This window comes from Crocodylus siamensis, chromosome 13, assembly GCF_052110815.1.
Source record: "Crocodylus siamensis isolate JL-2025a chromosome 13, ASM5211081v1, whole genome shotgun sequence".
NCBI classification, from domain to species: domain Eukaryota; kingdom Metazoa; phylum Chordata; order Crocodylia; family Crocodylidae; genus Crocodylus; species Crocodylus siamensis.
Window position 1 is genome coordinate 29142031 of NC_143407.1, and position 50732 is coordinate 29192762.

At 46.4% G+C, this 50732-nt stretch overlaps 4 protein-coding genes across 12 annotated transcripts; 1 reads left to right on the plus strand and 3 right to left on the minus strand.

Moving 5' to 3' along the window:
- Positions 1 to 3872: 3872 nt before the first annotated feature.
- LOC149854154 (tricarboxylate transport protein, mitochondrial-like) lies at positions 3873 to 13085 on the minus strand. The gene is made up of 9 exons (XM_090026155.1): positions 12955 to 13085; positions 11141 to 11248; positions 10892 to 10991; positions 10110 to 10248; positions 9231 to 9315; positions 8917 to 9021; positions 8554 to 8669; positions 8107 to 8180; positions 3873 to 7247 (listed from the first exon to the last, which is right to left on the minus strand). Exons 1-9 carry the CDS (start codon positions 13043 to 13045, stop codon positions 7133 to 7135), a joined length of 933 nt encoding a protein of 310 aa, XP_089882281.1. The 5' UTR covers positions 13046 to 13085; the 3' UTR covers positions 3873 to 7132.
- A 136-nt stretch (positions 13086 to 13221) lies between these two features.
- Positions 13222 to 24607, plus strand: TEKT1 (tektin 1). Of its 9 annotated transcripts, none has more exons than XM_090026054.1 (11): positions 13222 to 13302; positions 13676 to 13871; positions 14327 to 14429; positions 16018 to 16144; positions 16565 to 17942; positions 19109 to 19274; positions 19783 to 19911; positions 20437 to 20580; positions 21199 to 21421; positions 22542 to 22738; positions 23805 to 24575. In XM_090026054.1, exons 5-11 carry the CDS (start codon positions 17753 to 17755, stop codon positions 23962 to 23964), a joined length of 1209 nt encoding a protein of 402 aa, XP_089882180.1. In that variant the 5' UTR covers positions 13222 to 13302; positions 13676 to 13871; positions 14327 to 14429; positions 16018 to 16144; positions 16565 to 17752; the 3' UTR covers positions 23965 to 24575. The 9 variants fall into 9 exon arrangements, with proteins under 9 accessions (XP_089882180.1, XP_089882183.1, XP_089882181.1 ...); XM_090026057.1 differs by lacking the exon at positions 13222 to 13302 and having other exon boundaries at positions 13309 to 13871; positions 16565 to 16963; positions 17749 to 17942; positions 23805 to 24607; XM_090026055.1 differs by lacking the exon at positions 13222 to 13302 and having other exon boundaries at positions 13309 to 13871; positions 16565 to 16963; positions 17685 to 17942.
- Positions 24608 to 24771: 164 nt separating this feature from the next.
- Positions 24772 to 28519, minus strand: LOC149854156 (F-box only protein 39-like). Its single transcript, XM_090026062.1, has 3 exons — positions 27313 to 28519; positions 25779 to 25955; positions 24772 to 25036 (listed from the first exon to the last, which is right to left on the minus strand). The coding sequence occupies exons 1-3, from the start codon at positions 28324 to 28326 to the stop codon at positions 24908 to 24910; spliced, it is 1320 nt and encodes a 439-aa protein (XP_089882188.1). The 5' UTR covers positions 28327 to 28519; the 3' UTR covers positions 24772 to 24907.
- A 2020-nt stretch (positions 28520 to 30539) lies between these two features.
- Positions 30540 to 47063, minus strand: XAF1 (XIAP associated factor 1). Its single transcript, XM_090026299.1, has 9 exons — positions 46927 to 47063; positions 41916 to 41995; positions 40504 to 40639; positions 39936 to 39992; positions 39148 to 39343; positions 37310 to 37377; positions 36179 to 36532; positions 35188 to 35257; positions 30540 to 33214 (listed from the first exon to the last, which is right to left on the minus strand). The coding sequence occupies exons 1-8, from the start codon at positions 46963 to 46965 to the stop codon at positions 35210 to 35212; spliced, it is 978 nt and encodes a 325-aa protein (XP_089882425.1). The 5' UTR covers positions 46966 to 47063; the 3' UTR covers positions 30540 to 33214; positions 35188 to 35209.
- Positions 47064 to 50732: the final 3669 nt, after the last annotated feature.

Here is a 50732-nt window from a genome sequence, read left to right on the forward strand (position 1 = left end):
TGCCTTTCATCTCTACAAGTACTGTACCTGTTTCAGCAGACAAAAGAACCCAGAGGCGTGAGGATTGGGAAGGGTTGGTTTCAGCCAGGACAATACATTGTGGATCAGGTTCCAACCCTGGCCAAGTTCAGTGGTGTTCGGAGTGCGAGTGTGGCACAGGCCTCGGCTCTACTGAAATCTATTTATTGCACACGTGAATACAAGGCTGGAGGTGTTGCCTTTCTAACAGAGTGAAAAGGAATAAGGAAACACCATTAGTGAGTCTGTACGCTTACAGTTCCAGGGGAGGCGGAGGGGGCATCCTACTCTCTAGATAGGTAGTTGCTAACGTCACAATGGAAAGAGTTTGAAAGCACATTTTAAAGCCTTTATGCATGTCTGAGCAATATCAGATCCAACTGGACCAGGATCCCAGCTACTGCTAAGCTCATAGCTTTATCAGAAGTAGGCGGAGGTCTGGCAGGCTCTCACATAGTTATCCCATAACGTTTTGTTGTCTTCAGTTCTTAACATTTTGTCTTGAATGGCCAAACTCTTGCTGAAAAGTAATTCTGCAGGTGTTGCTTGCCCAACCAGGTTCTAAGTCGTGAAGTCTCAGTTTCTGTGACGGTCAAAGGCTTCCTCTTGATGAAACGCTCTGAAAGGAAACCCATCTGTCTAGCGCCAGAACAACGTGATTATGGTTCGACTCTCACAGTTCTGTAACTAGTAATTCCTTGAGTAATACTGAGCCAACTTCCATCGCAGTCACTACAGTAGGAACATTATTCGTATACGTTGCATCGCTCCAAAATCATTCTCATCTCAGGAAAATGTGCGTCTCCCCCCCGCCCATTTCATTGGACTGCTAAGGAAGTGGACTTATAAATCTGTTGCCAGATCAGGGCTGTAAGTGAGGGTTAACATAAAACCGACCATGGGCAGCAAAGTTGTTGGCAGCTTGTTGGAATGACTTCAGGTTACTGCCATTGCACCTTTTTCTCAAGCTTGGTTGGGAAGAAGCTAAATTTTGGAGCTTTTTCACAACGATGAAGATGTGATCTTTACAGGCTCCAGCTGTCTTTCATCATTCACGAAGATGTTAAAGGAGCCCTTCTGCTTCAGGAAGTAGAGTACTAACCTAAGTGCAAGATGTTAAAACCCACAGTGGTGGTGTAGACTCAGGAATGTTGCAAAGGGGCTGGCTTATGGTTTCCAGCACGCTGTCATTCCAGCTGCCAGGGGTTTGAATGTAAAACAGATTAGAAAGACAGATGACCTGCTTCAAGGAAGGAATCAATTGATTACTGGCCAGTTAACCGGTTGACACCCTGCTGTGTTCACTCCTTTGTCAAATGGTGCATTAAATGCCTGGGAGACCGGTGAAACAACCCAAATGGACTGTAACCGTGCAGAACTAATAATTTAGCATTTCAGCCAAAGAAAAGGAGTGTAAGGATACAGGATGTACGCTTTCTTCCTGCTTTCTCTCTGCAGTCAGAGTACGGGAAGGACAGCTTTATTTATTTTTTGAGTGATCATCTGAGACTCTAGCATGTATGAAGATTGTATTTAGCCTAGCAACAGTCGGGAAACTCCTTCATTTCAAGGAGTTGCTGAAAACCAGTCCAACCAGGTGTCTTAGTCTGTGTTAATTAGACAAGATTTAACACTCTGGGAACATGTAAGAAAGGAGTGGTCTTATCTGTGCTCTTACTATTAACTGGAGCATCCTAACCTGGATGGTGTGCATTAGTCAGTAAATTAGCTTCCTTCCCTGGAAATGCAAAACTCTAGCAGTCTTGGTTCAGAGATGATACCTTTTATTAGCCCAGCTAAGAAACAGCAAAAAAATTATCCTTTTTTGTGATTTCTTAGTTGGACTAATAAAAGGTATCATCTCTGAACCAAGACTTTTAGAGTTTTGCATTTCTTTTTGTCTCAGACCAACACAGCTACCAAATCCATCCTTCCCTGGGTAATTTTCCCGCTGCATTTCCCACTAACAAAGTTCAGAAGTTTATTAGCAGTTTGGTTCGTTTGCTCCTGCCTCAATGGCTGTTGAGAAGTTTGGTCAAGCCTTAACATAACCATACATTTACATCCTTTTGATACATAAACTGTGTAAGAGCACATCATTTACCAAATATCATTAAGAGGCCTAACACAAAACCCAGGGCTGCGAATCCCAGTCCCCCATGCAACAACATGCCCCCATTGCTGAAGAACATGTGCATCCAGAATCGGGCTCCTCAGTCACCTGAGGACCCATCGAGCCCGATGGACACCATCCTTTACTCTGAAGGACCGCTGCCACCGCCAGGAATTCAGGAATGCACTTTATATACAGTGGTGTTTGTAACGGATGGCAACTGTTATGTCAACATTTGTTTCCATTTAGAAAAAGAACTGATGGGGAGACGCATTAAATGTGAAGGGAAACAATGTGCCACACACAAGGCAAAAATCAGTCAGCTGTCATTAATATGGCCTCACTGAACAACAAAGCCAAAATGAAACTCCCCGTACGATTCAATAGGCTAAGGAAGTGGTACCCGGTTCTGTAGTAGCTCTGGACATGCCGTTGGGTTTTATTCCCATGCTTTTGTTATTAACTGTAAAAAGGATCTAAGGAGCACAGGGAAAATGATTTATTGCCCATTTGATTACATGACATCCCTTAGAGTGCTATCTGTAAATAGGCATACAAACTCAGGAGACCTCAATTCTTTTCCTGCCTATGCCATTTGGTGACCAGAAGTAAACTGCTTCATGTCTGCATCTGTTTCCCCATCGTAAAACTGGCTTTATCCTACTGACCTTCTGTGTACAGTGCTTTGAGAGACTCGTTTTCACATAAAGTTCCTTTTTGCAAAATTTCCACAGGGATCAAAAAAAATTGGAAAATTTCAAACCAGCTCTAAAAGGAAATTTACTGGCAGCTTTAACTCCTTTTGATTAGGGAGCCAAAAATTGCTAAGCAGATCTGATTTAAAACAAGACATGCACTACTTGAATATGTTTTTGTACTGCATCTGAAGCATTTAAGTTGCTCCATCTGATAGATTTCCTTGGTTCCAGCGCCAGAAACACCTACTTTGAAGGTATGGGGTGGTAGGAAAGGACATTTAATAATAGAGGTCATTAATATTACATTATTATTAAGCCTGCTATTTAATCAGGCTTAATAATAATGTAAGCTTGATTAAATAGCAGGCTGTGGTTTTGAAATAAAGCATGCAAGTGTCCTTTTAAAGGTTCCAGGCCACTCTATGTTGAATCAGGCAGCTGAGATATTACATCACTTTTACAAAGAACAAGCCGGTTGTTTAGGGGCTATTCGATTCTACTTTCATAGGATAGGGCAGTTCATGCTGCGTTTGTTCTTGAAACACTCAAAACTATTAGCTTTTCCATTTTGGATTGTACTGCAACCAGTTCAGTACCCAACCTCACCGACCTTGGCTCTTGGGAGTGAGGTGTGAAGGCTGAGTTTTTTGCTGGTTATATTGCGATCGCTCCTCAGGGTCGAGATAAATAAGTTTCATTTGCTTATAGTGTGCAAGTTAAAGCCCTTCCTTTCCATGATTCAGCGTACCCAGAACGGATAGTTCACAACCATACCTTTTTCTAAGCTGTGACAGTAGCACACTGACCTCTAACGGCTGGAAACTACTCAGGGGGATGGATGACTGTGCAGCCTGCTCAGCTGCTGATTCAGCTCTGCAAATTCATTTCCATACATTTGCCTATAGGACTGTGCAGGTGTATGGGAAGATTTGGTCCAGTTTACTCTCCTGAAGCAGTTATCCCTTTCCAAAAGTACTCATGGTTTTGTTTTCTTGGTCTTCCTTCACTATATTCATGAACACAGAGCCGTAGGCAGGTTTGTTTCATCTTAATTTATTTAATTTTTTTTTAGATTAAAAAAAAAAGTTTGAACTTGTAAACAAATTATTTAGCAGTGAAAAAAAAAGAATTTGAAGTATTAACTAGATTATTAACTGAAATATTAGCTAGCAGTAACTTTGAGATATTAGCCAGAAAAAAAGGCACAAGCAGTAGAACAGCAGCTTTCCTTAAAACATAAATACAGTATCCAAGCAGTGATCAGCGTAGCATTCACTAGTAACGGCACCGTGTAATGGGCAAGTTTAATACACACTTAACTGGTAAATTCATGTATTAAACCAATGCTGGGTATTTTACAATTGAAGTCCCACATACAGTATTTCTACTTGCTAACTTTGTAAAGAGCCCCTCTGTGAGTTACCATAACCGAAAAGATTGATTTTTTTTTTAGTATTATTATTTTGGTACAGTGGAGATTCAAAATTATAAAAACAAAGAAAGATATAATAAACGAGCTGTTAGCTAGTATGGCTAAAGAATAAAATTCAACATTAGGTCCTACAACCTATAAACAACTTTACACTGCTGCCAGCATTTCTAAGCTACTTATTCTCCAACCAGCATTTAATCTCCCAATCAGGCTTGGTTTCCCCTTCCAGATCTTCATTTTGTTAAGTGTGAGGTCTGAAAATATAAAACATGCCATTATTCCTGCTGATTGGGCCAGAGCCTGCTACCCATAGCCACAGCAACTTGGCGCCTCGTGCATTGCTTCCAAATTCCCATTCCCCTCAGAAATGCTCTTTAAACCCCCCCATGTCTCAGCGAGTCACATCCAGGCTTTAGCAAAGAGGAATCCTGATTGCCACAAAAGCCTGAGGCTGGTTATTTGTGCCAGCATTGCAGAGGTTAGCAGAGCTATCACTGGCAGCCTGAAGTTGAAGGAAGAGTTGGCTGAATGCTCTTGGGTTTCAACAAGAGCATTGACCTGGTGCCCCTGGGAGGTGTTGATTAAGACAGCTGGATCACTGTGGCTTAAGGAACTCTGGCAGCTACGCAAGTGGCTTTGATGGAAACATTTTTGTTCAGTGCAGAAACTTCAGAGACTACAGTGCCTGGTGATGATTCATTTCTCAAGGTAGCAAATGCAGGCATAATGAATAGGGCAACTATTCAACTGGTTATAGCAACCCTGCCCAGTCAAGATAACAGTGGCTATGGAAAGGAGCCATGTGACTGCAGCTACGAACCAGTACCTATTACATTAGGGTACAGTAACGCTGTAGATGAGCCAAGTACACTATTCACCGATAGCCAGTTAAAGACGCCATTTAAAAAAAAAGTCAAAAGTTGGCTCTCAACTCGAGAGGAGACTTATGGTCTTAGGCTAGGAACGAGTCAAGGTCAAGGAGAAATAAGGCTTTGAACCAAGATTCACTCATCTTCCCCATGGTTGAACATGAGCCAAATCCTGCTTAGTCCCACCATGTGCTCCAGCCAAGTGATGAGAGAGGCAAGAAGCTATTGTCAATATAAACATTATCTACTTTCCTCAACTTCAGGGCACATATTAAAGACTCCCCTACACCTTTATAGCTGGTAGAAAGCTTTCCATCAAGTTCAATGAGACTTTCTGGCTGTAGTTAAATTAGTCAAGTCCACGATCCTTTCACTTCTGCCCGTCCCAAACTCCGCTCTCAAGTGCAGCACAAACAGTGAACACTGGCCTGAGTTTTTTTGACTACATTCATGTTAATCTCCAGTGCATTTATTTTGTATTTACACCCATTAGAGAAGCACGTCTCCCTCTCCTATCCATCCATGACATGCACAGCAACAACAAAAAAAGTTAATACAGTATTGTCCCCAAAATCTCCAACTGCCTTCATGATTAACGCCATGCCGAGAAGATCATCTGGGACCACACGTGAAGATCAAGTGTACGGTCTGAGACATGCCGCCTTAAAGGGGACAACCAGCAGCCCGTCCTTCGTTCCCTTTGTCAGGATTACTGAAAAGGTATGACCTTAAGTCACGTTGATCTGTTCGTGAAGAGTACGAAGTACATCGGGGGCACTAAGCATGGAAGAAACTGCCCTTGGAGTTCTCCGCTTCATAAAATGGGAGAGCAGGACTCAGCGATATATCTTTGAGGAGTTGGGAGCAGCTGCTTTAAGATGAAGGGGTTAGTTCTCTGTTAAGTGCAGCCTTGGCCACTGGAGTGCACATGAAGGGTCAAGCACTGTAGCAGCTTTGGACACCTTTACCTTCCCAATTCAGGACAGAGCCGGATACATAGTTCTTACTCAGATAAAACCATACTAATTCTACACAAGCTTTCCTAAGTAAATGCCATGGCACTGTATCCTTACTTACTAAAGATCTAGGACCCCCAGAAAAACCTCCTTTTCAAGTATTGCTACTGGTGTCATAGCTCTGATCCAGTCTTCTCCCCACAGCAGGGACTCAGTAGGCAGCTTCCTCCTAGCCTAGAGAGTGAACTCACAGGTATTAACAAATAAAAAATTACACTATTTACATATAGTTGTATGTATGCTGCATACCACCATCAACTAGCATGGGGAAAAAAAAGTGTGCTTCTTTGTCCCACAAATTGCCATGTGGCAATTTCTCGGTAACACTCTTGTAAATCCACGGAGTCATTTAATGAAGTCACTCAGGCCTTACCCCTCCCCTCGGCTGGTTTATTTAAATCTTCCCTGACACCACTGAAAACCCCTGGATAGTCTTAATTAAATTTAAAGCAGACTTAAATGGTTTAGCTTGTGAAATGATTTATAACACCAGGTTTAAAAAAAGTTATTTTCGGGTCTAAACAGAGGTTCACACTATTTGAACTAGAAGCCACGTAAGACATCTGTAATTAAGTTAAAATATCTCCAGCCTACACAGAGCCTCATTGGAGTGGAAAAGTCAAAGCTACTCCAGAGATGCATTGGTGCAAACAGCAGCATCCAGCCCAGTGCTTTCACTTGAAGAGGAGTTTCCCCTTGTCATCTCAGCTTCGTTAGGACCAGGCATACATGTTGTTAGTAATAATGCTCTAGGAGCCTTCTCTAGATGAGCTCAAGCTTATCGGCTCCGAAGTGCAGTACCATGGCAGAGCAGCCATGCTAGATGCTCCTGCTTATTTGCTTTAAAAGAATGAGTTCAAAGTGATAGTCTGTGCATTTTCACAAACCTTTTGACAATAAACAGTTGGCAATACATTTCTTTCAGATCTCTGGACCTGGCTAACCAGCCAGTCCAACTGTCCCCTTCAGACAAAGCCAGAAAAGCATCAGGCAGTTTTCCAGACTCTGTTAAGAACTTTGACAACTTCTTCATAAATCACGAACACGATCGCCACATCCAAACACACTCTGCCAAGACGAGGAACCGTCCCTTTGTAAAATCTGTCGGCAGAAGAGTTACAAATAAGTAGAAGCAGTTCCCCCTCTCCCCGCAAAGTTTGGAAAGAAAGCAGTTTAGAAAGTTTTAACAACTTGTATTCAGTTATAAATCAGCTCCTAGTATATTTTAAAAGCAAGCTGAGCTTAAGTATGCTAGTGGGTTAAGGGTTGCTAAATGAGTAAGTAAAAACCATGAAAGTATAGCAGGGTTTAAGCTATTAGAAGTAAAAGACTTAAATTCCCCAGTCCAATTTGCCTACAGATGCAAGATAACTAGTTCTCATCGTGTGGATGGAGTCGCTTCAGAAGTATGCTGGGGGGAAAAAAATCCCCCAACTTGGAAAAAAAAGCAAAAAACCAAAAGCCACCACAACCACCCAAAAGACCTTTAATTATGCAATATACTTCTCTTTTCCTCTCTGCTAACTGTGCAAATTAAATGTTTGCAAGTGAGGTTAGGCAGGGAGAGGCAGTTCTCAACTGCTCTCTTCAGGGCAGGGGCTGTGTCTGTGCGGAGGAGATCCCAGCACAATGAATTGGGGAAAATGTCAATAAATGCCAACCCGGTAAACAAGCAGATGCTGAACCAAACTAAGTAGTAACCATCACAAGCGTGGAACATTGCAGTATCTCATGTACACAGAGCAGGGGTGGGCAAAATGCGGCCCGTGGCCAGATGCGGCCCACCAGGCCATTCTACCCGGCCTGTGGAGCCCCTAAAAAAATTTAGAAAATTAATATTTATCTGTCCCCGGCTGCCTGTCACGCAGCCCTCGATGCCTTGCCAAGACTCAGTAAGCGTCCCTCAGCCCAAAATAATTGCCCGCCCTTGATATAGAGACTAGAGTTGAATTCCACTTACGCTAACGGGCCCTCATTTTTGAGGATCTGGTAGGCACAGTCCAAGGTACTCTTATACTTGTGGGCTTCCAGACCCTGAAAGAGAGGACAGGGCATGGTGGGGAGGAAAACCAAGAAAACCACGCAAAAAACCCCTGTTGAGTATTTATGGCATTGTACTAAAATCATAAAGGCAAAAACGTAAGCTCTTTGTTCAGTTTTTGTACCGCACCGAGCACAGCGGGGGACGTGGTCTACAACTACAGCTTACATCACTATACAATAATGGAAATAAAACTACAGAATCATAATTCACAGCAGTACAGATGAAGCGGCAGGGTTGCATGGGAACAGGCCACGCCATGAGATTCCCGTTTCATTAAAGACGACAGCACGAGAGCTGGTGGAGGAAGCATCCTGATTTCTGAGAAGCAAGGCATTGCACTACTGGCTCTTAAGCAATCTCTACCTGCATCCTGGTTTTGATGACATCTAACGGAGTGTTACCGAAAACACTGGCTGCACCTGCCACAGCACCAAATGCAGCCGTAATGAATGGGTTCATCTCTCGGTGAGTATTATCACCTGTCAAAGCAGAGAGAGAAATAATTAGACAGGGTGTTCCTATATATGCTAGTACTTTTAGAAACAAGCTCTAAATTTTAAGTACGTATGCCTACAGTAAGTTAAGTGATCAACAGAAATACCAGGCAGTATTGATCTAGCCTGGATAGCTCTGCCTGTAAGGAAATTTAAAAAGTGATACTGCTAAGCAATCACCCGTTTCTCAGAAAAGAAGTGAGTTGCTATCCTGATCCCGGTTACATCTTACCTAGATACCAGTTGCGGAAGGAAGTCATCACAAAAAACCGGATTGCCTGGTTTGAGCCTTGCTTGAGGACAGTGGCTGTCAGTCCCTGGTATGTTCCACGCAAGCCTACAACAGATAAGATATTTATTTTTGGACATCATTAAAGGCCGATTAAACCAATCAAATGGCCAAAAGGCACCAGCCAATCTCCTAAAACAAACTGGTATTTCACAGGTGACCGTTTGTTCAAAACTGACACGTTTAACTGATGTCATTAGGTTCAAAATAGAATAAAACTAGTTTTTCAATTTTTAATTGTATGCTTAGAGTCATACCTTGTTCCCGCACAATCTCACGGACACCATGGAAAAATCCTCTGTACTTTGGGTTGAGAGAGGATTGGTCATGAATGAACTTCACCTATGAGAATTTAAAAAAACAAACAAACCAAAATGAACTTTAAAAGTTGTGCTATGACTATTATCCTTTAGCTCATCATTTAAAATAAAATCCCATCCACTATTTAAAGCATTTGAGAACCCTGTACCATTCCACACTTACGTTATGGCGTAAGCGTAGCTTACATTGAGTTGGCCGATGCAGCTTCAAATAGCACAAGGTAAAAATTAAACATTTCAAAACACACTAAAGAGCCAGGGCAAGCTTATTTATTTAATAGAGGGAGCATCTACACATGCTATCAGCACAGGGCAAGAAGCTACGGTGCATATGGCACTGGAGTTTATTGCTCCTAGGTGTGCCTTTTGCACATGTGCCCGGGACTGCAGCATGTTGAGCTGGGTTGGAGCAGCCCTGGCTGGCAGGTGGTCCGGTGGGGGCCAGCCTGGCGCTCAGGGCTGCTCCAACCCAGCTCAACATGCTGCCAAGGGGGTGCTCCTATGCGGGGCTAGGCAGCAGACAGACATCCCCTGCACTGAAACACCCTCATGCCCCAGCCAGCTGGGTCAGGGTCTACATGTGTGTTGCTGCGCACAAAACTCTGCAGCAGGATAAAAAGTAATAACCTGCTGTGGGTTTATTATTTTCCTGCAACCTAACAGGGTTCCTGCAGAGATGCCGAAACATTTACTGCAAAGCCAGCTAGACAGCTTTGCAGTAAATATCTCACATAGACGCGCACACCGAGTAGTAGATTCCAAACCTTAAGAACAGTGTAGATGAACTTCTAGCACCTGTGGATTAAGTTTGCCTACCTTTATTGTTTCCATTGGACAGACAATTGCAACAGCTTCTGCTACGCCAGCTCCCAAGCCACAAATTAAGCTCCGTTTACTGTCCAGTTTCCCACTTGAATCCTTTGCGTAATTGCTGAGTACCTCGAACACCCCAAACCTGCAGAGAACAGCCAAGTTTCATTTTCTCCACCACAGATCTCCTCAAATAAAAATGAGGCAGACTGACAAGGTCAGAAGTATTCAGGCTTTATTTTCCCCCCCCCAGAGTTAGGGAGATTTAAAAATCAGTAACCCAGCTTCTCATCCCAGTTACGAGGTGCAGCAAGCAGTCAGTAACACAAGGCAAAAATGGATATTCACCTCTTCTCTTAAGCATAAGTGGCATCTTATTCTTATGAGCAACAGATAATACAATCAGGGAGCTGATATATTTCTTTTAACTCTTGGATTTCAGGTCTAGTGCATTTAAGTGATTTTGAAGAAGGGTTTTTTGGACATCCATCCAAATGACACATCTACCAGTTCCAACATTAATCATCATCTTTCAGAACACAAGGCACTGAAGTCATTATCTCAAAGCCAATGCAAATCCAGTGGGACTTGAGAGAGAATTGCACAGAGTGCTTCACAGCACTTAAGGAAAAGAAAATCCCTCCCCACGAAACTAGTCTCATTTAGCACTTTGAGAATGATAGATAAATTCTATATAAAACAGGTTTCATCCTCTTATCATAGGACATCCTTCCACACATCTGATATCTTTACAATACTTACGAATAATAAAGTCTCCATCACTTTACCTGACAGCAGATTTTGGAATCGAGCCATATAGCAGAGAGCTGAGGCCCCTGTACAGACCCCTAACACCATGATCTTGCACAGTTAGCTTCACACAGTGACCTGGAAGACAATTTCCAGGCCTTGGTAAGAATAAGCAGTTTTTTACCTTTTAAATGAATGCTCAAGGTACTGAGCATGCTGCTTAAATAGTTTACTAGAAGCTTTGTTTGAGATTTTAAATGCAAAACCAGTGGAAGTTTGCATCTTACCAATACTTCTGTACCGAGGGGGGTTTGCTTTTTCATCCAGTTGTAGCTGAGTTTTTACATATTCGGTGGGGAAAGTGATGCAGATTTCAATCCCTCCAGCAATGCCACCTGCACAAAAAACAGATGGAGAAGCATTATGTTCTTAGCTTAAGGAAACAAAGACTGAACTCAGACAAACCTCGTACCCTATCCTACTGTCTCCCACTCTGCCAAGACCGCGTTGCAAAGACTCTTGCTAACAAGCTTGGGAGCGATGCAGTAAGCCCAGCAACACTAAAAGCACTTCCAAGTTAGAAGGAAAGCACAAAAGCCATTAGCTTTGCCCAATAACTTGCAAAACAAGCAGCCAAGACAAAAAGATCAGATCCAGGCTGACACTGGGGAATTACTGCTGAACTAAACTCCTGTCCACTGGTCAGCGTTTGCCACCCCCCGCCGCCAACACCGCCGTGGCCGCCTGTAAGAGCACACCACTGTCACACCCCTGCCATTGCTGCCACCGTGATCACCGTGCCCCCCAGCCTCTGGGGCCATGCTTCGTTCACGAGCTGGGGTATATGTTGTGTCAGGCTTCTCACTAACCTGACAGTCCTCACTGGCAGGCAGAAATCCTTCTCAAGACCTCCATGCCGCTTGATTTTTTTCCTGCAGCAGTTCAAGGCAGGATTGCCATGGACTTCAGCATTTGCAGGACCAGGCCCCATCCCCTACTGCTGAGCACATGCCCGTTTGAGAAAATCTCTATTTTTAAGCTAAGTTTCCATTTTAACTTGAACCTCCTGTTGTGGCTTAGTGGAAGGAGCCTTGTTTGCCTTGTGGGAAACCTGGGTTCAATTCCTGGAGGTGCATATCACTACAGCCGTGGAGGCTCTGAACCAGGGGTGCGCAAAATGCGGCCTGTGGGCCAGATGTGGCCCGCCAGCCCGTTCTCTCCGGCCTGCAGGGCCCTTAAAAAATTTAGAAAATTAATATTTGCCTGTCAAGCGGCCCGCGATGCCTTGCCAAAACTCAGTATGTGCCCTCCGCCTGAAATAACTGCCCACCCCTGCTCTGGACTCAGCCTGGCCTTTGGACGCTGTCTCAGTAAAGGGGATGGAAGATCTAGAGAGCCTAGGCATGTGTTGCAGATCCTGGTGACCTCCCATGTATACACCATGGTCCAGAAGGCTTGACGATTGCCTAAGCCATTTCAGCTCTGATCTGCCCCTTCCCAAGTCCATTATAGTTTGGCGGGGAAAGGACATCCGATTCTAGCGCCCCTTCCCCTCCAAAAACCAAAAGCCTTCGTGCAGTAGGCATGTCCACGCATGAGTTTACTGCCATCCATGAAATAGTTTACAAAACGGGGGCAACCGCCCCCAAATCCTGACGGTAACACGGCACGGGCGTGACCACCAGCAAGCGCTTGTACACGGGGCGAATCCGTGGAGAGTGGCACCCTTCTTCAGATCCTCACGTGGGGCTCGAGCAGCCCCGAGAGGAGAGCTGGGGCTTCTGGGCTGGGGGGCTTGCTTGGGGCGGGGTGGGGTGGAGAAGGGGAGACCAGGTCAGGCCAATGTCCGCCCTCGCTCACACCCCCCTCCAGCTCTGGTGCACACACGTGTGCACCTGTCATACCCAGGAGCCCTTGCACCAACACCCCACATGTGCAATGCACCCCCCCCGCACCCCCCCCGCAAGTCCTGCACCCCACTCCCCAGGGGTGGGAGATGACAGCCCTCCCTCCCCAGCGCTGTGCGCATTGCGGGCGGGAGGGGGAACGCAGAGCCAAGCCCTCCCGCACTCCCCGCGCGCCCGCCCGCAGCGCTCCTCACCCGCCAGGATCGCCTTGCCCGGGTGCGTGAGCTTGGCCCGCCCGCCTGCCCCGGGCGCCGCGGCGGCCGCCAGGGTCCGCGGGGCTGACATCGCCGCGGCTCCGTCCGCGCCCTCCCGCACCGCAATTCTCCCCGCCTTCGCCGCCACACCCCCGCCGCTCATTCACCCGGCCCACCAATCACCCGCCTCCTCATTAGCATATTCATGAGGGCGGAGAATATTAACGAGTGGCGCGGCGGTGAGGGTTGGTCGTCGTAGATTGGCTGCCCGGGTGGAGCGGCCCGGTGATTGGCTGGGGGCGAGTGAGGCGAGCGGCGGGGGATGCCACGGCTCAGTGGTCCCCGGCGGTGCGCCCGGGGGTGGGGGGGGAGGCTGGGCGCGGCCGGCGCTCCTAGCACCCTTGGGTGCTAAACCCAGTCCCTAGCAGCATGCCGCTCACTTCAGCACTTGGGGATCTCACTTGTTCTCCAATGCCTGATGAAGGGTGCTTGTGCCCGAAAGCTTGCAATTCAAGACTTTTTTTGCAAAAGTCTTGTTGCAAACCCCCCCACAAAAAAAAAATCGTATTTTTTTTTTATCAAGTATCTAATAAAAGATATCCTCTCTACTAGGAGTCCCCATTCCCTTTTCCAATCTCCGGGTATTGCGGGGCCGTAGGTGTACTTCGCAATCCGGGTTTTTCAAAAATGATAAAAAGGTGCCGCTTTTATTGTCTTACAGAAGCCGGCAGAACCTCAAGCCCTTCGGGCACGCATGGGAATGCAGTGCGGGGGGCCCAGTGTTCGCTACTTGGATGAAGTCCAGGGGTAAACGTCTCCGATGCCTCGCAGAGAAGACCCCTGTTTCGAGGGGGTCTGAACCCAAGCCCGCTGCAATCAAAGGGAGTCTCTCAGTTGCCCAGCTGTTCACATCCCAGGTTTTATTCTCCCTGATTTTGCTATCGGGATCATAGGACTGGAAAAGAGATGGTACTTAAGCGCAGGCAGTCCTCGGACTTACGCCACAATTGGTTCCTGAAAACCGCGTCTCTAGTCAAATCGTAATTTGGAACCGATTTTTCCCATAGGAAACCATGTTATATATGGGGGGCTGATTCCCATAGCTCAATACCCTGTTTTCACCAAAAGCAGCCCAGAATTTTGTACTCAATCAATTCTAGATGAGTAATATAGCTACATTAATATATTTATATTAATAGTAGTAGTAGTATATTATATATTTATATTAATAGTAGATAGCAATCATATTGATTTGGAAGGACTTCTTTGAGGTGGAGGTGACTTCACTGGACTTTTTGAAGGGCTCTTGGCTGGAGTCTTTTCAGGAGTCTTGGCTGCAGGTTTATCTGGAGTCTTCTCTGCTTTCTTAAAGTGTCCAAGGAAGCCTGGACCGATCTTCTCCAGGGAGATGAGCGACGCAGTGAGCTTGTTTGCTGGCGTGGCGTCGCATCAAGCATTGTAAAGTCGAAACTGAGGTCAGAAAGTTAAAACACGCTATCGATTTATAAATGTTGTTAGTGCAAAACGTTGTAACTCGAAACGTTGTAAGCTGAGGACGGCCTGTACTTTTGATTCCTTACGTTAAACCTGTTAAAAGGATGCTGCAGCCCGCAGGCAAGAAAGACCGTTTTTTCCCCATAGATTGCAAGGCTGGAAGGGACCTTGGAAGATCGTCAGGTCCAGCCCCCTGCACCATTTTTTTTGTTTTTAAGGAAAAATTTTTGTGTCCTAAGTCAAAGCGGCTAAATCAGTTCCAAATCCGTGAGTCACTGAAGGACTATACGTGGCCCTACTTCCAGCAAACATCCTGCACCGCTGCCTGGGGCTTCAAATGCTTCCGAATCCTTTGGCGGACATCCTACTTGCAGGCCGGAGCTTGGAGGCTTGCGGTTCGGATGCCCCTGGGTTTCCTCTGCCCTCAGCTGTACGCCTACAAGAGTTAGGGAAGAGCTCTTCAGAGCCAGCATTATGGGTCCGTGCACAGCCTAAAGGGCTTGATCTTAACTGCAACTGCTCACATAAATGCTCCTGGGAACGGTCTCATTATTGTCTTAAATGGGATGGCTCAGTGGAGTAAAGCACACATGCATCAATGTCTGTGGGGTCGAGGCATAAGAAACAATTAGTGTAATTAAGCTTTTTACAGGGGTATAGGTTGTAGCCGTGTTGGTCTAAGGACACAGGCAGGCAAGGTCCTTTGGGTGAATCTGCTATCTTTTATTAGACCAACTTAAATAGTTGGGGGAAAACAAATTTCTTTGCAAGCTTTTGGGTTGAGAAACCCTTCATCAGGCGGAGGAAGCATCTGCAGTTGGTGTGTGCTCTTCCTGGATGGCATAAATAGTGAATCCTTCCTTAATAATATTCCCTTGCCCCTTTTTTTTTCTCTTCTCCAGCCCCTTCTCTATTCCTCCTCTCAGTCGCTGTGTCCGTACTCTCCCAGGCTCTGGTTTCAGTCCCACTCCTTCCAGCTCCAAGCTCTCCCTCTCCTATGACCTGTGTTTTACCCCCTTCCTTCTCTTAAAATACCAGATCCTTCTCCCCTGAGCTCAGCTGTAGCTATCCTTGATGGTTATAGAAAACCCATCAACAATACAGTATGTAGGCTGATCCCTTGTTCAGTTTAGCTCCATCTTCTTTTATCTCCAGCTCTTGACCAGTTTTTGTCCCACTGAAAGAAAAAAAAAATAACCGCCTGGAAAAAATACAACGTTCATCAAATACCGTTGAGACCATTTTGCTGCTAACAAAAAAAATACAGGCCCTTAAAAGCCTGTAGTTTTCAATGCGAGGGTGATGCTCAGTTAATTTTGTCTCTGTTTAGCTTAGCAGGAGTGAAGATGCCTATCCACAGCTGCAAATGTGATGATATAATGACTCTTAAAAAAACCAACCCCAGCACATGGGTTAAATCTTAGCATCACAGATAGCTTATTTCCTACCGGAGGGGATGGCAACACCCATGTACAGGCCACGACTGACTGTGCGCCTGTCCTACAGCCCGCCTCTGTTGCCGGGAGGAAGCTGTTGGTTCCCATAGGAACGGTTTTGTTTACGTTCCAGGTTGCCCTGAGTCTGCTCCTCCGGGCCAAGGGGAAATGTGCTTTGCTGCTGCAGGAACCAAGCCTGAAGGCGCAACCTGGAGCTAATTCGGTAAAGGAAGCTGCGGACACACAATTTGGCTGGACAGGTCAGCAACAGTCAGGCCGGCAACTGGACCAGCAAAGAAAGAGGGGGTTGGATGTGTGTGTGCACGTGCGCATGTGTGGGGTTTGGCTTATCTGTACGTGGGGTGGGGGGATGAGTGTGCATGCATGCACATCTGTGTGTTGAACGATAGCTGTGGTTGTGCATGTGATGGGAGAGACTGAGACAGTGCTAGGTTGGGGAAGTGCTAGAACAAAAGCCCCGTCTCCAGCACGAGGGGGCGGTCCTGGGATACGCTTGCTCCGTTTGATGCGTTTTGTTGGGGTGGTTTAACGGGAACATTTCCCTAAGTAACAGAAATGCCTGATGATGATTTCCCTTTTTGTTCTCTTCCCTTTTCCCCTTTGTTCTGCTCTTTCCTCTCCTTGTCCTTTTGGTATTTTTTCTCCTCCGCCTTTTTCAGGGTCCTCTTAGTCTCATGTTTCTGTTTAATGGGTGTCCCCATATTCACTTCCTCCTGCCTTGAACCTTGTTTTGACCTCTTTGCTTTCTCTTCAAGAGACTTCCCCCCATCTAATTTTGCCTTGTTGTTCTGTCTCTATCTCAGACATTTTAGTGGCCCTCCTTACTGCTCTCAAGCCCACAAGTCTTTTTCTTTTCATTCTGTCCTTGCCCTTCTGCTAACGGTCTCCTTTTCTCCTCTCATAAGGGGGTAACACAGTAAGCGGCCCTCCGCCCGAAACAATTGCCCGCCCCTAGTCAAGAGAGCGGGAATGCACCTTTTTGTCCTGTGCATTATTCAGGGATGTTGAGAAGATCTTTCAAGTGCCTTTACGGTAGAGGGGGCCAACCTTTTTGGCAGGTGTGTCCCAAAATTAACTCCACATTCTCCCTAGCGTGTGCCACTCCGATTCCCTTCTCCTGCCTGCTCTGCTGCTCTGCTTTCCGCTCCCAGCCCTGCGCTCCCTTCTTGATTTGCCGCTATGCTTTGTGCTTCCTTCCCCTCTGCTCTCTGCCCAACCTGCTATGTCACTGCCTGCCCCTGTGCTTTCTGCTCCCTCCCCAGTCTGCCGCATGCCACACACAGAGGCTGCCTGTGGCCCTGTGCGCCAGGTTGGCCACACTTGCTGTGCAGCACTGGCGATGCTTTTCCCAGAGGCGGTGTGAGATCTGGGCAATGCAGTGAACAAGCAGCAGAGCTAAATCGATGGCCTGGCCCACTCATGTCTGCTTCCCCCGCGGTGTTAAATTGGTAGCTTTGAGCATATGCCTGTATTCCCTGCGGTGCTTTGAAAAGCCCAAGCAGTGCATACAGGGCGGCAGAACCGGCCCCAGTCATACGTACACTGTCTGTTTATTACAGTACATGCATTCAAGTAATCAGTGATTCCCTCAGCAGGGATTTGTATGTGATTTGACTGCTTTTGGTCCCTATCGCAACGAGCACCTAAAGGCCAGTCATTGCAAAGTCTTCACCTGGTTCGTTCAGGCACTCCAGTTCCCTGCGCCTTCTCCTGTCTGGATACAGATTCCTTCACTTTCTTTGCCTCCGAGACCCAATATAATGTTATTCTGGTTTTCAGGTTCTCCGTCCTAGTAACTAAGTGGTAGTTTTGTTCCTGCTTTTGCACCCTGTGATTTCAAAAGGACAATGGCAAAGCTCTTGCAAGTTCCTCCCAGGTTCTTTCCCTCAGAGTGGCACATCGCGAACAAGACCCAGTATGCCAGTGCAGAGTCTCAGAGATCCAGGTCGGAGCGAGTTGTAGAGGAGAGCCAGAGGCTGGTGGACGAAATCGAAAAAACAACTCAGAAAACCCAAAGCGATGTCAACAAAAAAATAGGTGACGATGCCTGCTCTGTGTGTGACTGGGATCGTTGGGGTTTGCAACATTTAAGGTACACCCGCAAACACCGGGGATACCACTTGGTATTGAGCGCTAAGTAGTAGCATGTGTCGACGACATGTTGCTTGATGCCAGAGAAAAATAGGGATGCATTTGCTTTCAAACGTTACTTTGTGATGAATTCTGTATTATAACCATACAGGAGCTAGTCAGCCTTGGCTTGATATTTAAGTATTATTAAGTTAAGCAAGGCAAGGAAGCTGTCTTTGCAACCAGGTTATGTGTCTTTTGGAAGCATCATAGCACGAGTTTTTGGAGAAACCAGTGAGATCATGGTTCTTTTGTATAATGAAGCATAGTCAGAGACTTGCGGGCTAGTGAGATGGGAGAGACCAGGAAAGTATTACTATCACCTCTGTTCCCATGTGAGGAACGTAGCCATGGAGGACTTCATTGACATAGTTTCATAGTTTCATAGTAGCTAGAGTCGGAAGGGACCTAGGTAGATCATCTAGTCCGACCCCCTGCCTTAGCAGGAAAGAGCACCGGGGTCAGATGACCCCGGCAAGGTGCTCATCTAACTTCCTTTTAAAAATCCCCAGGCTAGGAGCCTGCACCACTTCCCCTGGAAGCTGGTTCCAGGCCCTAGCCACCCTGACTGTGAAGTAGCGCCTCCTAATATCTAATCTAAACTTACCCTCCGCCAGTTTGTGACCGTTATTCCTGGTCACTCCTGGCAGCGCACGGGGGAACAGGGACTCCCCCAATACCTGCTGATCCCCCCTGACCAGTTTGTAGCAGGCCACAAGGTCCCCCCTTAGCCTTCTCTTGTGGAGGCTAAACAGGTTCAGGTCCCGTAGCCTATCCTCATAAGGCCTGCCCTGCTGACCCCTGATCATACGAGTGGCCCTCCTCTGAACTCTTTCCATATTGTCCACGTCCCTCTTGAAGTGTGGCGCCCAGAACTGGAACATGTCCAGGGGCACACAGGAGGCATGTGGCCAAGCAGTCAGTTGAACCCAGATTTCCTGTCCCACGGTATATAAGAACTCAGAGATAAACTCACCGCAGTTATTGTAACCTGAGTCCATTTTGGTCCATAACTATGGGCCATGAGTTAATGTTTGGCTGCATATAATTAATTTTCTGTCTCCTTATTACAGAGCAGAGACTCGAAGAAATAAAATACTGGAAGCAAGAATTAGATGACAAACTCGAGGAGCTTGTTAATGAGACAGAGGTGCTGCTGACTTTTAAGACAAGGGTAGAGAAAGCTTTGGAGAGCTGCAGAGAGCCCCTTTTCATTGCTCAAGAGTGTCTCCTGAACAGGTGGGAATAATACATTGCCGAGCCATTCCAAATAATAAGCAGTGCAAGTGTAACTGATGAACGCTGTAGGTGAGTTTGGAAACAGTGGAAATTTGAAAGCCTAAGCCTAGAAACCTTTCAACCCCTGCCACCCTTGTTAATGATTTGGAGTTTGGAAGGCACCTGTGGAAAAGATGCACAAGTGGTGTTGACGTGAGGTGGGATCTGGGGACCAGACTGCATTTGGTCTCGTTGAAGCTCCCAGCTAGAACCCAAAGGAGTTGCAAGTCAGGTCCTTGGATGGGTGCACTGCCTTGCTAATGCTGAAGCATCCACCCTAGGGCCTGACTTTCTCCTCAGTTGCCTTTGGTTCAGGTACCCCAGCGTGCAGCAGAAAATCAGGCGCTATTGCCAGTCAGATATAGCAAAGACACACCTTGGGTACAGTATGCTCTAGCATAGGGGTCGTCAGAGCTGGGATGCTCAAATGAATCACACAAACTGATGGTGTTTTTCCCTCTTCTCTTAGGGAGAGGCGAGTTGGGATTGACTTGGTCCATGATGAAGTGGAACGGGAACTGATAAAGGAAGTGGAAGTACTCCAAGGGGTTATGGCCTTGCTTGAACGCACGCTGGAACAAAGCATTGAGCAAATTAGGTATAGAGGGGCCAGCTGAGGAGCAGAACACTGAGTGGGCCCCATGATGGAGAGGGTCCTTGATGGAGCCGTTGTAGGATGAGATGCATAATTAATTAATATGCTAAATTCAAACCCTGGGAGAGTCTAAGCACCTGCTGAAATCAGAGTTCAGGACTTCTGAGAGACTGGATCACACCCTTTGATTTCAGCAGAGAGTTTATTAAGAGACTGCTGGTCCAATGAGGTCCAGGGTTCCCAGGACTCCCACCTTGTAAACCCATGCGTGTTTTGCTTTTGACCTGGGTGGGAGCAGCTTTGTGCCCTACACTTGCCAGAGTGACAGCTCACAATTCACATTCGCAGATGAAAATAAGATTGGCCTTATGTAATTCACCTGTTCCTGGGTGAACACTGGGGGGATTTCTGAGGGTCCCCGGTGGCAAAAATGGACTCGTTAGTAGCACCGTGCCTCAATTCAGGAATGAAGGAGGCCATTATTTTATTCGATTGCAGATTAACGGACTTTAATTGTTTTCCTTCCAGGCTAAACCGTTCCGCTAAATACAACCTGGAAATGGATCTGAAAGACAAGTTCACCGCCTTGACAATCGATAACTATTGCGCCGACTTGACAAACAACACCCCTGATATCAGATACGCCAAAAATGTAGTGAAGGTGGAAGCGAAGTAAGTGGTTGTTGCCACAGATAAAGAGCTGCTAGTTATGTAGGCAGGCATCTTAAACTATCCCTGCTATATTAGGATGAGCCTAACCCCTGTGTATAATAAGGCTTTCCATCTGTTTTCTTAGCTGCTTTTTTTTTTTTAATTCTGCCCATCGCTGTACTACCCGAGTCTCTCTTCCCTGAGGAATAGCAATATTCCTCATGGACATCCATGCCAGTAAATGGTTTGGCTGTTAGCAATTAGTGAGAGGAAAACATTGTCATTGGGAAACGCGGCTGGATTTCCTAATCTAGCTTCCTGCTCCACTTCTTTTCTGCTACCCAAATTGCCCTAGCAGATGGGACACTAGCCTGGGGACTCGGGGTGGGGGGGTTGGGATTAATTCCTGACTTGGTCACCGGCATGCTGTATGACACTGGCAAATCAGTTCCCCTCCCTCCCTTCTTTATCTCTTTGAGGGTGAGAGCTGGTCCTTCCCGTGATGCAGCCAACTCTAATACCATAATGCTTCCTTCGTGTTATTCTGCTTTCCTTCCTGCAGAGTTAGCACATGCCCATGAATACCTGAATGGGCTGTGCATCGCCCTGAGTGACCTTGTTTGTTTGATGCCGTTGTAGTTCTGTGAGCCCTGAGGACTGGGTCGATTTCTCAAATATAAATGTCGAAAAGGCCGACAAACAGAGGAACAACTCCTTGGCTCTGAGGGCTTTGATCGACAGCATCCTGTCCCAGACGGCTGGGGACATGCGCAAGCAGCGCGACACAGTGAACGTTGCTTTCCGAAATAGGGTGAAGGAGACCAAAGATGCAAAGAGCAAACTGGAGACACACCTGGCAAAGGTAAATGCCAGAGGGGAGCATTCAGGGACTGTGTAGAAGCAGGATGGGGTTGCCCAGCTGGGAGGATCTAGAGGCTCAAGCTACTGTGCCTTAGAAGTTCAAGGAGTCCAGGGCTTTCTGCGCTTTTATGGTTAAGGTGCCGTTCATTTTCCAATTTGAAGTGGCATAAGTCCTCTTGATTGCACATCCTAGAAGACAGGTGAGCTTGAGAATTCTTTTCAATCACAATGCTAAATATTATGCAGCAGGAGCAGAGAAGCAGCTGTAGACTAATAACTGCATGCTTCTGGGCTCGGAGGTGATCTGAGATCTATTTTCTTTGCAGCTCCTGGTGCCAGGAGGCCTTGGGCAGGTCACTCAGGCTTAAATTTTCAGAAACTGTCTCTGTTTGTTTTTCTCAGGGTTTGGGTGCCCTGCCCAAGTCTCCTGAGGTGAAATACTGGCCTCATTAAAGTCCAAGGAAATGGTGCCATTCAGTGCAATGGAGCCATGATTCATCCCTTGGTTTTAGAGGTGTTCTGCTGCTTGGAGCCTCAACTCAGATGGGTTGCTGTTGGGAGTGCTCAGTGTCTTTTGAAATTAGGTCTAGATCTCCTAAATAGGATACTCAGAAATTGAGGTTCAAAGTTAGCAACTACCGTTGGAAATGTTGGCTTCTGCAAACTGTGCCACAGTGACTCTGTCTGCAAGACTGTGGTGGTAATCTTCACCCACCTTTGAGAATTACTTTTGAGATCTGCAGGTGAAATGACACTGAGTTGTGAGAGGGGTAGGTTGTAGCTGTGTTGGTCTAAGCACATGGGCAGACAAGGTTCTTTGGGTAAATCCAATATCTTTTATTAGACCAGCTCAAATAATTGGAAAAATTCTTCTTAGCAAGCTTTTGGGTATAAGCACCCTTGCATCCCCACCTTGACAAAGGGTGTTTGTGCCCAAAATCTGGATAAGAAGAATTTTTCCAGCTATTTGAGCTGGTCTAATAAAAGATATTGGATTTACCCAAAGAGCCTTGTCTGAATCTGAGTTGAGGCATTTATGGTGGCAGTTATGAAAGAGGATATCAAGTTGAAGTCACTGGAAGAGGCAATGTATAGCTCTTCCCTCTGTTGGATTTGTTAAGGTGATGGATGAGATAACATCCCAGGAGAAGAACATTGCAGCCTTAAAGAAAGCTATTGCCGATAAAGAAGGACCTGCTAAGGTGGCTCAGACCCGCTTGGAGGCCCGGACCCATCGTCCGAACGTGGAGCTGTGTCGTGACATGGTGCAGTACCGGCTGATGAGTGAAGTTCAGGAGATCACAAGCAATATTCAGAGGCAAGTGGAGTGGTGGAAGAGCTGGGTGTCAGTGACTGGGCAGATGCAAACTGTTGAAGTAAGTCTCCCCCACACTGACATACAGATGTGCATGTGCGCATTTTCAGTATCTGGCTTTCTAAATAAGCAGAGGCCTATCAGCCTGTTAAGTCTCAAGCTGTTTTATTAGAGAGAGCTAGACATTGCAGTGATGCTTTGGTTTTCACTCATTAGATCTTGAAATGATTATTTGAGCTAACTAAAAGAACAGGTCATATAAATGCCCACAAGTCTCTTGGCCCCAGCTCTGGAAAAAAAAAACCAAAGGTATTTTTAGAGTACAGTGTAACTATGTAGAAAGTCTCCCATCCACTTTAACTTGAAAACAGTACCAGAAAGTCACTCATTTTGTTCAACCTTATGGTTTATCAGCCTTTTTGGAATAATGTTAATAGGTGTGATCCAGCAACCCCAGTATGCTCTAATGGGGGCGGGCAAGGTATTATGCCTCTCTGAGATCTCTAGTTAAAAGAGTCTCTCTGGCAATGGATCTTTTACCCCCTCCCTCTGACCCTCTCTTGGGGCTCTGCCGCTTCTGTGGCCTTTTCCTTGGGTGCCAAGGGAAAGGGTGTAGAGGAACTATTTTCCTTGGGAAGAGTTGGCAGACCACGGGCAGGGGTGTTATAACATTGCTATTTCAGAATCTCGCCCTGCTTGTGCATGTCCCCAACCATCTGGGATGGGATGCAGTTGTAATGGGGTCAGAGGCATTTACAGTATCTTCCTTTACCCAGCACAGATAAGGTAAAGGTAGTAGAGCCTGGAGCCATATCCTGTCCAGTGCAGCCCCATTTGAAGAGGGGTGAGTCAGGCAAGCAGTGGCCAGGAGGAGTCCCTGAGAGTATGAGAGCCCATTCTCCTGCTGGAATGGGCCACCTCCCAGTGGAACAGTATGCGGAAATACCCTGATGGGATCTTCACAGGGATTTCCTCCCCCAGGGATTTCACTTGGAGAGTGTGCAGTGATCCTCTGTCACATAAGATGCACATGGTTACACCAGTATCTGCCTGGGTTTTTCCCTCCTAGATTAAAGGACACGTGGGCACAGGCTGAGGCAGAGCTGAAGGGCCTGAGCCGCCGGCAGCTGTCCCTAGAGGAGGAGATCCAGGTCAAGGAGAACACGCTGTACATCGATGAAGTGCTCTGCATGCAGATGAGGGAGTCCATTTCCATCAACAACTTCTGAGACCCTGACATCAGTGATAGCATACTGCACAGCAGGCCAGTGTCTGCTCAGAGATGCAAGGCTGGAGCAACTCTGAGCTGTCCCCTACCAACTCTGGATTTACCCTGGGGTAACTTTGACCAGATCTCAGCCCTGTGTGCTCACAAATGAATTAAAATGGACCTAAATTGTCCCCGGCTGTCCTTGTTCCAAAGAATACCCGAGTTCCAGAGGCTCCCCATTTAAACAATACAGTTATGGAACAAAAGGAAAGCCCCGTTTTTACAGTTACCTGATCTATTTTGGATGCTGCCAGCGTCACTTTTCAGCACTTACTGCTTTTTAAATGCTGTGAGCTAAAACAGAAGTTCCTACATAAAGTCATTAGTTTTGGCAGGGGTGCCAGAGCCTTAGATGTGATCATTTTTCCAGTGCCTTAAGATGCTAAGAATGTGCAGTAGCCCAATACCTGCTGGCTGAGTCAGCATGACCTAATGGATGGCATGCTGGGACCCAGGACACCCAGATTCAATTCCAGGCTCTGCCACTGGCCTGCCGGATGATCTTGGGCAAGCTGTTTTTCATCTCTGTGCCTCGGTTTCCCTTTTTGTAAAATAGTGGTAATAATAGTGCTGTCCCTAGAGATCTGTGAATGAAGCATATTAAAATGAGTTTGGCCATGAGTTCTGCTTTGCTCAGTGCCATTGTGAGAATAAATGCAAAAATGAGACAGAGCAGCAAAGATGTGGGATGGGAAGGCCCAGTTGCAAAAAGCCTGAGGGTTTTTTTTTTAATCTAGGGGATTCAGGCTTTGCTCCCTACCTATTCCAGTTCTAGCAGCCTTTCCCTTTCAGAGCCACTGCTAAGCCCACTAAGCTCCCCACTGCTTCCTCCAAAGGATGGGTTCAGACATTTGCGGGTGTCAGTGATCTTTATTTGCATCTCCTTGGAAATCACCAGTGGCTCACACCATGGGGTAGGCGATGACAAAATAATTCAGCTCTGAGTCAATTAGGTCTCTGAACTTCCTATAAATGTCTCGCAGCATTCGGTCCTCTTCGTGGGTCTCATGCCGGGCAGTGTAAATCCTGACCTGTGTGGACAGAGAGCAGTTGCGTCTACCAGGGATACATGCGACAGGCTCTGCCATTCAGCAAGTTACAGGGACAAGCCCTTGTGACTGCTGCGGCTGCTTCGATAAGCCATCCCTCTAATGGAAAATGTGGGTCAGGTCCTGAAGTCCCGATTCAGTTTGGGTTTGGGGCTGTCTCAGAGAGCTGTGCCTTAGGGAGTGAAAATGAATCACTCCTGTTTGGCGCGTCAACCTCACAATGTCTGATGTGGGGTGGGGGAGTGGGGAAGGCTCCTTTCCCTATGAGATAAACAGGTGGCTCTGTCCCCAGAGCCCATGGATCCCCTGGGATCTCCATGGATCTTGGAGGATCTGCCGGAATGAGAGACCAGCTGCGATGACGGGGTTCTGCTAAGCTCCCTAGCAGCAGAGGCTATGCCCTCCCCTCAGATTCAACAAACATCCCTGTGCAGAACATAAGTCTTACTGGGCTTTAAGGATGGGATCAAGGTTTAATGTGTACTTTTAGGTACATCCATCATGTTGGGGCTGGTTAGTACCTTTCCTGACTATGTTCTGCAGGGGCTTATCAGGACAGAGGCCCATGTTTCAGTGGATCTTGGGAGTATGCTCCTGATCCTTGTACTTCATGTTGAAATAGTATCTAAAGAAGCCTGCACCAGTAGTTTCAGAGGCTGCCCTTCTGTGGAGGGTTTTGATGAAGAGGAGCAGGGGAAAGAGACTTTGCAACACAGGCTTGTACCTTTATGGTGCACAGGGTGCATTTCCTTTCGGCCCGTTTTTGGAGCAGCCGCTCCATAAATGTGACACTGAGGAAGGCCCAGACTTTCAGGAAGAAGAGCCTTTCACATGCTAGCACGAGCTGCAGCAGCTCCTCATCCAATGGTTCATGGTCATGGTTGAATTCGAGGGTCAATTTCTTGAAAATTAATAACACGGTTAATTTCTGTGCAGAAGCAGAGGCCTCTCTGCTGTGGCAGTTTCATGGGGATCCTGTCAGCCAGCCTTTTCTCCTTTTACTCTCTTACCAGCACATCCATTTTGTACCTTGGGACAGTGGCACTTAACCCAGAGCATCCCATAGGGACAGATGTTACTGCAGCTCAACCAAGAGCAGTACTCACATATTTAAGTCAACAGAGCCCTCTTGCGGACACATGGCATATGGTAGCAGAAGGAGTTTTTCTGCCAGTCCAGCTCTACTTGGCAACTGTCGATCCTCTGCATCATGGTGTACGTGCAAGAGGTCTACATGATCATCACACCAAGGCCTTCAGCACATGTGCCTAGGCAGGAGTATGGAGGAGTGGAGGCTGCCCTAGACCTACCATCCCCACTTTAAACCACTAAGACAGTTCAAAGGCCGGACTGCCAGAGCCTCGGCGGTTGTAGCTATAGATTAGAGCTGCTGCTGACTGTCTAATGCCTCAGCAAGGGCGTGATTCTGTCGGGTGATGTCCCTTAGCCTTTCTCCAACTAAGGAGTACCCACAAGGTGGTTGGGGCTAGGGTTTTGACTTTCCCTATTCCCACCTTATAAAAGTACCCACTTAGCCCTCCAGTTGGATGCAGTTCAAGGTCATACCCAGGACCAGCACAGCTATATAACCTTCCCTAATGGCACAATAAGCTATGCCAACAAGTGTGCTCTTTTCCTGGGATCGCCTGGTCTATACCACGGTTTTGCCCATATCATAGTGTTGACTGGGGGCTGGGGTTTTTTTCCTCATCCCTGTCAATATAGCCACCCAAGCAGAGCTTTGTAGTGTAGGCCAACATGTGATGTAGCTGAGTTTTGGGCCCATATCTGTTTTCCCCGTTTCTCATACATGCTGATCGAGTGCAAAGGAAGTCTAGGGTTGAAAGGGAGTAATGCTTTTGCATTAAGCCTTCCAGCTGTGAAGTTCCCAAAGCCTTTTTACAGACTGATCCTCACTCAATATAAAAGGGTGTTATTGCTCACCAGAGAAATGCAACCACTTCTGGGCTGGAGAAGAGCAGCTGTTCAGAACGGCAAAGTTGAGCTGCCCAATGGAAATGAAAAACTACACAGCCAGCTGAAGCTACTGGAGGAATTTAGATAGGCAGAAACATTAGGGACACTGGACTTTAGCTGGCATGCTGGACTTGCCATCTGTGGGGAAAATGGCCTTGTGAGCTTTGACCTCAAGTCAGGACTTTACTTCCGGACCAGCAGTTGGGTACAAGGCCAACGTGGGCACAGCCACCCGTTCAGCTTAGTAACAGGACAGTACAGTGTCTCTGTCCCCACCGTACCTGTAGGATGTGCTTGTAAGCTGGCAAGATATTGATGAGGGTGGGTCTCATTGTCCAATCTGAGTCACTGAAGTACCCGCTGCGTAGACTGATGCTCCTGGCAGGGATCTCTGCTAACAGGATCCTGGCTAAACTGTCATGCTTCATGATGCTTTCAAAGAACAAGTTCACTCTGAGTTTTGGGGCTCTCTTGGCTAGGTTTGCCCAGGACATCCCCCAAACCACTTGCCCATGAGGGTCATGGATGTGGCACTTGATATTTAGGGTCCAGAGAGAATCAGCATTATGTTCACACAGCGTGTCCAGCAGGTCATCAGAAATGCAGTTGTAATTGAGGGTCAGGATGACCAGGTTACAGAACTTAGACATTGTCTGGTGAAACAGGGAGCAGTTGTAGATAGGGAGGTGGTGCCCAAATAAATCTTCTATGTTGATTTCAGAGATCAGGCTTTTATTTTTCAAGTAGCTCAAAGAGCTCAAAAGCTCACAGCCTTCTTCCAGCGTCACCCTGGCTCCTTTCAAGCTGAGATAATCGAGGTGCTTGCCCATTCTTTTTAAGAAAGTACTTAAGTTCTTGATGAACTGAATCCGGATGCCATTTTTCCAGACCACTCTGTCCAACTCCAGGTGCTGAATACTTAGGGACACCAGGCGGCTGTTACATTTGCCCAAGCGTGAAAGAAGCCCTCTTATAGTCACTTGAAATTTTCGGGTGAAGACAGCATGGTAAGGATTCAGGAACCTGATCTCGAGGTGTTCCAGGTACTTGCCAAATTTCTTGACGTACCACAGAGAAGATTCAAGCTCTGCTGTGTGCAACCTAGAAGGCATCCCACGGAAGGTGATGGTTCTGGTTCTCCAGAGAGACCCCGAGTACATGGCCTGACTCCATCTCTTACAGACTAAGGCAGCCCGGGATCTGTCCCTGTCATCTAGCCACCGGAACACGTGGCTCATGCAGATGTCAGGTAGGAAAGCCCAGCAACTCTGCTCGGGTTCGCCGTCATCCTCCATCAGAGCAGAATCTAGCCTAGTGGTCTGCAGATCAGTAAAGCTTTGTCTACTTATTTGCCGTCCTGCAATGGGTCAGTATATTCCAAGTGATTAGAAAACTCCAGTCTCTACAGTCAAAAGCGACAATCCATCTTTTATCTCTTTACATCCAAACTCTGGTGACCAAATGGGCCTGTGGGTGTAAACTGTGATCTAACCTAAATTGAAACGGAGAAAACTGATGAGCAGAATACCCTTATGCAAAAAGGTGCTGACAGTCACAGACCTGATAAAAGCAGCAGGATGAGCTTTCAGCCTTGCTACTGGGATTGAAAGAGTAATTGAGGTCCTTTGTTGTGAGAAAATTGAAAACAATGGAGGTTTACTTCTGGAGTCACTAGGCCAGGTGGCCCAGATACAGCTAAAGTGATGTGGGTTAATGGTTTTACTTTATTGCAGACCCTGGAGTGAAGGTATTATTTTGCAAGGCTTGGGGGTGGGAAAGTGTGAGAGGCAGAGAGCTTCTTGCAAGACATCAGAAAGCAAACAGGACACAAAGTAACCAAAGTAACATGTGTTTTCACTTAGAAGAAGAGCTTTTTTTTAACTCAAATTGTCTAAGTCAGGCAAAGCCCTGACAAACACCAGGCGGCTTTTATGGGAGTTAGCAGGTGCAGTTAAATTTTACCAGCTAACACAAGACTGCAAGGGAGTCGGGACCACTTGAGTCCAGTTTCTTGACATTGCAGAAACCATGTAATAGCTATTAGAGCCCGTCGCTGTAAGCCCATATAGCACAGGCCAATTCCCCTTCCAGTTAGTTCATGTGAATTAGCTAAGTTAAGACCCTATTTAACTGGCAACTACAATCAGCAGCAGGAGAGAAGGGAGGGTAAGCAGTGGCAGTGTTACCCCTGGGGGCTTCGGAGCTGCTTTCCTGCCATGGCAGGTGGGTCAGCAAGGAACCTGCTCTTTCTTTCAATGTAGCTTGGGGAACTTCGGGTGCATCTTTGGCAGATGAATGCAACTACACCAGAGAAATTCCTGATTTCTTCCTCTAATGGAAACAACTTGGGGAAACCCTGGCAATTTAACTACTTGGGCTAAAGGCCCAAAAATTGGAGTGACACCAAAAGATACAGTTTCAGGTCTTGGCCTCCAATGGAACGGCAACATCATTTGAGCATGGACTTTGGGAATCAGTTGGTTAAATTTTATATCCACCCAAACACTAGAAGCTCCTGGAAATTACCAGCAAGTCTGGAGATGGCAATTAAACATGATCAAGTCCTCTCTTGAGCAGCCTGTCAACATGGTTGGTGCTCAACCATGGAAGAGTTGCCTTTTTTTGGACAGCAAAGATTAACTGGGATGCCTGACACAAATCTGCTGATTTTTTTTTTTTAATTTTTTTTTTTTAAGCTCTTCTATGTGAGTACCACGGTCCATCATGGAGGGTGCTCTAAGGGCCTGCTGGAATCAAAAATAATTTCTCTACTTGAAATATCACATTCCCTCTGCCGGGGAAATACATGCTAAGCCGTTCAGTGAGCCGGTCCGTCTTGGGGATTCTGGCAGCATGATCCAGGGGATGGGGAATGCGTCCGAAAGTTATAAGACTTGATGGAGAGGGATCGAAGCAAACCTGTGATGCAAGAGATCAGTTAATTACCAGTTCTGTTGTTCATGCTGCTTTGTTTGGAAGGCATTCAGACCCTAGCACCATTCCTCTTCTGATCTTGTCCTGACAGGGCTCACTGGGCACTGAGAGATGGCGTGTGCCCAGATCCAGCCATTATGAAGGAACAGCAGGGCTCTGTTGTGATGTCATGCCTACAGCCTGCCTTATCCCAGTGTAAATGGGGACGTAGGCAGGTGGCCAGCCCTATAAGGAACGGATATAAAGGCTAAGTAGAGAGATTTTTTTTTTGTAAAAATCTCTCTCTATATATATATACACATAAGATTATGTATATGTAACCTCTTACATACTTGGGAACTCGGTGCCAACAGCACACAAGGAACTCGGGGCTGGTTTCAATCCGTCCTTCCCTGAATGCACATCCTTCAGCAGAGGGATGCGATGCAGGCTGGTTTCTGTTAATCCCAAGACAGTCCTTCTTCACATCAGAACTTCTATAGACTGCTGAAGGCTATGGAAAAGGCTTCAGACGCTTGTAGTTTTTGCATGTTGGGTTTTAATCTGTAATGGTCTGGGGAGTCGTATGGATTCTCTTTGATATTTTAGACCCTCTGCATATCTGTGTCAGATTTCAAGCTCTAGTTATAATGCTGAGCTGGTTTGCTCTCCCTACTGTCCTTAACCTCCTTGAAGTAAAACACAGGAGAAGTGTTTGCACTTTCTGACAAAGGAGGGTGGTTAAACTTGGCAAATGCCCAGGTCAAGCCAGCTTTTCAAAGGTGAATTCCGCAGGGGAAGTGACTAAGCAGCAGTTCCTCGGTACTGGGTTTGATCACCTGATGAGGCTCATCAGAAGGCTACCTGAGAAAGGATGTGGAGAGTATAAAAGGAAGGTCTGGCCTGGGCTATTGGAGAAGCTAGTTTATGTTTTGGAGCAAGTTATTTGGAGGAGGGTGGAGCCCTGGACTCCTGAAAGGACTCTAAATCTAAGCCCAAAGAGCAGCTGAGTGTGGTGCAGGAATTGAGACACACATGCATAGTTATTATTTTGTCTCCATTTATCTATGTATCTGTGCTTGTTAGTGTCATTAGTTTTTGGGACCTGCATTGAACAGATGTTTTTGAAGGCTTTAGCTGTCTTCTTCCCTGAGGAGGTAAAGGGTAAATCCAGAAGGTTGGAGCTCTGGGAGAGAGTGCTTGGACCGTGGGAGAATCTGGAAGGCAGCACTGGTCCTGGGTGTCTAAATTAGTTGGATGGTGGGTCCTGTTTCTGGGAAAATGTAACGGGCAGGAGTGGGGCCCAGTGGGTGAGTTAACCCCTAACGCACTCACTGGGCAATGAGTTAACACCTAATTGAGATGAACAGGGAATAGTTCCCAGCAACATGGGCTAAAGTTGCAAGCTGCCCACATCTGTATCAGTGTCATGCCCAGGTGATGATCACTACAGCTTTAAAGTGTTTGCAGTTTTTTTCTTTTGCCACCAGCAGTTTCAAGATTTTGACTTATTTTTTTTAATGTAGACTTAGATTCTAGACATTATCTTGGCTGCGCCACTCAAAGCCAGGCCTGTTTATTTTTGATTTCTGGCAAAAATAAGTCTGTGCCCCAAAGACTCCACTCTAGATATAGACTCCATGATCCTGGGTGCTTTGCAAACGCTTGTGGAAAGACATTCTTTTAGCACATGGGATTCAATAGCCTTGGATTAACAATTTATTACAGTAATGCCTCAAAATGCCAAACCTGGCCCAGAACCCAGTTGTACTAAGATCTGCAGAGATGCAGAAGACAATCCTCACTCCAGAGAGCTGACCTTCCAGTGCTGTTGGCCCAGGTTGATGATGGACATCCCAGGATGCTAAATGCTTTATTGGCCCATGCACATGTTGAACACAAACTCAGGACACAAAGTAACCAGAGATGAAGTTGCATTCAAAATGAGTTGGCTTTAATTTTCAGAGTCACTTTCTTTTTTCTCACAAAAGCAGTTGCATGGTGGTTTGTATTACATAATGTACAACTGTTTGCTAGTTTGAGTAGGATGTTCAGAAAGAGGTGACCTCTTAAAAGTCTGCTGGTCTCTTGGGTGGAAACGGTAAGTTTGGCTGTTTCTGCAAATACAGTTTTGCAGCATGTTCTCCGAGTTATCCTTCAGGCTTTATTTCAGCAGTAAGACTTGATTTACTTGTGCTCTCCTCTTCTAGGTATGGGTGGCCTGAAGGAAGGGATATCCAGCAGGTACTCCTGGCTTAGCAGCCTGGCTTTCTCAGATACTGTAAATCAGCATTTATCCCTTTCCAAATCTGATTCAGATTATCCAGGCCAGAAGGCACTTACTCTCACATATTTGCTCTGTATTGGTTCCAGTAGCCAAAGTGCAGGGTTACACATAGCTAGAAGTACTCCCAAAACAGATGGAGATGGATTAGCAAGAGTGCAATCCACAGATGTTCACACTTAAGAAAGTGCGCTCAGGAGTCACTGGTGCTGCTCCCTCACTCACTCTGCAGCTTGAACTCAAGCACCATTGCCCTCTCTCCACTTCTGTCTGGGGGCGGAACATGCCTGTGATGGAGCATGTCCAGGAACCTGGCACAATGGCTAAACTCCCCCAAACCCTGTGAGGGGTCTGACAGCAAACACTTTGGAGCGCTGGGGCCCAACCCATGGCTTGTGGGTAGTATGTGGCCTGCAAGGCTCTCTGATGTTGCTCACAGCTATAGAAAATGAAAAAGGATGATGGTGCCCACACTGCACCGCAGCTCGAAGGCTACAAATCACTGGACATCAGCAGTGGCCTCAGCAGAAGCGCTGTGGAGTAAGCTCTCTTTGCTTTGGTACAACTTCAGCTACAAAGTCTGCGTGGAGTTGAGAGGAGAATTTGGCTTTTAACTTCTTCAGGAATAGGTGGAGCTGGTTGTTACCCCTGTTATTGTGGCAGAGCCTGCTTTTGTTCACTGCCATGAAACTCAGAAGGTGGAGAGACTAGGTGAGGCCTACCCATTAATGATAAGGTCGTTAGGTCACAGTTGTCCCAAATTTGGTGGTAAAGTAACAACTATCCCGTTTAGAACAAAATACATTTCAGAGGGTGGCTCTTTGTTCATTGTCTCGTTTAGGAAACATGTCACTTTTATTCTCTAGGGATAAAACAGGTTAATGTCTGTGCACTTGCAATGCCTTTACTGAAGCTGAGCTGAAGCCTGGAGCTGGTAGAAGATATTCATTTCCAATTCTTCCCAGAAGTGCCTTAGAAAGACTCTTCTGTAAAACAAAGAGAGAAAACTTAATTGTGTTTCTTTGCTAGGACTGGGTAGCTTACAATTTCACCTCCCTTTTTTTGGCTGAGTTTACTAGAGCAGTCTCAAGTAGTACAAGAAAAGCAGTATAAACCATGTCATTAGACAGAGAGTTATTTCAAGGTGAAGTCCTGTAATTCATAAGCCGGTGAAACTGATTCCCTTCATATGGAAGTAAATCCTGCCTTTGTTTTAGTTGCACTGCATCTTTTAAATACACCATGTACGGGGAAAGGCAGCCCTCTGGGGTTTAGTCTGGCGCAGAATCTCTGCACTCTCTTTTCTTTTTGTTTGTTCTTAATGTAAAACACAGGTAATTGTGGTTGAAATTACATAGCTGCTTTTTGTCCATGCAAACTAATATTCTTCCATGGGAGGTTTGCCTGAGTAAGAAATGCAGGAGTACGCCCAATGTCCTTACAGTTAGCACCCAATTGTGCCTGTTTTTGTATCTGTAAAACTATGTTAGCTCGGGGTAGAATATTTTTTGCTGGTTCTACCTCTAATGTTTATGCTGTCACACAGCATAAAAGTGCCTTGGCTCCTTTTTACAGGAATAAGCTATCCTGACATAACCACCACTGCATTGGTATAACTGTTCTAGGTAGGGGCAAGGGTACTGTACTGCTTTAACTAGGCTGGTATAATTCAAGTGGGGCGTGTGTGTGTGTGGCATAAGCATTGGCAAGCATTAAGTAAGATGCAGTTACTTAAAACCTGTCACTGAGAAACAATTTTATATCGTACATTTATGAGTGCTAAAAATGCATTCTGCTGGACAGCTGAGACCTCATGCTTTACAAAAGAGAGAGAGAAAATAGGGTTTATATATAAATTCATACGTGCAGTTGAATTGGGATTATAGTGCAGATGCATTTTTAAGCAGCCTGATGGGACAGATTCTGAAATGCTGCGGTAATTTGTGGTACTTTATTCTAGTAGAAAGAGCATAAAATCAAAGTTAGAAGCTGCCAAGTTCTAATTCTTCCCTGCCACAGGCTTTCTGTGCGGCCTCAGGCAAATCCAGAACAGCAACAGGTAAATCCAGCTGGTACCACTAAGTTAGTTGGGTTTAGGGCAATAACTCTTTACCTTTTTAGACTCAAGCCACCCCTTGTTAGATTGGAGGCACCCCTCACGTAAGCGCTTAGTTTTCATTAATTTTTTTTGACTTCAGAAAAACAATAAAGCAATTCTGCTGCCCAAACAACTCAGAAAGACCCTATGGGTCTGATGCTTTAGGCACTACGGATTCCTATTTGAAGTTTCTGGATTTATCTTGTGAATCATGTTTGCAAACCTAACAGTGCCTTAGAACACTAATTGTGCAAATCAGTGGTTTAGAGTATTAGGATCTTAAATATCAGATTATAATTCCCAAAAAGAACTGAGCAAATCTTAATTTATTTTTGGTGACTTTCATTTACTGACAAATGCCACCTGGGGTGATCCAAACCAATGTGTAAATCTGAAAAATAGTTTATGCTGGAATTTCCACCCCCCCCCAAATTGAAGAAGTCAAATGATTTTGTTTCAAAACCAGCACCTTGTTTCAGAATTTAGCAGAATTCATTTTTCTAAAGGACCACTGAGCTCCAAATGTGATCTCTTTTCTGCTCTCCTCCTGGTTTTCTAAGAAAATTTTAAAAATTCCATTTGAGGTTAACGTGTAACAATTTTTTTTTCTCTGATTTTTCTGTTTGCCCCCTACACTGACAAATGGGTTGTGTAGCACTGTTTCTATCATAGTGGACGTGTGTGGCTCCATCAAAGACTTTCCTGACATTTTTACTTCAGTGCTATGCAATTCTTTGACCTTTTGTACTTCCAGAGGCACTTGCTATGTGAGATCCTCTATGATCCCTATTAATCCAGTACTTAGTAGCCAGAAATGTTTCTGTTAACTGAATTCTACCCCATTTTATTGGAACCCAGTACCTTGTTTCTCAGGGCTTGACTTTCATTTCCTCCTGACGCTTTGCAAAGAAGCTGAACGCAGGCACTTGATCTAAACAAATAAAAATAATGCTGTTAGAAAGGAATGGTACCCATTGTTTATTCATATTTGTTAAGACACAGTAATCCCTGCTTCATGGTAGCTCTGTTCTTGCTACAGCTTAAATATAATCATCCTCCTTATTTGGAAATGTCTGAGCCATTGGAAGGTAGGGGAGGTAAAGAGCACTCCTTAGGATCTGACCCTTAAGTTTGATCCTGATTTTTAGTTACTCTGTTCCGGCATTAGAGACAGAGCTCAGGGCAAAGATAGTTTTAAGCTGCAATTGCCATCTCTGTGTCCAGAAGCTATGTAAGAGCATGCCTATGACCTCCTGTAAACTGTGGTCATCCTTCAGTGTCACATCACAGGTGGTGTGTGAACCCATTCACAATGAAAACCTGTATATGGTCTTTGTAAGTGGCTCCCCAGGCTGGGCAGAAGTCTCTTCCATCTTGTGACTCTCTGTCTACCTCGTCTTCTCTCCCTTTTTGTCAACTGCCACTAAAGAACCATTCCAGGGAACTGAATGCATGGGTTCATCAGAAGAGCAGCAGGAAAATGATGAGTGGCTTCACCCCAGCTATATTTGCTCTCTCAAGAAATAACTAAAAGGTAAGAACTTTGTGCCAGATTCTCATTCAATTAATGCTAATTTCCATTCCACGTTACTGAAGAAGGAGGAGTCACTCTTTTGACATTTGTACAAAGAGAATGGTCCTTTGTCTGCTCCGTGTCTTTTATAGGTGGGCATATTGCCAGCTCTCAATACAAATATGATGGGAGAGACAAGTGGTGAATGGGATCTAAGGTATCACTGGTATAGCCTAAGGTCAGTCCAAAATCCCAGCATATCCCAACCACCTGTTTTTCTCAAACATCAAGAAAGCCCAGTACGGTTTCTCCTTTTTCTGTAAGGAGAGCCCTTCTCACCTCATGCTTCTTGAGTGTTGGCAGTGGGAGGAGGATATTGCAACGGGCACATGTCACCAATATATCATAATTCCCTGTGTCTTCAAGGGCCTCAGGCAGTACAGGATCCAGAGTGGTCGAGAAAGCCAGATGGCCAGGTGACTTCTTGTTCTTGAGTGGTTTGAGTGAGGTCCGGGAGGTAGAGGACAAGTCCTTCTCCTTCCCTTTTGGACGGACATCCCTCCACGCGGCCGCATTCACGGGGGATGAAGTGGTAGCTGGAAAAGCAGCAGTGGGTGGCAGGAGCGGGCTGGGATTGGTAGCTGACTGGCTGGCAAGATTCCCCACCAGTTTAGTGAGTGGACTACACTGGTTCTATGGAAGAAAATCCAAAAGAATAAGGTAACTTAGCAAAGGTAATGACCAAGCAGCACAGTGAGGATGGGTGCCTCTCCTGGGAAGTAGGATGTATCTGGACATAACATAGGAAAGAATTAAGAAGGAAAGAAAATAAGTTGAAACTAAAAAATAGGGGGGAAGGGAAAGAGTTTGACAGAAGGGCTTGCAGATGAAAGCCAAAACTGTTTGGGAAGGGGTGGGCCTCAGGTTGTTTTATAGAAGAAGGAGGCTAGATAGGTACTCCACAGAGGAGTGGAGAAACTGCCTTGGGAACCATCACAGCCAGGTCAACATCTCTTGTTAACTCAAGAGTTAACTTGTTAATTCTCATGTTAACTCACAAATGGCAGTCTTCTGAAGAGGCAACTAACTGCTCAGGAGGAACTGGGTTTTTTCTCTGCTATAGTGGTTAAGCAATAGAAACAGCTGTATCTGCTATTATCTAGGCAGACAGTGGGAAAGGCAAAGGGGTGTATTGTTGCTTCCCACATGCCCTACTGCATGATGCTTCAGCTATAAGAGAAGAGAGCCTTGCAGGTACTAATTGGTGCTGACACTAACAGCGAGGCCTTCAGGACACAAGGGCCAGCGTAGCTTTTGCAAAGCATTCACGGGGCAGTAATGTGCAAGCGGCGGAGAGCAAGCAGCCAAAAGGCCTTGTTCTACTCTACCCAACATGTTGCGTCCCACAAAAAGAGCCCAGTCAGAAATGAGACCCAGCCCCGTCACTGATTTGGCTTTCCAGCCACTTACCAGATGCTGGAGGAACTGGTCATCTGGGAATGACTTATTGCACTGCTGACAAAGATTGTCGCTGAGACCTTCAGAGGAGAAAGCGGGGAGAGGTTGATTGGTAATGTGGGACTGACTGGTTATGGAAATAATGTACACAGACCCCGAAGACTCAATGACTGACTGTTTAGGGAGACAACAGATCCAAACTTCATTGAACTTCAGCGCGCCAGAGCCTAAGGCTGGGTGGAGGCTGAATTTCACTGCTGGTTGCTAATCAACACACACAGATTCTCTTCTAGCTGAATATTAGGGTGTAACTGGGCCTACCTCTACCAATACTGTGCTATGGAGGAGCTATATATCCCTGTCAACCAGGTCTTGTTTTCTCCTTGCAGAATCGCTGGTGAGGTTCACAAACTATCACCTCTAGTCAAGTGCCTGTCTGACAGGTATCTGCTTTGACAAAATACAACACCGTCCCCACACCCAAGAGACTGTGAAGCCACTGGAGTACATATCGCCTCTATTGTGTGCCTCGTTTTTAGTATTTCAGTAGGAAGATAGACTCCCTCAACTGTGCTGTTCTTCGATGCCGCTGTAACCAGACAACCCGGAAAATACTCCTTCATGTTAATGGAAAGGGACTGCAAAGGTCATCTCCTAGCTGCTGGGAAAGGGTTAGGCAGGAGGGGTGATGTAATGGAGAAGGCTGTTGGCTGAGATTTAAGAGATAGGGGTTCAATTCTTTGTTTGCCCCTAAATTAGTTTAGGAACAGCGCATCCCACATCTGTGGCAGGGGAAGGTCGTACTAGACAACCTCTGATGTCTCATCTAACTCTCTAATTATACTGACTTTTGGAAGAAGGTAGCTCTCTGTTACAAAGGGCTGATAGCAGGAGAGAAGTGAACCAGATTGCATGAGCAGCCAAGGTTGGTAAATAAGCCCAACCAAAATGACAGTGTGAATTGGGCTTCCAGCTTGTATGTAGTGTGTTTCCAAAGCAGGTTGGGAAAGAGGCTTGTTCATAGTCACTTGCACTAGTTTGCATTAGAAACTAGATTGTTATATTCAAGATGGGATCAGTCGAATAGGATTGGAGAGACCCCTGATGTACCAAGGCCCTGTCTTCCCAATGTGCGCACACCCAGGACTCTCCTTAAAATCCATGTGAGCTGGGGGCGAACAATGAAGGGGATGCTAGCCCATAAAACGGAAAAGCAGGTGGGTGTGATGCTCATACTAAGATGCCTTTACGTGTCGGAGCCAAGCTAGATAAGTAAGGCCCAGTGCTTCTCAATTATGCTTCTGAAAATCCAGAGCAAATCCACTGAAGTCAATTACTCTGGATTTACCACTCACTGATGTAATACAGAATAAAATGTGGTCCTTCAGCTGGTCAAGATGAGCAATAATCCTTTGTGATGCTGATCGTAGGGCCCTTTCACATGTTCAAATGAAAGTTGGATAGATACCAGCTATAAACTTGTTATGCATTTTCAAGCACTAACTTTGTAGCTGGTTGGCTTTTTTTATAGCTGGATGGACATTTTTATGACATGATAATTACCCTGCACCTGTGGCTGCTCTTACTTTGCACAAGTGACCAGTCTAAATTTATTGTGCGATTAAACAGTTAATTGTATAATATATGTAATGTATGGCAGGGGCCACATTAAACAAGGCAACCTGCATTACTGGGACTCCGAGAGTGTCAGTGGGGAATTTTCCACGTGATTAACTGGTACTGTAATAACATGATGCTGTGGGTGATAACAAGGAATTTTGGGCTACCTGGGCTTAGAAGAATCAAGGTTTCTAGAGGAGTAACATTATTAATTTGAAAGTGAATCTCACCATGATTTGAGAGCCCATCACCACTATGACAGATGTCTTTGTGCTGGTCCAGGTCCTTGTACATGATGTATTTGTTACAGTCGAAACACTTCTCAGTTCGACTACCACAGGAATCGAGGTGCTTCTGCAGCTTAGCAAAGGGCATTTCCAGCTCGCAGAACTTGCATTTCATAACTCGTTCACTGCATTCCATGGTCTGCAAGTGAATAGTTGCAAGTGTTACACCAGGAATGAAAAAAACCCCCAAACAACAGGCATAACTTCGTTTTAAGAATGTCCCCCACTAAGACTGTATCTACATAGCAAAACGCAGGTGTGTGGCGCAGGTAGGCATAGCGTATTAGGTTTATATTTAAAGCCCACCAGAAACATAGAGGATGCACTTTGGCTACTACACAACCTGAAGCCAGTGATGCCACCTGTTCATTGGAGGTGTTAGCTACAGGAGCTAGATAAAAGCTGCCACAGCGAGGCCTACAGTTACACCTTCATGTGAAAGTGAACTCCACAGAAGTGATGAAGTGAAAGATCCTCTCTAAGAAACTCCCTGCAGAAATGGGATGGGAAGAGGTGTGGAGGGACAGTTCGTCAACCAGGGCATACATTTGTTTTAATATAAAAAGATGTATTACATTAAACCCTGGGTCAAATGGCACTATATTAACAGGACTGACTCTGGGTTGTTCTATGTTAGGGAAGGCACTAATTTGCAGCCATCTCTCTGTAGTGTCTCTAAGAGAGATCAGCCAAGCTGGATCCTGGTCTCACACACAGAGCAATGTACTCACCTCATGGTTCTCCAGCTGGTATTGCTGCAGGCTTTGGTGACAAAGCTTACACCTGACCTGAATGAAAAGGGTGACAGAATAGTAGCGTACTTAAAGGAAAATACATGTGACAGCTTATGGAGAATATTTCAAGTTATCTAATGAACCTGCTACCTCTGATGTAGGTGAAATCGCCCAGGATGGACTCCCTACTATTTCCATCCTTGGAAAGCACATAGGGAACCCTGTTCCTATAGAAACTGAGCAATGTGTAGGACTGCCCATTCGGGTGGGAGTTCATCATGCTACCCACTGATTATTCCCCGTGTTTATTGAAGATTAACTTAAATACAAAAGAGCAGATTCTAAGATGGAGTCCCTTGACTTGAGCGCACAGTTGCTCTTTGGAGAGAAGGGGGCTGTGGACAGAGCTATAGTGCTGCATCGGGCCCTGACATCTTCTCCTCAACAAATACAGATGCTTGTGGCTATTTGCCATGCAGCAGCACAGCTTGGTGTGATTTCAGTGCATCTCCTAACTGCAGGAACTGACAGTCAGAGTCTTTGTTGGAAGGTGAAGAGCTCTCACCTGCTTGTGCGCATTTGCCTGATGCTCTCGCATTTCCTTTTGAGCAACAGCCTCTCTGCAGTCTGGGCAGACGGTGAGGAACCGTTGGCAGTGGATCTCGTGCAGAGAGAAATTGGCAGCAGACACATCTTGTTTACTGTGTGACGCGGAAAGGGAAAGAATATTATGGGATTGGATACGACTCACCTGGCCGATTCCAGAAAACAAACATCAGGTATTTATACTTGTGTCTTGTTCAAATGAAGCCGTCCAAGATTCAGCTCCATTACGGAGGCTTTGCTCTTTTGCTGAGAACATCTTTAAGGGAACAGGGGCCCTGTCAGGTGCAGGTGATGCAGGCCCAAAATGAGAAAGTTTTTTTACATCAGCGCAAATCAGGAATAACTCCAACTGAGTTACACTGGTGCAAGAGCAGGATTGTGCCCTATGATCAGAGGGGACCAGCAACACTTGGGTTCGCAGCATTCCAGGGATAATGCAGACAGTATTCAGTGGCTCCAGGGCTGGAGGTCTATAGTAGAGGTGGTGCTCATTTCTTTAAGCTATTCCTTTGTGAAGGGACCCCAGATATTAAAGGGAGAACAGAGGTATGGACAGTTCCCGCCCCCTCCCCCCCAATAGTGAACTTTTTGGCTTATAGCTGGAGAGCTAAGTTGCCTTGACAATAGAAAGAACCATTGGACATAAGGGGAAACTGAGGCAGGGACCGAGTTTGTACTGGGTTCTGTTCCAGACTGCAGGAAAACACCCACAGCTTCATCACTGATGGGAATAACAGAGACTGCGTATAGCCCAGGGGTGGGCAATTATTTTGGGTAGAGGGCCGCTTACTGAATTTTGGCAAGCCATCAAGGGCTGCATGACAGGCAGCCAGGGGAGATGAATATTAATTTTCTAAACTTTTTAGGGGCCCCGCAGGCCGGATAGAGTGGCCTGGTGGGCCGCATCCAGCCCACGTTTTGCCGACCCCTGATGCAGCCCTTGCCTTTTAAGGGCACACCTCCCCGGTGGGCAGGTTAGTCCATAATTATGGAGCTCTCTTTCCCCTCTCTTCAAAGCCTCTTGTCCTGGGTGCTGGACAAGCAGCACTGCTGATCCAAGCTGCCCCACTCTGCCAAATCTTTTAGGTCCTAAGCAGCAGGGCAAGGGACACAGCAGGCAGCGGAGAACCACTGCTTGATCTCGCCTGTGGGATCTATCCGCCAGTCAGGGAAAAGAAATTGTCTTCAAAATACTTAGATATTAAGGGGCAAAACAAAGCAGACAGCTGTTCTGATTTGTTTCCCTGGCCTCCCCTTGGCTTTCTCTGTTCAGGGAGAAAGCATGCAATACCCACTCTGAAAAGGTCCTAAGCAAAGCCTCTGCACCCCTCCAGTATCACTGGGACTTGGCAAAAAGTAGGGATTTCTTACCAGTTTGGGCAGAACTTGCTGTCTTCTTCTTCCATGGCTGCTCTCGGGCTCTGCCCCTCTTTCTCTTTCATTTCTTTAATCTGACAAGAAAATGAAACTGAAACTGCCGGTCCCAATAACCAACCCCAGACAAGGTCTCCGCCAATTTTTTTTCCCCAGCATGAAGCAGGAAGAATGGACACCAACAGGGAGCAGCATTGTCCAGTTACTGTCTCGGCTCCTTCCCACAACAGTTTCAATCAGGAAATGTCTGCTGTAGCGTCCAGGTGACCTGGGGAGGTGGAAGATAGTTTTGCCCTACTCTTTCCTCTGACTCAAATGAGTTTGAATACTCTTTGTCTAGCAGGCAGGACTCTTTTCTGTAGCTGCTTGAGGCCGTTAGGGGACGAGGGATATTTCACCTGCTTGGCTTTAATAACAAAGCTGCCTTTGGGCAATTTATGAACAGTCAAATCTTGGATCTGGCCCCTTCCTCTCCTTCCTTTCTATTGCCATAGATTTTCTTCCCACCTTAGCTGATCATGCTTGCTTCCTGAAGACAAAAATGAGCAGGTAAAGCCTTTAAACAGATGCCTCCATGCGAGGCAGAGTGGCTTCCTGGGAGACCACAAGAGGGAGTTCAAAATCCCTCCATCTCCTTTTCATTTCTCTCTCCATGGGCTCTGCTAGGCAAACTTTATAGGATCCCAGCTGTAGGACGTGGAATAAATCTATCGACTCGTACAGTCTGTGCCCCAGGCAGACACAGCATCTAGTCTCCTAGGACATAGTTTCTCAACCTGTGGTATGTGTACCACTGGGGGTACACGAGATTCAGGCAGGGGGTATGTGGGTACCCTGATGCACTCTCTCTTGCCCTCTTTTTTTCTCTTTCTCGCCCTCAAAATTATGGCAAAAAAATTGGTGCAATTAAAAAAAATTAAATTCCCCAGTAATAATTTGGTGTTCAGCCCTCCTAGCTTTGGCCAACATCACCTCTAGCCCAAGTACATACCTGAGTTGTGCACATCTGGTGTAAAAGGTGGCAACCCACCCCACAGCAGATCAGACCTTTGTCATATCATGGCCTTATATACACAGACTTTATTCCAACATATGGCACACATTTGTCTGTAAATATAAAATCCCCTGGAAAATTGAATGTTGGGGTACTTATTAAAATTTTCAGAAGTTAGGGGGTACTTGCTACTTAAACGGTTGAGAAACACTGCCCTAGGAGAGGCAGCATCTAGATTTGAAATGATGTGAACGTCTACAGTATTACTTAGGCTCCAGGCAAAGAAATAAGAGAGAAAGTATGACCAAAAAGAAAAAGCTCTGCGTCTAAGGCATTTTCTCAAACCGTGTTTTAGAGGGAGCTTAGGCCTCATTGTAAACCCTTTTCCTTGCAAAAGCACAGCCAGTTTCTTTCCATTCATAAGATTTTGACCGCATGGATAGGACCTAGGGTGGGAGTCCAGAATAGAAGGGGAGATGAGGCCGAATCGGAAACAGATTTGCTGAAGAAAGAGAAAAAGAGAAAGCATCATTAAAAACTAAACAAAAAATGGATTGGTTAACATGCCCCAGGTTACTTTGGCCCTGAATCGTGCAGAGCAGGCCTTGGTCTTCTGACTTGCAGGGAAGGTTATCTATAGCTGCTGGGCCTGGGAAAAATTACCTTCTCCTTAGACATCTCCCATGGTGTCTGCCCCCCCAGGCAAGAGCCTCAGTTGTTTTTCCAGCTGACTTGTCAGTGACCATGTAACAGAGGCCATTGTTCACTCAGCCAATCAGAAAAAGGCATATAGCCTAATTTCCCAGACAAGTTTCCCATTGACATTTGGGCGCTGTATCAACCCACTGGAAACTTGGGCACAAAGAGTGCACTGCCCTGGGTCCCCATCAAGGCTGAAGTTGAGCATGGGATAGAATAGATCGGAGCTGCAGATTGGGGCCTTCCCCTAAAAGCAATGCTGCCTTGCCATAGAGCCAGGCCCTGAATCTCACTTCCAGCTCACCAAAATTGCACTGGGTTTTGGTGTTCTCTAATAACCCTCAGCCCCTTTCAAGTGATCTGAGTTGTGAACAAGACCCAACGTTTAATGTGGAGGCATCAAAAGGCCTCTTTGCCCTACCCTAGGACTGGTGATGGCCAGGGTAAGAGGGGGCTGCTTCTGCTTACAGATGTCCCTAGTTTGAAAGGAAGAGGGGACAGCAAGGTAGTTGTTGATGGTGGAAATCATCGCTTAGCCTTGGCCCAGCACAGTTGGTGCGTTGACATTTCTGGCAAATGACATATTCCCTTTTTTTCCTGGAGGAGCGGGCTGACTGGGCTATAGCTCCGTTCTGGGGGCAGGAATACATGTGTGGGGTAGGACGTGCCTTTTTGATCGTGGATCCAATAAAATGTGGATGAATAATAAAGGATTTTTAAGCTGTAAGTTTTCTGGGGGTAGGAACAAGGAGTAAGTGATGGAATAGTAATGGCATTCCTGCCTATTGCATTCCTCTGCCATTTCTCTCCTGCTATGGTTATCTTCAAGAAACTGTAGGGAATCAAAGGCTTGAAAAGCCCATATTGGTGAATGAGAAGGTGAGATCCCCTCAGCGCTGATAATGGAAACAAATTAGTTCTTCTTATATTAAGGTACCATTTATACATGGTGTATAAAGAGCATATTGACACGGGTTATAAGCTTGTGACGGACAGGATGTGTCATTGATGGCTATAACCACAGCACAAGACGGCAGCACAGATGATTTTAAACAACTTATTGATTTGTTGAATTCTACAACCGTTGATTTAATAACTGAATACTTCTTTGTAAGCTCTGTATAAATAGACCTAACTCTAATGTGGAATATGTATGAAAGCATTATATCCACTGAAAGGACCATATTTAGTATTTCGTGTTTGGTTTAGCAACCATGTTCTGCTAGTTGTTTTCTAGACATAAAAGATGTGATGGTCCCTGCTCTGAGGGACTCCCGTTCTAAGGATGGACAGGCAGACTGCTGGACAAGCCAGGGGAATGGGTTGTCTATGCAATAATCTGGATTTCTGCTCTTGTACTTGCGCAGCCTTGTGGTTATTGTTTCATTGCAAATGACTCTTTTGACATGAATGTATCAGACATCCCTTTTCTAATTAATGGCAACTGTCTCTTTCCTGCAGAGACTTTCACTCCTCCCTTGCTTGACTAGCTGAACTGAAGCCAGCGGGCTGGTATGTGCTTAGTGCTTCTGAAAACTAGGTTCACTTTTCACTGGTAAAATAGCCCCCCTCCCTCAGTGATGAGGAATGGCGAAAGATCCAGAAGAAGGTGCAGGGTAATGAGGAATCAGGTCCCTAGTATTTCAGCTTGGATGCCCCACACTAGTGGGCATTTTGGAAATGTAAGCCTTGAGCTTTCCCTCTGTAAAATGGGGATGATACTATTAATTCCCTCAAGTGCTAGAAGAAATCATGTGTTTTAATGTTTGTGGGATCCCTCCTCATGCCATGCAGGATCCAAGTACAAAACACTCTTCTTACCAAATCAGATTTCAAATCCCTCTGGTTAATTTTCTGCCCATCCAAATGCCTTCCTCTCTTTGTCCTTTCTACCCCTTTTCAAATAACAAGAAGAAATGAGTAACCAATTGTCCAGACCTGGAAATAATTAGTGTTGTTTGGATTTTGCAACACAAATTATGTAACAAGGCAGAGAAAAGGCTTTTGAAAAAATATGTAAATGAGATGGCAATCATCAAGAAGGAATGGGTCACAGGCAGGCAGACGGTCTATTGCCAATTACCAATCAAATACTTTTTCCCCCCCTAGTCTTTCTGCTGTGCAGTATTTGAAACTCCCTGGGGCTTCAATTAAACTGTACTGGAAGTACCACCCTGGGGCTCAAAAGTCTGATCAGCAAGGCACCGTGACAGAGGAAACCCCCATTGACTTGAGGTTCATAATGAGAGCTTTTGTATAGCCAGTTGTTGGGCACAGGGATTGTACCAAAAGAACTTGAAGTTCAGAGGCTCAAAAGCTCTACTTGGAAAAATATCAGATGCTGCATTGGGAACCTTGCTGAAGGATATTCCTAAAGGAACACAGTGGACTGGCAGAGGCTGTAAAATGTTCTCACTAAGGAGAAAAAAAAAGGTAAGGAACAAGTGATGTCCCGTGAACGCTAGTAATAATTCTTTTACTTTAAGCCTTGTGTAAACCTCCTAGTGCATAACATAATGGTTTAAGGTCTGGTTTAGGTCACCGATCAAGTCAAGCATCACAAAGATAAGTTCTGAACGGGTTGTTTTTTAAATGTAAATCTCATGAGATGGGATAGTATGTTCCTTTTCTGCCAAAACCTAGGAAGTTTCAGGGACAGCCTTTTTTTTTCTTTCTTTCATTGTCAAGTATCAGTGATACTTTTAATTGCTTTAAAACAAATTGCAGCACGAGTGTGTTTGGAGTGGAGCTAGCAGCTGTATAGGTTAATCTGGCTGCGTTGGCACAATGACATCCTGTTTGCAGAGTTTGTTCTTGTGTGGTCGCTCACTGTTTGGACTGAAAGTAGGGGCTGGGTAGAAATCATTTCTGCCTCTAAATGCTAGTCGCTACCTCCCTGCCAAAGCCCACTCCTGTACAGAGATAACATTAGACAGGTATCAGTGGTTCAACAAGATATACCTAAAAAGCAGTTTATTGGAAATGAGCTAGGTTACACTAAATAGCCTTTATTCCCTAATTATTCTCTGGAGTTAGGGTGGTTTTGAAATTCTTCCCTTTCAAAGAGACTTTTCTTCTGATGATGCACACATTACTTAATTCAGACACTACAAACATATCAGCCGTTGCTAATTATTTTGCTGCAACATCCAATATAATGGTTGACACATCTACAATAACTGATCAAGTGGAACTGACTTTCATTTTTATGCCCATAAAATAAGGGAAAGGGATTTCAGGAGTCAGGAGATCTGAGTCCTTGTCCAACTTCTCTCAAGGGCAAGACCTTTATAGACATTCTTGGTTTTGGCTTACCCATCTCTGAAATGGCAGTAACAATCCTAGGACTACCATGAAGCTTGGCTCATAAATGTGCTTTGAAATCCCGTCGCATCACCTCCCTGTACTTCAGTTTCTCCATCTGTAAAATGGGGATAGTGGTACTGACCAACTTCGAGCAATGCACTGATTGAGAAGTATCCTACGACAGCTGCTGTTCAGCAGAAGGGACTAGGATAGTCACTGGCTGCAGCTCCTAAATGGTACCTGCAGCCCCAAGCCAATTCTACCTGCCATCTTCAAACCAGTTAAAGGCTGCAGTTTCTGGTTTTTTGGAAACACTGCTCTGCTCCCGCTGTAGTCCATGGTGCTGCCTGAAGGCAATGATTTTTTTTTAAAGGCTTGCAGTAAAGGCTCAATTAGCCTGCAGTGAAATTCAGCAGGTGGGAGGTTTTTGTTTGAAGGCCTGTCTTGAAACCTCCCAAATTCCTGACGCTGGGTCTTTGTAAGCAGGAGCACTTCTCAGCAGCTCCTTATGATTCCTGTAGTCTGCCTGTCAGCTGGGTAGCAAGCAAGCAGGCAGCCAGGGCTCCCCACTCCCTTGGCAGGCTGCTCAGGAAGATTTCCGGGCAAGTTACGTGAAAGAGCTGACAACCTCACAGCACTGTCTGATCTGGCCAGCACCAATGCATCTCTGGGCTATACACAGGGCTCGTGGGGGATGGGGAGCAGAGGGGGCCTTGCCAAATCAAACATGTTCCTCTGGCCTTCTCTCTGCCGGATCAAGTTCAAGCTTCCCAGCACAGCTCTCTGGCATGGGCTGCATTGTAAACCCCTCTCCTGCCCTGCAATTCATTCACTTATGCTCCCCCCTCCCTTTACCCCCCCAGCTCAGCACAGCACAGCGAGCCTGTTCGAAGGTCTCGCTCTCACCTCCCCATCGGTCTCTCTTATTTTCATTGCCGAAGTGCTGCACGTCAGCAAATCGTCAGGTTGTCCGTCTCTCTGGTGCATCTGAATGCATGGTTCAGGTAGCACGCTATTGCGTTTGCCCTGCATCTGTGCCGGGATAAACTTCTCCTGCTGCCTCTTAAATTCATGCGCACCGTGGAACCCTGCCGGTGTCCGTTTATTGTTTTATTTTGGCCCCCTGCCTTTGCCTCCTTTTTCCTCCCCAAGGGTGCATCTTCCCCCAAAAGATCCCACTGTTAATTTTTTCTCAGTTTTTTCCTTGCAACTGCCCAAGCCCAACTGCTGCTAGACACCCCAGGGAACCTCCCAGCCGCAAGATTCCTTCCCGTCGCCTGTTAAAGGCGCGTTGCCCGCATCGCCCTGTTCAGGTGAATCACTTCCCGTTCAGATAGGCAGAGGATGGTTGGTCCCTTTGTCCCTTTTGCATAGCTCACGTCTTTTTTTGCTCTGATTCTTCCATGACTCAGTTACTCAAGAAACCCCAATCTCCAGTGCTTGGGGTGTGAGTTCTTTTCCGTGGAATTGGGGCGGTTGTATTTTTGTAGGGCACATGGAGGAGGGCTTAAGGATAAGCCCCCACGCTCTACTGTTGAAATAGTACCCTTTTCTCGCTTTGCAAACTGGGAAGCTTGAGGCACAGGCTGGCTTAATGACTTGTTTAAAGCCATGCAAGGATTTGGCATCAGAACGGGGAGTTCCTGGATGCCAGTCCTACAATCGGGCTTCTTGAGCGAGAGTCTCCCTGTGTCTCCTTAGTTCAGCTGTTCCCCCTGCAGCTTCTTTGCTTTTGCTTTTTATTTCCTTTATTCATAATTGCTCCCTCACCCCTGAAGCATGGAGACAATGAACTGTGTTAGTGCTGGTGACTAAAAGAGGCAGCAAACCTCAGAACAGCTTTGCTAAGGAGCTACCACGGGGCAGTTTCTTAATCAGGAGTTTTGCACGTTTTCTGCCGCTGACAGGTAGCACTTCTTTGCTGGAGACAGGATGTAGCAATGCAGGCTATAGCTGGCTTAGTGTCTCAACCTGGGTGGTATCTCTTCTGGCCTAAGTTACCCAGAAGGATTGCTGCTAGGATTTGGAGTCTGTACAGCTCTAGCCTATTGCCTTTATTTTTCCCCCCCTTTTCTCAGTGGGCATTCACTGCTTTTACAAGCAGAACGGTGAATCGGAACAGCTTGTTTTGGGACTCTTTTACTGCTGTACCTAGTCCTTGGAGGCCAAATCCTGCAAACTGTAGGCAAAAAACCTTCTATCCAGGGGGCACAAGCCTTCACTTACGTGAGGAGCCCCATGGATGCCATAAGACTTTGCAGGGTCAAGTCCTCAAGCCCCAGCTGCCCACTGCTGGGCACTGACGTTTGCAAGACAAGCCTGGAGCATAAAAAGTGCCACCAAGCCAGACCTCCCCTCACCCTTGTGCCGTTTCGCCCCTGCTTGGCACAGGTGTTCAGGCCTAGGTAAGGTACAGAGCAGCACAGGATCAGACCTTTGGTCTTTTCTCAAGTGCAACTCCCCCATGAAAATAAGGCTCTGCCCCTAAATCAGTGATTCTTCACTGAGGTGGCATGGCACCGTGGGGTGCCTTGAGATCATTTCAAGGGTGCTGTGGGATGCCACATGATTTTAGCACGGCGCAGCGTGCAAACACGATTCACAGGACAAACCCCAAGCTTTCCAACGGGAATCCATCGTGCCAAAAGCACGCAGACCCGCTGGGGTCCTTCTGAGCTCTTTGCAGCAGCAGAATTAGTTCGTGTTTTGGCTTGGTTTTTTTCTGTAGTCAAAAAAACCGAGTAAAAACGAGGCACTGGCATTTCCCAAGGGGCGCCGTGAGCCTAATAAGGTTGAGAACCACTGCCTTACCCCTTTCGGATCAAATCAAAGCAGTCGGCCAAACGAATTCAGGGTTTGCGTGGGTTGTCTCAGCGAGGAGAAGAAAGGGACAAGGAAGTCAGGTGGTTGTCGGTCCTGTTGATTTAACCTGTGTACAAAGGCCCGCAATGTAGCAACGCTCAGACAGCACAGCGCCGCGTCCGGCACCCAGGCCCTGCCAAGCCGCTCGTGGCTCGCGCCCCTCGCGGAGGGGCTCGCTCCTCTGACGCCCGCTCTCTCTTGCAGCCACATGAGGCTTCCCGACCCGGGGGCCTGCGAAACGTCGAGGCGGACGCTCGCTCGCGGCGACAGGTGCGTGGCCTGGGAGCGGGAACCGCTGGAGTTCGGAGGTGCTCCTTGACGCCCAGCCCGAGGCAGGGGTGGCACCCTCACTGAGGCTTAGGCTTATCACTGGGGGGCGGACCAGGCTTGTGCTGAGTTTGGGCCGGGGGGTTGCGCTGAGTTTTAGGGGGTGGGGATTGTGGGTGAGTTTTAGGCCGGGGGGGTTATCATCACTGAGGCGAGCACCGGGGTTTACTATCACCGAGTTTTAGGCCGGGGGGGGGTTATCATCACTGAGGCGAGCACCGGGGGTTTATTATCACCGAGTTTTAGGCCGGGGGGGTTATCATCACTGAGGCGAGCACCGGGGTTTTACTATCACCGAGTTTTAGGCCGGGGGGGTTATCATCACTGAGGCGAGCACCGGGGGTTTATTATCACCGAGTTTTAGGCCGGGGGGGTTATCATCACTGAGGCGAGCACCGGGGTTTACTATCACCGAGTTTTAGGCCGGGGGGGTTATCATCACTGAGGCGAGCACCGGGGGTTTATTATCACCGAGTTTTAGGCCGGGGGGGTTATCATCACTGAGGCGAGCACCGGGGGTTTATTATCACCGAGTTTTAGGCCGGGGGGGTTATCATCACTGAGGCGAGCACCGGGGTTTACTATCACCGAGTTTTAGGCCGGGGGGGTTATCATCACTGAGGCGA

Coding starts and splice junctions, on each gene's coding strand:
- LOC149854154 (XM_090026155.1), bottom strand. CDS start 13,045: ATGTCAGCCCCGCGGACCCTGGCGGCCGCCGCGGCGCCCGGGGCAGGC. Junction 11,249..12,954: donor GGGCAAGGCGATCCTGGCGG/GTGAGGAGCGCT, acceptor TTTTTTGTGCAG/GTGGCATTGCTGGAGGGATT. Junction 10,992..11,140: donor CCCTCGGTACAGAAGTATTG/GTAAGATGCAAA, acceptor ATTGTCTTCCAG/GTCACTGTGTGAAGCTAACT.
- TEKT1 (XM_090026054.1), top strand. CDS start 17,753: ATGGCAAAGCTCTTGCAAGTTCCTCCCAGGTTCTTTCCCTCAGAGTGG. Junction 19,275..19,782: donor CAAGAGTGTCTCCTGAACAG/GTGGGAATAATA, acceptor CTCTTCTCTTAG/GGAGAGGCGAGTTGGGATTG. Junction 19,912..20,436: donor CAAAGCATTGAGCAAATTAG/GTATAGAGGGGC, acceptor TTTTCCTTCCAG/GCTAAACCGTTCCGCTAAAT.
- LOC149854156 (XM_090026062.1), bottom strand. CDS start 28,326: ATGGAGGATGACGGCGAACCCGAGCAGAGTTGCTGGGCTTTCCTACCT. Junction 25,956..27,312: donor CTTACAAGCACATCCTACAG/GTACGGTGGGGA, acceptor TTAATTTTCAAG/AAATTGACCCTCGAATTCAA. Junction 25,037..25,778: donor GCACCCTGTGCACCATAAAG/GTACAAGCCTGT, acceptor CTGTCCACACAG/GTCAGGATTTACACTGCCCG.
- XAF1 (XM_090026299.1), bottom strand. CDS start 46,965: ATGGTAGTCCTAGGATTGTTACTGCCATTTCAGAGATGG. Junction 41,996..46,926: donor TACTGCCATTTCAGAGATGG/GTAAGCCAAAAC, acceptor TTTTCTTGTCAG/ATTAAAGAAATGAAAGAGAA. Junction 35,258..36,178: donor CAACACTCAAGAAGCATGAG/GTGAGAAGGGCT, acceptor TTATTTGTTTAG/ATCAAGTGCCTGCGTTCAGC.